The sequence below is a fragment of the Tursiops truncatus genome, chromosome 3, assembly GCF_011762595.2.
Source record: "Tursiops truncatus isolate mTurTru1 chromosome 3, mTurTru1.mat.Y, whole genome shotgun sequence".
Classification (NCBI taxonomy): domain Eukaryota; kingdom Metazoa; phylum Chordata; class Mammalia; order Artiodactyla; family Delphinidae; genus Tursiops; species Tursiops truncatus.
The window spans coordinates 156,983,260-157,055,348 of record NC_047036.1 but is presented as its reverse complement, the minus strand read 5'-3'; the positions used below and the strand labels follow the sequence as shown (position 1 = coordinate 157,055,348).

Here is a 72,089-nt window from a genome sequence, read left to right as displayed (position 1 = left end):
TGCTGAACAACCATCGATGAAAAAGACCATAACATACCAAAAACATATCTTACATCCAAAGACATAAAGAGGACACCACAATGAGATGGTAGGAAGGGAGCACTCATGATATAATGAAATCCTATACCCCTGGGTGGGTGACCCACAAACTGGAGAATAATTACATTGCAGAAGTTCTCCCACAAGTGTGAGTTCTGAGCCCTATGTCAGGCTCCCAAGCTGGGGGTCTGACATTGTGAAGAGGAGCCACCAGAGCATTTGACTTAAAAGATCAGCGGGGTTTGATTGCAGCAGCTCCATAGAACTGCGGAAAACAGAGACTGCCCTTGGAGGGTACACACAAGGTCTCATGCATACTGGGACCCAGAGAAAAATCAGTAACTTCACAGGAGCCTGGACCAGACCTTCCTGCTATTCTTGCAGCGTTTACTGGGGATGTGGGAGGCGGCTACAGCTCATTCTAAGGATGAGGACACTGGTGGTGGAGGTATCAGGGAGTAGTCATCGGCTTGAGCTCCCCCAAAACCCAGCAGGCTCCAGTGCCTGGTCACCTCAGGCCAAACAACCAACAGGGCCCACACAGCTCTGCCCATAATATAAACAGATGAAACGCTCCAACCAAAAGACACAGACTGGCTGAATGGATACAAAAACAAAAAACAAACAAAAAGATATATGTTGTCTAAAGAGATCCAATTCAGATCTAGAGAAACATACAGATTGAAAATGAGTGGGTGGAAAATGTTATTCCATGCAAATGGAAATCAAAAGAAAGCTGAAGTAGCAGTACTCATATCAGACAAGATAGATGTTAAAATAAAGACTGTTACAAGAGACAAAGAAGGACACAACAAAATGATCAATCCAGGAGAAGATCTTACAATTGTAATATATATACACCCAACATCGGAGCACCTCAATATATAAGGCAAATACTAACAGACATAAAAGGAGAAACTGAGTAAGACAATAATACTGGGAAACTTTAACACCCAACTTACATCAATGGACAGATCATCCACATGGAAAATCAATAAGGAAACACAGGTCTTAAATGACACATTAAACCAGTTGGACTTTTATTTGATATTAATAGAGCATTCCATCCAAAAACATCGGAATGTATATTCTTTTGAAGTACACATGGTACTTTCTCCAGGATAGATCACATACTGGGCCACAAAGCAAGCCTCAGTAAATTTAAGAAAACTGAAATCCTATCAAGCATCTTTTCCAACCACAACACTATGAAATTAGAAATCTACTGTAAGAAAAAAACTACAAAAACACAATCATATGGAGGCTAAACATATGCTAATAAACAACCAATGGATAAGTGAAGAAATCAAAGAGGAAATAAAAAAATACCTACAGACAAATGACAATGAAAACACAAAGATCCAAAACCTATGGGACAGAGCAAAAGCAATTCTGAGAGTGTAATATATAGTGATACAATCTTACCTCAGGAAACAAGAGAAGTTTCAAACAACCTAACCTTACACCTAAAGCAACTAGAGAAAGAAGAACAAACAAAACCCAAAGTTAGTAAAAGGAAACAAATCATAAAGATCACAACAGAAATAAATGAAATAGACTAACAATAAAATTAGAAATGAAAAAGGAGAAGTTACAACAAACACCACAGAAATACAAAGGATCAGAAGAGACAACTACAGCAAGTATATGCCAATAAAATGGACAACCTAGAAGAAATCAAGTTCTTAGAAAGGTACAGCCTTCTAAGACTGAACCAGGAAGAAATACAAAATGTGAACAGACCAATCAAAAGTACTAAAATAGAAACTGTGATTAGAAAATATCCAACAAAGAAAAGTCCAGGACCAGATGACTTCACAGATGAATTCCATCAAACATTTAGAGAAGAGTTAAAACTTATCCTTCTGAAAATTTCCAAAAAATTGCAGAGGAAGGAACACTCCTAAGCTTATTCTACAAGGCCGTAATCACCCTGATACCAAAACCAGTCAAAGATATCACAAAAAAAGAAAAGTACAGGCCAATACCCCTGATAAACATAGATGCAAAAATAATCAACAAAATGCTAGCAAACTGAATCCAACAACACATTAAAAGCATCATGCACCATGATCAAGTGGAATTTTATCCCAGGGAGGCAAGGATTCTTCAATATAGGCAAATCAATGAATGTGATACATCACATTAACAAATTGCAATATAAAAAGCATATGATCATCTCAGTAGATGCAGAAAAAGATTTTGACAAAATCCAACACCCATTTGTGATAAAAACTCTCCAGTACGTGAACATAGAGGGAACTTACCTTGATGTAATAAAGGCCATATATGACAAACCCACAGCAAACATTCACAATGGTGAAGAAGTGAAAGCATTTCCTCTAAGAGCAGGAACGAGACAATGATGTCCATTCTTGCCACTCTTATTCAAGATAGTTTGGAAGTTCTAGCCACAGTAATCAGGAAAGAAAAAGAAATAAAAGAATATGAATTGGAAAAGAAGAAGTAAAACTGTCACTGTTTGCAGGTGACATGACAGGATACATAGAAAATCCTAAAGATGCTACCAGAAAACTGCTAGAGCTCATCAATGAATTTGGTAAAGTTGCAGAATACAAAATTAATACACAGAAATCTCTTGCATTCCTATACAGTAAAAATGAAAGATCAGAAAGAGAAACTAAGGAAACAATCCCATTTACCATCACATCAAAAAGAAAAAAATACCTAGGAATAAACCTACTTAAGGAGGCAAAAGACCTATTCTCAGAAAACTACAAAATGCTGATGAAAGAAATCAAAGTTGACACAAACAGATTGAGAGATATACCATGTTCCTGGATTGGAAGAATCAATATTGTCAAAATGATTATACTACCCAAAGCAATCTATGGATTCAATGCAATCCCTATCAAATTACCAAGGGACTTTTTTACAGAACTAGAACAAAAATCTTAAAATTTGTATGGAGACATTAAAGACCCCAAATATCAAAGCAATCTTGAGAAAGAAGAATGGAGCTGGAAGAATCAGGCTCCCTGACTTCAGACTATACAACAAAGCTACAGTAATCAAAACAGTATGGTACTGGAACAAAAACATTAATATAGATCAATGAAACATGATAGAAAGTCCAGAGATAAACCCATGCACCTATGGTCAACTAACCTATGACAACGGAAGCAAGAATATACAATGGAGAAAAGACAGTCTCTTCAATAAGTGGTGCTGGGAAAACTGGACAGCTACATGTAAATGAATGCAATTAGAATATTCTCTATCACCATACCCAAAAATAAACTCAAATGGATTAAAGGCCTAAATGTAAGACCAGATACTATAAACACTTATAGTGTAGAAGAAAATATAGGCAGGACACTCTTTGACATAAATTGCAGCAAGATCTTATTTGACCCCCTTCTAGAGTAATGAAAATAAAATCAAAAGTAAAAAATTCAACCTAATGAAACTTAAGAGCTTTGGCACAGCAAAGGAAACCACAACCAAAACAAAAAGACAACCCACAAAAAGGGGGAAAATATTTGCAAATGAAGTGACCCACAAGGGATTAATCTCCAAAATATACAAACAGGTCATGCAGCTCAATATAAAAAACAAACAAACAACAAACAACACAATCAAGAAATGGTCTGAGATCTATGTAGACATTTCTTCAAAGAAGACATACAGATGGATAAAAGCTCATGAAAAGATGCTCAACATCACTAATCATTAGAGAAATGTAAATCCAGACTACAATGAGGTAACACCTCACACTAGTCAGAATGGCCATCATAAAAAAATCTACAAACATTAAATGCTGAAGAGGGTGTGGAGAAAAGGGAACCCTCCTACACTGTTGGTGGGAATGTAAGTCGGTACACCGATTATGGAGAACAGTATGGAGGTTCCTTAAAAAACTAAAAATAGAAGTACCATATGATCCAGCAATCTGACTCCTGGGCATATATCTGCAGAAAACCACAATTCAAAAAGATATATACACCCCAATATTCATTGCAGCACTATTTACAATAGTTAAGACATGGAAGCAATCTAAATGTCCATCAACATAGGAATGGATAAAGAATATACGCATGTATACAATGGAATATTAGTCAGCCAGAAAAAAAGAAATAATGCCATTTGCAGCAACACGGATGGACTAGAGATCTTCATACTAAGTGATGTAAGTCCGAGACAGACAAATATCATGATATCACTTTGCTGTATACCTGAAACTAGCGCAACATTGTAAATCAACTATACTTCAATAAAAATTTTTAAAAATTAAAAAAAGTAATATGTGAGAAAATGTATTACATATTTTGACATTACCATACATAGAAAAAATGTGATACATATATACAATGGAATATGACTCAGCTATTAAAAAGAATGAAGTAAATATCATTTGCAGCAATATGGATGGACCTAGAGATTATCATATTAAGTGAAGTAAATCAGACAGACAAAGAGAAATATTATATGATATCACTTCTATGTGGAATCTAAAAAAATGATACAAATTGACTTATTTACAAAGTAGAAACAGACTCTGTCTTAGAAAACAAACTTATGGCTACCAAAGGTGAAAGATGGGGGAGGGATGGACAAATGAGGAGTTTGGGATTAACATATACACATTACTATGTATAAAATAGATAATCAACAAAGACCTACTGTATAGCAGAGGGAACTCAATAGTCTGTAATAACCTAATAGGAAAAGAATCTGAAAAAGAATAGATATACGTATATGTATAACTGATTCACTTTCCTGTATAGTAGAAATTAACACACCATTGTAAATCAACTCTACTCCAATAAAAATTAGAAAGGTCTTCTTTAATGCATCCAAGCCACAGGAGACAAGCCAGCTTGAGCCAGGAGCAGCTGAGAAGGGTCAAGTTGAAAAACACTGACTTGAGGCTGAGTGGAAATGAGAAACACAGACTTTGGCCACTGGAAATGGTCATGAGGGATGCATGGGGATCAGAACCAGAAATGGGTGACTGGAAGGAAAGTAAACTTTGGGAACTTCCTTGCCTTCCTGCTTCTTGCCACCTGTCTCTCTTGCCATGCCTACACCTTCTTACCAACTTTTCCTCATCACTTGCTTTCCTGACAGTCTCAGCTATCCAAAATCAAATAGCCCTATGACATTTATCACACAAATAGAAAAAAAATGCTAAATATGTATGGAACCACAAAAGACCCCAAATAACCAAAGCAATCATGAAAAAGAAGAATCAAAACAGAGGCATCACACTTCCTGATTTCAAAGCTGTAGTAATTCAAGGAGATCAAGATGGCAGAATAGGAGGACCTGGGGTTCACCTCTCCCCCAAAATACATCAAGAATACTACTACAAGTGGAAAAATTTGCACAGAGCACCTGCTGAACACGAGCAGAGGGCCTAGGAGACATAAAAGGACAGGAAAAGATCCCAGCATAACTGGGTAGGACGAAGGGGAGAAAGGGAAGCAAAAGAAAAGAGGAAACAGGATGGGACCCACACCCTTGGTGGGAAGCTGAAGGAAAGGAGGGGTTACCACACCCAGAGAGATACCCTCACCAGTGGCGAGATACGCTGAAATAGAGAGGGGACTTTGGGGGCTAGTGTAAGAAAGTACAGAGGCCAGTCTGTGGCAGGCAGGACAGAGTGAGACTTGCACAGGCAGTCTGTGCCACAGCCCTAGGTGCCCCAGCCTGAGATGGTTGTCCGCCAATGCTGGCAGGGGCTGGGTGCTGAAGTGTGGAGAGTGGACCAGAGAGAGGACTGATATTGGCAGCACGGAGAGAGCCTGAGGCGTCAGGAGTGAGGAATTCCACAGCTGGGAATGCTCCTGGAGGAAGTGATGTCTGCCTTGGGAGTAAGGGACCATTGTTGAATGCTGCACAAGGGATGCAGCCACCACTGCAAACTCTCTCCCCACATGCCAGCCTGCCTCTGCAGGCACTGCGAGAGATTTCCACCAGAGCGAGCATGCCTCAGTCTGTCTCAGCCTCCAACCAGCCCCTGCCTCCTCAGGCATTAGAGGGGGAATCCCATTGGAGTGAGCGTGTGCACCCCAGTCGTGGCTGGCTTATCCCTCTTCCCTGAGAAAGCATGCATGCCCCTGTCTGTAGCAGCCTCTTGACCCTCACACGTAAGCAAGCAAGTGTGCCCCAGTCATCTGCTGCCTTTGACCCCTTCTCGCCTGGGCAGGGAAGAGAGGCCTGAGGGTGACCCACATGCAGAGGTGGGGCCAAAACCAAAGGTGAGCCCCAAGCTCAGCAGCTGTGCAACTAAGGAAGAGGAACTAAAATCTCTTGGCACCACTGTACAAGCCATGGATTAAACCCAAATGATTGGCCTGGTAAACCCAGCGTCTGCTGAATATATGAATGGACAATGAGTGTTCTCACAACTGAGACTGGTCTAGCTTTAGCAGCTGTGGATTTTGGTGGCACATACATGCTGGAGTTGGGCCAGGTCAGAGTCTGAACTGCCCCCAAAGTACCCACAGTGGGTCTAGACACATACGTAGAGGTCTTGGTGGGTGTCGTGGGGAGGCGGGGGGTTGGCTGTGGCTCCTGTGAGGTCAAGGACACTGATAGCAGAGGTCCCAGGGAATTTTTTTTCTTATTTTTAAAATTTTTACTTTTTGATTTTGTTTTGTTTTGCTGTGGTTGTTTTATTTATTTATTTTTAATATATTTTTTATTTTTCTATTTTTATTTATTTCTTGTCTTGTTGCTTTGTTTTTTGGGTTTTAAAATTTTTTGTATTTGTTTTGTTTTCAACTTTTTTGTCGTTTTTGTGTGTTTTTTGGTTTGCTTTAAAAATTTTTTGTTTTTTATTTTTTTATTTTTGTTTTTATTGTTTGTTTTGGTCTTTGTGTTTAGTTGTTTGCTTGATTTTTGTTTTCTTTTTTGTGTGGTATGTTTGTTTGTTGTTTCTGTTTGGTTGTGTTTTTAGTATTTGTCTTGGGTTTTTCCTGTTTGTTTTCTTTTCTTTTTTGTTGTTGTTTTTCTGTTTTTGTTTGTTTAGTTTGTTTTTATTATTTGTCTTGGGTTTTGTTTGTCTCTTTGTTTGTTATTTTATTTATTTATTTATTTGCCATACCACACAGCTTGGAGGGTCTTTGTTCCCTGGCCAGGGGTCAAGCCTGAACCCCCATGGTGGGAGTGCTGAGTCCAGGCTGCTGGACCACCAGAGAATTCCTGGCCACAGGTAATATCAATTGGTGTGAGCTTTCCCAGAGGTCCTATCTCAGCACCAAGACCCAGCTCCTCACAACAACCTGCAAGCTCCAGTGCTGGATGTCTCAGGCCAAACAATCAGCAAGACAGGAACACAGCCCCACCCATTAGCAGACAGGCTGCCTAAAGTTGTACTAAGCTCACAGACACCCAAAACACACCCTCTGTTGTGGCACTGGCCCCCAGAAAGAGAAGAACCAGCTCTACCCACCAGAACATAGGCACCAGTCCCTCCAACCAGGAAGCTTACACAAGCCCCTTGACCCACCTCACCCACCAGGGCGCAGACACCAGAAGCAAGAGGAAATACAACCCTGCAACCTGTAGAAAGGAGACCACAAACAGAGTAAGTTAAACAAAATGTGATAACAGAAAAATATTTTGCAGATGAAGGAGCAAGGTAAAAACCCACAAGACAAAAAATGAAGAGGAAATAGGTAATCTAATGGAAAAAGAATTCAGAGTAATGATAGTAAATATGATCCAAGATCTTAGAAATTGAATGGAGGCACGGATGAAGAAGATACAAGAAATGTTTAACAAGGACATAGAAGAACTAAAGACGAAAAAAAGAAATGAACAATACAGTAACTGAAAAGAAAAATACACTAGAAGGAATCAATAGCAGAATAACTGAAGCAGAATGGATAAGTGAGCTGGAAGATAGAATGGTGGAAATAAATAAAGTGGGACAGAATAAATAAAAAGAATGAAAAGAAATGAGGACAGTCTCAGAGACCTCTGGGACAGCATTAAACATAGCAACATTAGAATTATAGGGGCCCCAGAAGAAGAAGAGAAAGAGAAAGTGTCTGAGAAAATATTTGAGGAGATTATAGTTGAAAACTTCCCTAAAGTGGGAAAGGAAATAGTCAGCCAGGTACAGGAAGAACAGAGAGTCCCATACAAGTAAACCCAAGGAGAAACACACTGAGACACATATTACTCAAACTAACAAAAATTAAATACAAAGAAAAAATATTAAAAGCAGCAAGGGAAAAGCAACAAGTAACATACAAGGGAATCCCCGTAAGGTTATCAGTTGATTTTTCAGCAGAAACTCTGCAGGCCAGAAGGGAGTGGCATGATATATTCAAAGTGATGAACGGGAAAAACTTACAACCAAGATTACTATAACCAGCAAGGATCTCATTCAGATTCAACAGAGAAATCAAAAGCTTTACAGACAAGCAAAAGCTAAGAGAATTCAGCACCACCAGACCAGCTCTACAACAAATGCTAAAGGAACTTCTCCAGGATAGATCATAACATGAGACACAAATCAAGCCTTAGTAAATTTAAGAAAATTAAAATCACATCAAGTATCTTTTCTGACCACAACGCTATGAGACTACATACGAATTACAGGAAAAAGTCTGTAAAAAATACAAACTCATGGAAGCTAAACAATACACTACTAAATACCCAAAAGATCACTGAAGAAATCAAAGAGGAAATCAAAAAATACCTAGAAACAAATGACAATGAAAACATGATGACCCAAAACCTATGGGATGCAGCAAAAGCAGTTCTAAGAGGGAACTTTATAGCAATACAATCCTACCTCAAGAAATAAGAAACATCTCAAATAAACAACTGAACCTTACACCAAAAACAATTATAAAAAGAAGAAAAAAAACCCCCAAAGTTAGCAGAAGGAAAGAAATCATAAAGATCAGATCAGAAATAAATGAAAAAGAAATGATGGAAACAATAGCAAAGATCAATAAAACTAAAAGCTGGTTCTTTGAGAAGATAAATAAAATTTATAAAACATTAGCCAGACTCATCAAGAAAAAAAGGGAGAAGACTCAGATCAATAGAATTAGAAATGAAAATGGAGAGATATCAACTGGCACTGCAGAAATACAAAGGATCATGAAGGATTACTACAAACAACTATATGCCAATATAATGGACAACCTGGAAGAAATACTACAAACAACTATATGCCAATATAATGGACAACCTGGAAGAAATGGAAATTCTTAGAAAAGCACAACCTTCCAGGATTGAACAAGGAAGAAATAGAAAATATAAACAGACAAATTACAAGCACTGAAATTGAGACTGTGATTAAAAATCTTCCAACAAACAAAAGCCCAGGACCAGATGACATCACAGGCGAATTCTATCAAACATTTAGAGAAGAGATAACACGTATACTTCTCAAACTCTTCCAAAATATAGCAGAGGGAGGAACACTCCCAAACTCATTCTACAAGGCCACCATCATCCTGATACCAAAACCAGACAAAGATGTCACGAAGAAAGAAAACTACAGGCCGATATCACTGATGAACATAGATGCAAAAATCCTCAACAAAATACTAGCAAACAGAATCCAACAGCACATTAAAAGGATCATATACCATGATCAAGTGGGGTTTATTCCAGGAATGCAAGGATTCCTCAGTATACGCAAATCAATCAATGCGATAAAACATATTAACAAATTGAAGCAGAAAAACCATATGATCATCTCAATAGATGCAAAAAAAGCTTCTGACGAAATTCAACACCCGTTTATTATATAAACCCTCCACAAAGTAGGCACAGAGGAAACTTACCTCAACATAATAAAGGCCATATATGACAAACCCACAACCAACATCGTTCTCAATGGTGAAAAATGGAAACCATTTCCTCTAAGATCAGGAACAAGACAAGGTTGTCCACTCTCACCACTATTATTCAACATAGTTTTGGAAGTTTTAGCCACAGCAATCAGAGAAGAAAAAGAAATAAAAGGAATCCAAATCGGAAAAGAAGAAGTAAAACTGTCATTGTTTGCAGATGATATGATACTATACATAGAGAATCCTAAAGATGCTAACAGAAAACTACCAGAGCTAATCAATGAATTTGGTAAAGTAGCACGATACAAAATTAATGTACAGAAATCTCTTGCATTCCTATACACTAATGATGAAAAATCTGACAAAAGACCTGTATGTATAAAACTATAGGACATTGATGAAAGAAATTAAAGGTGATACAAACAGATGGAGAGATATACCATGTTCTTGGATTGGAAGAATCAACATTGTAAAAATGACTATACTACCCAAAGCAATCTACAGATTCAATGCAATCCCTATCAAATTACCAATGGCATTTTTTACAGAACTAGAACAAAAAATTTCACAATTTGTATGGAAACACAAAAGACCCTGAATAGCCAAAGCAATCTTGAGAAAGAAAAACTGAGCTGGAGGAATCAGGCGCCTGGACTTGAGACTATACTCCAAAGCTACAATAATCAAGACAGTATGATACTGGCACGAAAACAGAAATATAGATCAATGGAACAGGATAGAAAGCCCAGAGATAAACCCATGCACATATGGTCACCTTATCTTTGATAAAGGAGGCAAGAATATACAATGGAGAAAAGACAGCCTCTTCAATAAGTGGTTCTGGGAAAACTGGACAGCTACATGTAAAAGAATGAAATTAGAGCACTCCCTCACACCATACACATAACACCATACACTCCCTAACACCATACCCACCATACACATGGGTACATTTTCACAAGTGTTTTTCTTACGTTTTATCAGGGACCTGTTTGGGGCCGTACCATCCTCTCAGGGCAGAGCGTGCCTTTTCCCCGCCTGGCTGTGCACGCAGCCTGCATCCACCTGAGCTTGCTGCATTTAAAAACGGCCGCCTAGGGCTTCCCTGGTGGTGCATTGTTTGAGAGTCCGCCTGCCGATGCAGGGGACACGGGTTCGTGCCCCGGTCTGGGAAGATCCCATATGCCGCAGAGCGGCTGGGCCCGTGAGCCATGGCCGCTGAGCCTGCGGGTTCGGAGCCTGTGCTCCACAACAGGAGAGGCCACAGCAGTGAGAGGCCCGCGTACCACAAAAAAAAAAAAAAAAAAAAAAAAATTGTTAAAAAAACCGGCCGCCTAGGGAAGAGGACAGAGCCTCCGCGGTGGCCCCTGACGGGGCTTCAGCACTGGGTGCAGCGTCTGGCTGAGAGCGAACAGGCTGTCCCCGCCCTCCGTGGGGGGTGCGGTTGAGCTGGGGTGGCACCGGGTCTAGTGGCCCAGGTGGCCTGGTGTCAGGGGAACGTGACGGGTGACGAGGCCCCCAGGCCCTGTCGCAGCCCCTGCACAGACCAAATATAGAGTTAAACCTTTTAGAAAAAAGGTGGTGGGTGACAGAAAGCTCCACCCATTCCCGGGTTCCCCAGGGTTGGGCTGCTCCCCATGGTGAGGGTCACTCTGAGTCTGGCATCCCATTTGATAGGCTCTGGGCTGGAGTGGCCACAGTGCCCAGTGTGGGCTGAGGCCTGATGCCCTTGAATGCATAACTCACAGTCAGACATTCTGGTCCTAGGTCCCCTGTGATCACGTGAGCCTTTGTCAGGACAGGAGTCTGAGAACAGACCTGGGATGGTCACTACAGGGCCAGTAAAATTGGGTGAAAGTGGTCAAAAGGTACACACTTCCAGTAATAAAATAAATAAACCATGGCTATGTAATGTGCTGCATGGTGACTATAGTGAATAATACTGTATATGTATTGGAAAGCTGCTAAGAGACTAGATCTTAAAAGTTCTCAACAAAGGAAAAAATTGTACCTGTGTGGTGACAATGCGGTGATCATTTTGCAATATACAAAATATCAAATCATTATGTTGTACATCTGAATATTATGTGTCAATTATAATCTCAGTAAAATATAAATTATATAAAGTTAAATAAAAGATCCATCTCGTCGGGCTCACAGGAGAAGCAAGTGAGTTCAGAGGGGAAAAATAAATTTTGATATATTTTAGGGAAGTTGGTGATGGGCATGTGATCACGAGGACATACAGCGCAGCCTGCAGGACAGTTCGCCTGGGGGCCCCTTGGGTGATACTGAGCCTTCTCAGGGCTTGTTAGAAATGTGCAGCTGACTGAGGCGAGTGGCTCTCTGCAGGGGGAAGCAACCTCTGTAGATTGTGGCCATGAAAGGATGCCCATGCCAAAGCACAGCCCAGAGGTTTGCCCGGTGGACTCTGAGAAAGGAAATGCCCACTGGCTAGGTCAGAGTTCAGCTGGGTTGTTCTAGACCCAGTTTCATCGTGGCTGAGGGAGAATGTAAAGCCAGCATTAGGAGCAGTTGGGAAGGAGTGGACAATTGCCCAAACCTTCACCTAGAAACAATCATGGAGCAGTCCTGTGAAATTAGGGATTTCTCCACATGTCACTTTCTGTCTGCTTGTTGTAAAATTTATTTAAAAATATTTTTTATTGAAGTATAGTTGATTTACAATGTTGTGTTCCTTTCAGGTGTATAGTAAAGTGATTTAGTTATACATATGTATATGAATATATAGTCTTTCTTTACATTCTCTTCCCTTATAGGTTATTACAAGATATTGACTATAATTCTCTGTGCTATACGGTAGGTCCTTGTTGGTTACCTATTTTGTATATAGTAGTGTGTATATTTTAATCCCAAACTCCTAATTTATCCCTCCCACCCTTTCCCTTCTGGTAACCATAAGTTTATTTTTTATGTCTGTGAGTCTATTTCTGTTTTGTAAATAAGTTCATTTGTACCATTTTTTAGATTCCACTTATAAGTGATATCATACGATGTTTTGTCTTTGTCTGGCTTACTTCACTTAGTGTGATCATTTCTAAGTCCATACATGTTGCTGCAAATGGCATTATTTCATTCATTTTTATGGCTGAGTAATATTCCATTGTGTATATATACCAGATCTTTATCCACTCATCTGTTGATGGACATCTAGGTTGCTTCCGTGTCTAGGCTATTGTAAATAGTGCCGTTATGAACACTGGGGTGCATGTATCTTTTCAAATTATGTTTATCTCTGAATATATGCCTAGGAGTGGGATTGCAGGATCATATGGTAGCTCTATTTATAGTTTTTTAAGGAACACCCATACTGTTCTCCATAGTGGCTGAACCAAATTTAAAATTTACGTTAAATTGATGTATCCACATGTTAGTTTATGAACAAACTGTTAGATGGTGACCAATCCTACTATTTCAAGAAAAATTTAATGGAGGCTTAGCTCTCAAGTGGTGTCAAAGATGACACTGGTGCTGTGAATGGCTCTGAGCTTACTGAAAAGTCCTGTATCCATGGCTCACATTGAGACTGACTGAAAACCACAGTTATTAACTTGAGACTCTGTGTGGCCTCCATTTAACTGATTAAACAGAGAATAACTGTGTTTAAGGATATTTGTATCCCATCTCACTCTACGGGCTAAAACCTAGCCTTTCCTCCCGTCTACCATGAAGGCTCTGTGACTTGTGAAAACATAGTATCAGCAATATTGAGATCATATCTTCAGAAACTATCACTTGCTTACAAACGGGGTCTCAATAAGCTCAAAGCAATCACGGGGGAATGAAAACAGCATGTGAACTGTCAAATTCGTCCTCCCTTTACTTCTTTATCCTAGAAGCAAATCCTCCCTTTATTCTCTAAGCAAAATCATTCTCTATTCTTTCCTTTATTCTCTAATCAAATTCTTATTGAGTGTCTGCTCTGTGCCAGGCACTGTCCCAGCCCTGGAGCTCCAGGAATAGAAATCCTTGATTTCATAGAGCTTAGTTTCCAGGGGAGAGACAAAGGAGTGAGAGAACCAAGTGAAATGTGGGCCAAGCTTGATGTGATAATCAGAGAAGATTAGATTTTTCCCCTAGAGACAAGCACACAGATGGGGACAAGGGCATGGAGATGGTGGATTGTGAAGATGGGCCGGGCCTGAGCTCTACCAGACCAAGACGAAACCAGCACCCGGCTGTGCAGTCTGCTAACCTCTGCACTGCCCTCAGAGGGAGGGTAAGGCTTCCCTGGTACTCCACCTCCGTGTTTGGGTCCCTCTTTTACAGCAGCTTTGCCTGTATTCTAGGTAATACCATGTCCTTTTTATAATTAATAAATAGTGGGATATACATTTGACTGACTGCTGTGTCAGAAAAAATAAAGTAGACATATGAGCGTCCACATAGATGCCCCCAATAATATTGAGTTTAGAAAGTCAGAAACTGATCTTGTTAGGGGTTTCGTTACACAGGCATGGTTGATTAAGCCATTGACCATTGATGACTGAACTCAATCTCCAGCCCTCCTCCCCTCCCTGGAGGTTGTGGGGAAGGAAAGGAAGGAAGGGGCTGAAAGTTCCAACCCTCTAACTCTGGCTTGGTCTTTCTGGCCCCCAGCCCCCATCCTGATGCTCTGTCGTCTCCCCACCCCAGTCATCTCATTAGCTTAAAAAAGAAATTCCTATCACTCTGGAAATTTCAAGGGTTTTAGGAGCTCCTTCCAGGAATTGCAGACAAAGACCAAATAGGTATTTTTATTATAACACAGACTTTAAGCTCAATCCCTTTTGTGGACACCTTAAGGGATCCACATATAGCTTTACTATACAGTTCTCATGGATACATGTATACATTAATATACACCGATAAACATACTGAAGATGAATTGTGGAGAACTATGTTAAATTGAAAAGACTGTGGTGGTCTGTGATGGGGAGAGTAATGGGCTTAGGAAAAGGAGAGAGAGATTGTCAAGGAGGGATTTAGAGTCACGAAAACAAGGTAATTTGAAAACGGGCACTCCCGTCATTTCCCTAGAAGAAACTAGCCAATCCAGGGGCTAAGCACAGCCTTCCCAACAGCCCTTTACAAACAACGTCTCCCCTTGGGAACCCTAAAGAGAGGCGAGATGTGCAGCCTTAAGGAAGCGTACTTGTTCCGTATACCCACCGACAACTTCTAGGTTTGCATACACATCGCACACGTCTCTCATCAACTCCGCACTCCAGACTGGTCCCCCAGAATCATATCCCTGCCCCTCCCTTGAATGGAAACCAATTGCTCTTATCTAAGTTTCTGGAGGAAGCTGCAAAGAAAAATACAAGATCTGGTTAGAACCAACTAGGCCCAAGATGGCAAAAGATTTGACTTCCAGCGGACCTTGAGCCTCATTACATGCTCATTGTAATGCATTAGTATGCTAAATGACACATCCACCAGCAACAGGACAGTTGACTATCGCCATAACAACAACCGGAAAAGCCCATACAAGGACTGAAAAGGAGTGTTGCCTCAGTTTCCCATCCAAACCACATCCTTGTTCTCTGGTAAGTAATGAATATTCCTCCCTCTCTTTCCAGTTCCCTCCTGTTCACCTCAACCCTCCAAAACATATGGTATCTCCACCCAAATTGGGTTGAGAAGTTGATTTGCAAGCCAAGTTGCTGCTTCTCCCTTCTTTAGCCCTTGAATAAAGCTTGTGCTATTCAAGGGGTCTCACCCAGGCTAGGGTCCAGGCAAGCAATTCAGTAACAAATTGAACAATGAGAAGCCATTTCATTTCGAATGTGAAAGAAAAATCAGAAGAGTGACCAGTGTAGGGGAGCACGTATTGCCACTCCAAAATGTTTCTCTGGTGTAAGGATTATTTGGGGTTGGTTATTTCTAAGGAACAGAAGACTCAGAAAGTTTTCCTTTTACCTCCCCCTTAAATACTTAAAAGCATTCAAATGGCGGGCTTGTTCCGAGAAGGGAGCTGTCACCAGAGGTAACTAAAAAGAATATGAGCTAGGCATGTAGACTGGGAAATTTACCAAGGTCTATATGTTCGCGTTCCTCTCTGTGTCCCATTGTTTCTACATGGCAAGGCAAATACTTGTTTACCAAGCATTTGCTCTTCCCATTACCCTGTGAATTGTCTTCCTCTGCTCTGAAGTCCTAGACCCCGAGCCTCAGCTCTTTAGGTCAGAATGAATACATAAGCCTTGATTACCTGACCCTATGACAGACTCAGTCCCAGCCCTGCTGCACCTTTAAGTTCCTTAACCTGTCCCATGTTGTCCAGCACCACCTACGTGCTGGCAACTCCCAAATTTATATCTCTGCCGCTGGCCTCTCCTCTGACCTCAGACCCAAATATCCCATTGTTTATACAACATCTCCCGCTTGTATGTCTAGGGTGATCTTTAGTAACTGAACAAGGCCAAACCTGTCTCAAGCCCCCATCCCTCTCTTCCCTTGTCTTATCCCTTTCAGGTAATATCAATGCCACCCCTCATTTGCACATGGGGCTGTCCGCATAATCTTCTCTCACACTTCACATCCTCAATCCTGCAACCTAAACAAATGTATCCAGAATCCAGTCACTCCTCCCATTCTCACCACTATTGCCCTAGCCCTGGGCAGTTCTTAGCCCTCCCTCACTCTCTTAACCACCTGAAAAGGATGACCAGGCCTTCTGCACCAAACCACAGCTCTCCACCAGCCAAGGCTACCTCTCAGGCCTCCAAACACAAAACAAGCATCCCATCACTGCAAGTGCAAAGAGTTTGCTTACTTACCAGTGTCAGAGAGGAAAGACATTTCTGGTGTCAGAGATCAGATTGGAATGTTTCCACTAAAACAGCAGAAAATGTTGAGTCTGGTGAAGTGCTCCCTGCAGCCCCTAGCACAGGACACTCCACAGACCTCTTCTCATCGAGGGAAATGCAGACACGGTAGAGAGCAAGGACTGGCAAACCTCTGTCCTGCCTGGGAAATGAGACCCAGGGTGGGAGGCAGCAGGGAGTACAACAGCCTCTGACTTGCACCCCTCTTGCAAGAAGATCTGGTTGAGGGTTCAGAACCCACATTTCCAGGAAATGAGAATGAAACCATAGCAACCATATTTACATCCTTCTCTACAGCACAAGCATTTCCCCAAAAAAGAAAAATACAAGAGTGTGACTTCCAGAGGATCAGTGAGTAAGGAGAGGGCAGAGAGGTACTAGGGGTCAGGAAAGGCAGGTCTCTGAGGACACCTGGGAGGTCACCTAGCCAAGACACCTAGGGGAGTACAGAGGACAGGGAAGGAGGAAGGCTGTGAGCAACTTTTCAAAGCTTCCAGTGAATGAGGGAGAAGCATTTCTCTAAATTTTCTTTGTCTTTCTGATCTTTCATTGTTAGGAGACTTATACTTGAATGGGCATGGATCACTCTGTTGGGTCATGGGGTCACATCTGATGAGTGAACCAAACTATCAGAAGGGGCTCTGGGGACACAAGGCAAGACAGCAAGGAGGGGGACACAGAGAGGGAGGAAGGAACCTGGATCCTTAAATTTATATGGAAGAACAAGGGGAAAAGACCAAAGTTTCTTTAGAAGAAGAAGAAATGGGAGGGTTTCCCATAAGGTACATGGCGTATTATCATGTGTATTTCATACATTATAAAAATAAACAAAGTATCCTTTAATACTATAGTTGGGTCCTGGCACAGAGCCCTGTGTTAGACTCTGGCATGAATGAAATTCTGTTGAATGGGAGAAGTACATAGCGTGTTAGTGGGTAGAGAAGGCACTGTCTAGTAAATGGAGCTGGACAAACTAGTTATCCATATGGAAAAAGGTTACTGATTCTCTATGTATATCACTTTTTTTTTTTTTTTTTTGCGGTACGCGGGCCTCTCACTGTTGTGGCCTCTCCTGTTGTGGAGCACAGGCTCCGGACGCGCAGGCTCAGCGGCCATGGCTCACAGGCCTAGCCGCTCGGCGGCATGTGGGATCTTCCTGGACTGGTGCACGAACCCGTGTCCCCTGCATCGGCAGGTGGACTCTCAACCACTGCGCCACCAGGGAAGCCCTAATTCTCTATCTATATCACTTTTGACAATCAACTCCAAAAGGAGAGTAAAGACTTAAACTTCAAATGGAATACTCTAGGAGAAAATATAGTGAATCTTAGGGTACAGAAAAATTTCTTATATGAGATATCCAGATGATAACTGTACAAAAAAGACTGACAAAAGGAGTGCTTCTGACTACATTAAAATGAATAGCTCATGAAAAGAAAAAAAAGTTCATGAAAAGAAATGCTTAATGAAAGTTTAAAGGGTCCACAAATCTGGAGAAGATGTTTGCACAAATGTCGTCAACTAAGGATCTATGGAAAGGAGGTATTTAAAAAATTTTAGAAGTTGCTAAAGAGATGGGAAATAATCCAGGATGGAAGTGGGCAAAAGACATAAAGAGACCTTTCTCAGAAAAAAACAAAAACAAAAACACGTGTGGCCAGTAGGCACACAGAGGTTTAGCAGTCTCCTTATTAATGAGGAAAATGCAAATCTATGCACAACGAGATGACATTGTACATCAATCCAATCAGAAAAATAAAAGTTGGACAACACTGAGTATTGATGAGAATGTGGATCAATAGTATCTCTGAAACATGGCTGCTGGGAATGTAAATCAATACAATCACTTTGGAAAAGCAATATGGCTTAATTGTATAAAATTGCACATTCATGAACCTTGGAACCCAGCATTTCCACTCCTAAGAGGGTACCTATAAGTCACTATGAAAAATGTACAAGGGACGTGTAAAAAAGTGTTCCTAATAGCAGTCTTCATAATTGTGAGGAAGGAGAAGATAGCCATTGACAGAGAAGAGATAAATAAATTGAGCTCTGCAGCATTGAAAGGAATGAGCCATAGCTATACATAGATAAATAAATATTAATAGTATAATGTGGAGTTTTTAAATTAAGAACCAGTAAAATGACCTTTAAATAAAGCTTCAGGTGAACTCAACAAGATATTGTTTAGGGCTGTATATGTTAGTGATAAGACAACAAATGAAAAGAAGAAACATAAATACATACTTCATGACATTGTTACCCAAGAGCTGGTGACAGGGCATGTGAGTAAATAGGAGGTATAGTTATTGAAGATGCTCTATTTTTTTTTTTTTTTTTTTTTGCGGTATGCGGGCCTTTCACTGCTGTGGCCTCTCCAGTTGCAGAGCACAGTCATCCAGACGCACAGGCTCAGCGGCCATGGCTCACGGGCCCAGCCGCTCCGCGGCACATGGGATCCTCCCAGACCGGGGCACGAACCCGCGTCCCCTGCGTCGGCAGGCGGAATCCCAACCACTGCGCCACCAGGGAAGCCCAAAGATGCTCTATTTTGGGGGATGGTTTTTCAGTGTGTAGGTAATCATGATATTAGAGAAGTAAAGGTTTTAAAAAGAAAAACATCTCAGTTCTCTCCATATTGATGCTGCGTATATTCTCTTATCTGCAGTCAGTCATGAATCTTTCCCTTCTTCCATAGTTTGAGGACATGAGAGAAATACTCTGTCTGACATATAGAGACAATCAATGCTATGGAGGAAGAAAGACTGAGAAATCATTAAGGGAGGAGGCAGGGACAAGAGACACTGGCATTCCATGTACAAAGGAATGCAAGACAAAGATGAAGGCTCACCAATGAACTTGACAACCAGCTGTGGATACAGATGGACACACACAGACAGCCACTGAAAACCCTTAGTAGTAAGATAAGAAATAGTGAAATAAGAGAACCAAGTGCACACCTGCTCCTTCTCTGGTCTGAACGGCATGCAGGCTGGGACCTGATGCCCTGAATGCACACCTCACAGTCCATAGTCTGACCTTCTTCTCCTAAGTGCCCTGTGATCACATAAACCTTCTTCAGGACCACAGGTGACACAGACCTGTCATGGTGACTACTGGGCACCTACCAAGTGGAATTATTCAGTGGATACTAGCACAGCAGCTGCCTCCTAACTGGCCCCATTGGAGATCTGTGAACCTCTGCAAAGGGGTCTTCTCCCCACACAAGGTAAGAACCCAAAGTAGAATCTGGGCAGAGTCTACAAGAGACATAAAAAAGTGGATGATTGCACTTTAGGGCCACACTTTGAAAAACTTTTCTAGGTTTGAGTTCTGCTTTCAGGATAATCTGTCTATCAGATGCCTGAAACAGGTTGGAATTGGGTTCAAAGGAATTCACAAGGTCTAGTAAGACAGCGAAATTCAGTATTTTTTGGTTGTACCGCCTCCTCTCATGTTCCTCCATCTCCTGGCAGACCCTCAACCTATGTGATGTGTGCATGGTCAGACCTTCACCACCAGACACTGGGTAGGCTAGACTGTTGACCAAGAGGCTGAGTGACAGGCCTCCATCTGAGACCAGACTAAGTCTGGGGATCCAGGTAAGCAAAACAGGGAACAGGAGAAAAGGGAAGGAAGACAGACATTAAATGCCTTGCCTAAAGCCCTCAGGCTGTTGTGTGTTCAGGCTGAGTTCCTCCTGAAAACCCCCTACAATTGGCTTAACTATAAAAGCAGTTGCTGAAGTGGAAAATGGATGTGGTCCTTCTGTTACCCTGCAAATGTTCGCTAAGCTTTTCTGGTGCAGTTGCGCACTGACCTGTGGTGACTAACAAGACTAGGCCTCTCATATCTTGGTCTCCTTAGGGCATCACATGTTCAGGACAAGGCAGGTATTCCTGGACATCAATAAGGTCTCTAAAATGCACAGAGGTAAAGCACACATTTCCTGGTTGGAGGAGGGGAGGAATGTCTCAGGAAATATCCTGTCTCCTGGTCCCACTCAGGTAAGCAAAAGTCCAATTGGTCTCATAAACAGTCTCCAGACTCATAGAATTGAAATCTCCCCTCCTCTGGCTCCGTCCCTCCTCCAACTGAGACAGCTGCAGCAGGGACAGGAAAAGAATTAGCTTCTCCCTCTTTCTTCCTCCCACTGACCCCATTATAAGCTTGGGGCTGGCTGAGGAGAACTATAAAGTGTAGGAAAGACACACTCAGGTGAGACAATTACAGTCCTGCAGAGGCCCCTGGTGTGGTGAATATCCCTCACACAGGAGGGACCATGGTAGGGGTTGGAGTGGCTCACGTTGACATCCCCATTGGAATCTCAGGGACAGGTACAGCCCAGACCCACAGGCCTCCTACTTCCTCTTCAGTGTTTACAAATGGTGAAGAAATCCACATGTTTTTTTGGATGAGGTCCTCTTACTCAGGAAGACTAAGTCCAGCTCTCATGGTTGATTTGAAGTGAAAGCACACTGCCTTGCAAAGGGCTCACTAAAAAGTGATCCCTGCCTTCCCTTCTCCTCACCTGTCAGCCATTGCTTCCTGACCCAGGGGAGGAATCAAGGGTGGCAAAGCCAGGTTCACAATCTCTTAGCTGGGTAAGATTTTCCTAGCTTGTTATTGACATTGCAATCTCTGCCAACCTTGGAAAACAGACTCACTCTATCACCCTGTTACAGTAAAAGCTCTCAGAACATGTCCAGCAGCTGCCTGGGCACCTTTGGCTCAGGGACAGCCCCAAGCACTGCCACTGACCAGGCATCACTGGCCCACAGTGCTTTCAGTTCCAGGGTGAAAGAAACAAGGCTTTGGTCCTGGTCTGGTCTGTGATACGTCTCTGGTAACTGGTGGAACCTCACATGTGATGACACCAGGGTATTCTGACTTACTGGTTGCCTTGATTGGAGGTTTCCTTTTAGGGGAAAGAGGCATAAGATTTGGTCATCTGGTTATGAGCCTACTGCCACTTTAATTGGACTTTTCCTTCTGGGTCAAGGAGTCCCTCACCATCTGATGCTGCCTGATTGGTAACTGGAAAACTCCTTGTTGGACCAAGTCTTGTTGGTACCCCCATCTGCAGTGGTAGGTAGACAATCCTCCACTCTCTTGCTAGGGAACTGTGACCCTGAGGGACTGCTGAGTATTGGTTCATCTGGTCCTGGTCTGTTTCTGGTAATATTGACCATAAATAAGAATAATGGATAATTAGAGCTCTGTTCCATCTTGTAGTCCTATTGGGTGTACCTTACACATTGGGAATTTTTCATCTGTTCTTCCATGAAAAGAAAAAAGATTTTTTTTCTAACACTGCGTGACCAAAGTATTCTTCAGACACTGGAGGAAAACAGCCAACTTGACACTCTTTTGATATTCCAAAACTGTTTTTTTTTTTTTGGCATATATGTTTAGAGAAAGCTGGCTTGATAAAGTATCTTTTCAAAATCCTGACCCTAAAAAAATAAAAGTATTGCTGAGTTATAACTCTTATGTCATGTCCTTGAAATGCAAACACAGCCCACATTGCCTGAGACTATGGCCTTAGCTAAATTAGTAGAACTTTAAGAAAAAAGAATCCTTTTAAACTTGAGTGAGTAAACTTAACTTATTCCAACTGTTATTTATAAACTAATACGTTTTATATTAAAATATATGGTTCATGACTAAGTTTTTTTCTTTTTTAGTTTAAAAATGTTTTTGGAATATAGTTGATTTACAATGTTGTGTTAGTTTCAGGTGTACAGCAAAGTGATTCAGTTATACATATATATTCCTTTTTATATTCTCTTCCATTATAGGCTATTACAAGATATTGAGTAGAGTTCCCTGTGCTATACAATAGGCCCTAGTTGGTTATCTATTTTCTACATAGTGGTGTGTATATTTTAATCCCAAACTCCTAATTTATCCCTTCCCCCTTCCCCTTTTTCACCTTCCTATACTGAAACACTGTCCCCATTAAACAAGTTTTTAAATGAAGCTACAAAATCTCTGGTTCTGTCTGACCTCATGTAAAAATTAATTTGTAAATGGGTTCTATTTAGTTGGCTTAAAGGAAAGTAAGTGCTTACAAATAAAACATTTCTAAGTACAACGGAAACTAACCCAAATTTTTAAAAGATCATGTGATCTAGGACTAATTTTTAATGAATAAAAACAAGTTTAAGATTGTAGGTTTAATTTAGATAGACATGTTTTTATAGTCATCAATGTTAAGTATAATACTTTAATTGTACCTAAGTTTACTGAAATCAAATAAGTTCATATTATTTCTGTTGCAAATTTGTCAGCAAGAAAAATAACTTGATATGATGAAAAATTAAATGTAAACGAGGTAAGAGTATTGGGGTGAACTCTTTGGGAATAATTATGTTCTAGGAATGTCTACTTAAAAATAGTCTTGTCACCAAATCAAACTTGGGTCCCTCACCCATGCGCAGTAAAGTCAATCTACTGACTCTGGGTTGTGGTGAAGAAAAGTGCAGCATTTATTGCAGGGCGCCAAGCAAATGTCCCAGGTAGGTAGTGGTCAAAAGACCCAAACACCCTGATGGCATTCAGGGAATAGTTGTGGGTTTTTTTTTTTTTTTTTTTTTTTTTGGTGGTATGCAGGCCTCTCATTGTTGTGGCCTCTCCTGTTGCGGAGCACAGGCTCCGGACGCTCAGGCTCAGCGGCCATGGCTCACGGGCCCAGCCGCTCTGTGGCATGTGGGATCTTCCCGGACCGGGGCACGAACCCGTGTCCCCTGCATCGGCAGGCAGACTCTCAACCACTGCACCACCAGGGAAGCCCCCCAGGGAGTGGTTTTTAAAGCCAGGGTGAGGGAAGGGCGTCTGAGGTACATGATCAGCTCATGGACATTCTACTGATTGGTGGGTGGTGAGGTAATTTGGAGTCAACATCATCAACCTTTTGGTTCCAACCAGTCTGGGGTCTACATACTTGTGAGCATCATACACTTAACTGAAAAACAATAGAGGTCATTACTGATAGTCCCTCATTATGAGCCCATCTGATGGTTCTTCTGGTCTCCTTTTGAATTTATGTTATCCTACAAGCCTCTGCAACATAAACGTGAGCAGGACATAAGGTCAGAAGAAGTGAAGGGTGAAACAGAGCCCAGGGAAAACTTGTAACTAGGGTACTGTGAGAGGAGAGTGTCCTTGGCAGGAAAGTAGCCTGGGAATCTTATATATTAGGACCCTGGAAGTTATTCATCTGCCATCACCCATGGCTTCTGGTGATCAAGGCAGGGAGGAAGCCTGTGTTGGAGAGATTCAGGATGACTTGCAGATTCCTAACAGGAGCTCTCCAGTTTCAATATGTTCACCAAACCGAGAGTGCTCTGAACCGTATAATTTTGGGATTTTTATGGAGGCATTATCATGTAGGCATAATCAATTATTAACTCTGTTTGCAGCCCCTCTCCCCTGTCTAGAGGATGGGGGGTGGTGCTGAAAATTCCAAGCTTCTAATAGTGGCTTGGTCTTCCCGGTGACCAGCCCCCACCCAGGAGCCATCCAGGAGCCCACCCAGATTGCCTCAAAGTATTTAGGAGTTTGTGTCCAGGAAGGGGTCAAAGAATATATTAGAACAAGAGTTGGTCCTAGTGTTCTTATCACTTAGGAAATTACAAGGATTTCAGAAGTTCTGTGCCAGGAACTGGGTGCAGAGAACAATATATATTTTTTATTATCTCACAACCCTGGGACCCATCTGAAAACTAGCTCCAATACTGAGACTCTGTGTGGCCCCTCAGAGCCTGGTGTTCTCTCTGGGAAGGGAGTAATCACAATAGAGTCTCGAAAATGTCTTGATATAATTTGATAAGAAAGCACGTATAAGTTATTTCATTAATGTATAGTGCACTATATGATATAAGGTCTTCTTCATATCAGTCCTTAAGAGGTAATCCACGCCTCTCACAGCCCTTGTCTCCTCCTGTCCTGATGACTCCCAGCACTTGGGGGACCCAGGTCAGTTGGTGATTATGGGGGAAGGAGAACTGACCCTGCCCGAAACCTCTTCTTCTGGGTCCTGGGCCACAGGAACCAAGCCAGCCATAGCTGGTCTCCTGTGTGATCCTCCTTCCCTTCCTCTTCCCCTTGGTCCCATGGACCCCATGCTCTCCACATGCCCAACCTCCCAGGTAGTCAGATCACAGACTTTTTCAGGGAGTTCTCATTGCTCCAAAAAGGACACTGATCCCCCAATGGTGCAAAGGCCACATGCAACTTAGTGCCTGGGCGGGGACCAGAGCTGAGGTTCCTGACTCCTGGTCACATTCCTGACCCTTTGGTTCCCTCCACAGGGCCTCCTCCCTCAACACCCACTAGCCCCATGTGTGTAGGACTAACATTTCAGAAGATCCCGTGTTAACCCTGAGGAGTTTCCGGGGGGGGGGGGGGGGTGGGTGGGGCGGGGAAGCTGTGAGTAAGAGATAAAGGAGGAATCTGGGAGAGGAAGAGCTGAGGATGTGGGAGATGTGAGAACAGAGAAGCAGTTTATGACCCAAACCCACCCTTGCCTTGGAAGGGGGCTGGGGTAACAGAGGGGTGGTCAGCAGGAACGTCTCCTCTGAGAATGCTGAAGGAAAGCCCAGGTGCCCAGGCTCTTGGTTTCATGTTCAGTTTCATGACAGTTGACAATCCCACTGGCCACTTCACAGAGAAATCCTCCCGGCTCATAGCAAGGGTTTGGATGCAGTCACCACTGGGCTTCACAGCCCCAGATAATCCTCTCCCTCCTTAACTTTTAAGCTTATTTTTTTTCTTTCGTTTAAAACTGTTACCAAATTAGGACATATGGACCCCCCACTCAGACCATGGACTGGCCAAGGCCCCCTGTCTCAGCGGGGAACGTAATTTTTCTGTTTCAGTACGCATAGCCAAAATGAAACTGAAGCTGAGATTGAAGCAGCTCAAGCTTTATTCAACGGCCAGAGAATAGAGAAGCGGGAACTTGTTTACAACTATCAACTTAGTTTACAACTATCACCTTTAATGGTGGGAGGGATTTGCTTTTAATGAGTAAGGACAATGGGTGGGAGGAGTGAGACTAATGATGGGGAGGTCTATGCATTAGTTTTCTGGAAGAGAGGCAGAGCTTTCCTGGAAATGGGATGTCATCCCTTTTCTGTCCTTTTTGATCCCTGACTTCCCATCACGGCCGCTGGTAGGTGTGTCGTTTAGTACCTAATGCACTAAAATCAGGGTAGAATAAAACTCAGGGTCTGTTAGAGGTCAGATTTGTCACCATCTTGGTTTTAGCTAGTTCTATCTGGTTTTTGTTTTTCTCTTCATACAGCTTCTTTTGTGTGTGTGTGTGTGTGTGTGTGTGTGTGTGTGTCCAGACCTTGTGACTTAAAGATATATGTTAGTTCAAGGGAGGTGATGGTGTGTTTTGAGCAATGTCTGTGGCAACTCTGGTAATGAAATCAATTAACTTTTTTGGGCCCTCCAGTGCAGAGGGCTGAATTGGCCCTGCGTTGTGTTTTTATTTTATTTTTTGTGGCTTAAAATGACACAAATTTATTATCTTATAGTTCTGGAGGTCAGAACTTTGAAACGGGTCTTACGGCGCTAAAATCAAGATGTAAGCAGGGCTGGAGGTTTTGGGGAAGAGTCTGTTTCCTTACCTCTTCCACCCTCTAGAGGGTGTCCTCATTCCTTGGTTTGGGCCCCCAGCCAGCAATTGTATATCACTCCAACCTCTCTTCCTGTCATTACAACTCCTTTAACTCTTCTGCCTGCCTCTTTCACACCTTAAGGACAGTTGTGATTACACTGAGCCCAACCAGACAATGGAGAATCTCTAACTCAATCACATCTGGCAAAGTCCCTTTTGACATGTGGGGAAACATATTCCAAGGTTCTGGGGACTAGATGTAGACATCTACCAGGACCCACTCTTCTGCCTGCAACAAATCTATTTATTTATTATTGGAGTATAATTGCTTTACAATGTTGTGTTAGTTTCTGTGATACAAAGAAATTAATCAACTATATGTATACCTATATCCCCTCCTTCTTGGGTCCCCCCTGCCCCCACATCCCACCTATCTACGTCATCACAGAGCACCGAGCTGGGTTTCCTGTGCTTTATAGCATGTTCCCGCTAGCTATCTATTTGACCCATGGTAGTGTATATATGTCAATTCTAATCTCCCAATTCATCCCACCCTCCCCTTCCCCCACTGTGTCCACATGTCTGTTCTCTATGTCTACATCTCTATTCCTGCCCTACAAATAGGTTCATCTGTACCATTTTTCTAGATTCCACATATATGCATTAATATATTTGTTTTTCTCTTTCTGGCTTACTTCACTCTGTATGACAGACTCTGGGTCCATCCACATCTCTACAAATGATTCAGTTTCATTCCTTTTTATGTGGAGTAATATTCCATTGTATATATGTACCACACCTTCTTTATCCATTCATCTGTTGTTGGGCATTTAGGTTGTTTCCATGTCCTGGCTATTGTAAATAGTGCTGCAATGAACATAGGGGTGCATGTGTCCTTTTGAATTATGGTTTTCTCAGGGTATATGCCCAGTAGTGGGATTGCTGGGTCATATGGTAGTTCTATTTTTAGTTTTTGAAGGAACCTCCATACTGTTCTCCATAGTGGCTGTATCAATTTACCTTCCCACCAACAGTGCAAGAAGGTTGCCTTTTCTCCACACCCTCTCCAGCATTTATTGTTTGTACATTGTTTGATGATGGCCATTCTGACCTGTGTGAAGTGATACCTCAGTGTAGTTTTGATTTGCATTTCTCTAATAATTAGTGATGTTGAGCATCTTTTCACATGCCTCTTGGCCATCTGTATGTCTTCTTTGGTGAAATGTCTATTTAGGTCTTCCACCTATTTTTTAATTGGGCTGTTTGTTTTTTTTGACATTGAGCTACATGAGCTGTTTGTATATTTTGGAGATTAATCCTTTGTCCATTGCTTTGTTTGAAAATATTTTCTCCCATTCTGAGGGTTGTCTTTTCATCTTGTTTATGCTTTCCTTTGCTGTGCAAAAGCATTTAAGTTTAATTACATCCCATTTGTTTATTTTTGTTTTTATTTTTATTACTCTAGGAGGTGGGTCCAAAAAGATCTTGCTGTGGTTTATGTCAAAGAGTGTTTTTCCCCTAAGAGTTTTATAGAGTCAGGTCTTACATTTAGGTCTTTTACCCATTTTGAGTTTATTTTTCTGTATGGTGTTAGGGAGTGTTCTAATTTCATTCTTTTACATGTAGCTAACCAGTTTTCCCAGCACCACTTATTGAAGGGGCTGTCTTTTCTTCATTGTATGTTTTTGCCTCCTTTGTCATAAACTAGGTGACCATATGTGCATGGGTTTATCTCTGGGCTTTCTATCCTGTTCCATTGACCTATATTTCTGTTTTTGTGTCAGTACCATATTGTCTTGATTACTGTAGCTTTGTAGTATAGTCTGAAGTCAGGGAGCCTAATTCCTCCAGCTCCATTTTTCTTTCTCAAGATTGCTTTTTCTATTCAGGGTCTTTTATGTTTCTATACACATTGTAAAATTTTTTGTTCTAATTCTGTGAAGAATGACATTGGTAGTTTGATAGGGACTGAATTGAATTTGTAGATTGCCTTGGGTAGTAGACAATTTGACAATATTGATTCTTCCAATCCAAGAACATGGTATATCTCTCCATCAGTTTGTGTCATCTTTGATTTCTTTCCTCAGTGTTTTATAGCTTTCTGAGTACAGGTCTTTTGCCTCCTTAGGTAGGTTTATTCCTAGCTATTTTATTCTTTTTGTTGCGATAGTAAATGGGATTGTTTCCTTAATTTCTCTTTCTGATTTTTTATTGTTAGTGTATAGGAATGCAAGAGATTTCTGTGCATTAATTTTGTAGCCTGCAACCTTACCAAATTCATTAGTTAGTTCTAGTAGTTTTCTGGTGGCATCTTTTGGATTTTCTATGTATAGTATCATGTCATCTGCAAACAGTGACAGTTTTATGTCTTCTTTTCTGATTTGGATTCCTTTTATTTCTATTTCTTCTCTGATTGCTATGTCTAAAACTTCCAAAACTATGTTGAATAATCATGGTGAGAGTGGGTTAACCTTGTCTTGTTCCTGATCTTAGAGGAAATGGTTTCAGTTTTTCACCATTGAGAACAATGTTGGATGTGGGTTTGTCATATATGGCTTTTATTATGTTGAGGTAGTTTCCCTCTATGCCCACTTTCTGGAGAGTTTTAATCATAAATGGGTGTTGAATTTTGTCAAAAGCTTTTTCTGCATTTATTGAGATTATCATATGTTTTTTATCCTTCAGTTTGTTGATGTGGTGTATCACAGTGATTGATTTGAGGATATTGAAGAATCCTTGCATCCCTGGGATAAATTCCACTTCATCATGTTGTATGATCCTTTTAATGTGTTGTTAGATTATGTTTGCTAGTATGTTGTTGAGGATTTTTGCATCTATGTTCATCAGTGATATTGACCTGTAGTTTTCTTTTTTGTGATATCTTTGTGTGGTTTTGGTATCAGGGTGATGGTGGCCTCGTAGATTGAATCTAGGAGTGTTCCTCCCTCTGCAGTTTTTTGGAAGATTTTGAGAAGGATGGGTTTAGCTTTTCTCTAAATATTTGATAGAATTTGCCTGTGAAGCCATCTGGTCCTGGATTTTTGTTTGTTGGAAGATTTTTAATCACAGTTTCAATTTTATTACTTGTGATAGGTCTGTTCATATTTTCTATTTCTTCCTGCTTCAGTCTCAGAAGGTTGTGCTTTTCTAAGAATTTGTCCATTTCTTCCAAGTTGTCCATTTTATTGGCATATAGCTGCTTATAGTAATCTCTTATGATCCTTTGTATTTCTGCCATGTCAGTTGTTACTTCTCCTTTTTCATTTCTAATTCTGTTGATTTGAGTCTTCTCCCTTTTTTTCTTGATGAGCCTGGCTAATGGTTTATCAATTTTCTTTGTCTTCTCAAAGAACCAGCTTTTAGTTTTATTGATCTTTGCTATTGTCTTCTTCATTTCTATTTCATTTATTTCTGTTCTGATCTTTATGATTTCTTTCCTTCTACTGACTTTGGGTTTTCTTTGTTCTTCTTTCTCTAGTTGCTTTAGGTATAAGGCTAGGTTGTTTATTTGAGATTTTTCTTTTTTCTTGAGATGGGATTGAAATGCTTTAAACTTCCTTCTTAGAACTGCTTTTGCTGCATCCCATAGGTTTTGCATCCTTGTGTTTTCATTGTCAATTGTTTCTATGTATTTTTTAAATTTCCTCTTCGATCTCTTGGTTATTTAGTAGTGCACTGTTTAGCCTCTATTTATTTGTGCTTTTTACAGTTTTTTTTCCTGTAATTGATTTCTAATCTCATAGTGTTGTGGTCAGAAAAGATGCTTGATATGATTTCAATTTTCTTAAATTTACCAAGGCTTGATTTGTGACCCAAGATGTGATCTATCCTGGAGAATGTTCCGTGTGCACTTGAGAGGAAAGTGTATTCTGCCACTTTTGGGTGGAATGTCCTATAAATATCAACTAAATCTATCTGTTTTATTGTGTTAGTTAAAGCTTGTGTTTCAGTATTTATTTACTGTTTGAATGATCTGTCCATTGGTGTAAGTGGGGGTTAAAGTCCCGTATTATTATTGTTTTACTGTTGATTTCCCCTTTTACGGTTGTTAACATTTGCCTTATGTATTGAGGTGCTAAATTTACACAACTAATACTATTCTCTGGAACAGTTTCTTTCTTACTTTTTCCTCACAGCTTTATGTCCACTTTGCCATATGGACACTACATGATAACCCTCAGTGGGTTCTTCCTGCATCCTACTCACATCACATCCCTTACCCAACCTCTGGGTTGCTTCCCAGTCTCTGCTACTGGCTCAGCTGCAATGCACATTTGGGTCATGTTTCCGCCTGTGCCTGTTTGAGAAATTCTGGCACTGATGACTTTGCCTGATGTCTCTCCAGAAAGGCTGCAGCACCCACCCAGGGGTCAGCAGAATGAAGTTCTTGCTTCCCTCCATCTCCCCCCACACTTGGCACTCCTCTGCTTTCTTATCTTTGATAGGCATGGATGGGTGTCCCTCTTTTGTTTTAATTTCCATTTTTTCCTAATGACACTTGATTTTTTTATTTTATTATTTTTTGCGGTACGCAGGCCTCTCACTGTTGTGGCCTCTCTCGTTGCGGAGCACAGGCTGCGGACGCTCAGGCTCAGCAGCCATGGCTCACGGGCCCAGCCGCTCCGCGGCATGTGGGATCTTCCCAGACCGGGGCACGAACCCATGTCCCTGCATCGGCAGGCAGACTCTCAACCACTGCGCCACCAGGGAAGCCCTGATTCAGTCCTTTTATACACTACAAAATGTTCACTATGATAAGTCTAGGTACCTTCTGTCACCATACAAAGTTATTACAACATTATTGACTATAATCTCTATGCTTTACATTACATCCCTGTGCCTTATTTATTTTATAAGTCAAAGTTTGTATCTCTTAATCTCCCTCACGTATATCACTCATCCCCCAAATCCCTCCCTCTGGCAACCACGAGTCTGTTCTATACATCTAGGAGTCTCTTTTTGTTTTTTTTATGTTTGTTCATTTTTCTTATTGATAAATTCCACATATAAGTGAAATCATATGGTATTTCTTTTTCTCAGTCTGACATTTCTCTTACCATAATATCCTCTAGGTCCATCCATGTTGTCATAAATGGCAAGCTTTCATTCTTTTTTATGGCTAATATTCCATTGTAAAGATATATACCACATTTTCTTTATCTGTTCATCTATCAGGGGAGACGTAGGTTGCTTCCATATTTTGGCTTTTGTAAATAGTGCTGCAATGAATATAGGGGTGCATATACCTTTCAAATTAGTGTTTTCATTTTCTTTGGAAAAATTCACAGAAGTAAAATTGCTGGTAGTTCTTTTTTTAATATTTTGAGGAACTTCCATACTGTTTTTCATAGTGGCTGCACCAAAGTACATTTCACCCCACAGTGTACAAGATTTCCCTTTTCTCCACATCTTTGCTGTCTTTTGATAACAGCCATTCTGACAGGTGTGAGGTGATATCTCACTGTGGTTTTGATTGGCATTTCCCTGATGATTACTGATACGGAGCATCTTTTGATGTGTCTGTTGGCCATTTGTATATCTTCTTTGGAAAATGTCTATTTAGGTCCTCTGCCCATTTTTAATTGGATTGGCTGCTTTTTTTTTGATGTTGAAGTGTATATTTTGGATTTAAGCTTATACCAGATATCTGGTTTGCAAATATCTTCTCCCATTCAGTAGGCTGCTTTTTTATTTTATTGTTAGTTTCCTTTACTGTGCAAAAGGTTTTTAGTTTGATGTAGTTCCACTTCTTTATTTTTCTTTTGTTTCCCTTGTGTGATAAGACATATCCCCTCAAAATTGCTAAGACCCATGTCAAAGAGCTACTCTCTGTATTTTCTTTAGGAGTTTTATGGTTTCAGGTCATACATTTAAGTCTTCAATCCATTTTGAGTTTATTTCTGTATATAATGTGAGAAAGTAATCTCGTTTGATTCTTTTGCATATAGTTGTCCAGATTTCCAAACATCATCTATTGAAAAGACTGTCTTTTCCCCATTGTATATTCTTGCCTCCTTTGTCATAGATTAATTGATGATATATGCACGGGTTCATTTCTGGGCTCTCTACTTTTTTCCATTGATCTATGTATCTGTTGTGCAAATATAATACTCTTTTGATAACCTTAGCTTATAGTATAGTTTGAAATCAAAGAGTGTGACATTTCCAGCTTTGTTCTTCTTTCTCAAGTATATTTTGTCTATTTTGGGTCTTTGTGTTTCATATAAATTTAGAATTATTTGTTCTAGTTCTGTGAAAAATGACATTGGTATTTTGATAGGGATTGCTTTGAATCTGTAGACTGCCCTGAGGAGTATGGTTATTCTAACAATATTTATTCTGCCAATCCATGAGCATGTTATAACTTTCCATTTGCTTGTGTCATCTTCAATTTCTTTCATCAATGTCTTAAAGTTTCCCAAGTATAGGTTCTTTTACCTCCTTGGTTTTATTTATTTCTAGGTATTTTATTCTTTTTGATGCAGTTGTAAATGGGATTGTTTCCTTAATTTCTCCTTTGGGTAATTTTTTGTTAGTGTATAGAATAGAACAGATTCATGTATATTAATTTTGTACCCTGCAAATTTACTGAATTCATTTATTAGTTCTAATAGATTTTTGATGGTGTCTTTAGGCTTTTCTACATGCAGTATCATGTCATCTGAAAACACTGACAGTTTTACTTCTTCCTTTCCAATTTGGATTCCTTTTATTTCTTTTTGTTGCAACGCTGTGGCTAGGACTTCCAATACTATGTTGAATAAAAGTGACGATTGTGGGTATCTTTGTCTATTTTCTGATCTTAGAGGAAATGCCTTCAGCTTTTCCCCATTGAGTATGATGTTGGCTATAGGTTTGTCATATGAAGCCTTTATTATATTGACATTTGTTCCCTCTGTATTCTCTTTGTTGAGAATTTTTATCATAAATGGATGTTGAATTTTGTCAAAAGCTTATTCTGCATTTATTGAGATCATGTAATTTTTACTCTTCAATTTGATAATGTTTTTCACTTGATTGATTTGCAGATATTGAACCATCCTTGCATTTCTGGAATAAGTCCCAATTGATCATTGTGTGCGATTCTTTTAATGTATTGTAGAATTCAGTTTCGTAGTATTTTGTTGAGTATTTTTGCATCTATGTTCATTAGTTATATTGGCTTGTAATTTTCTTTTTCTGTGCTGTATTTGTCTGATTTTGGTATCAAGGTGATGCTGGCCTTGTAGTTCAAAAGCATTCCTTCCTGTTCAAAAGCATTCCTGTTCAAAAGCATTCCTTCCTGTTCAAAAGCATTCCTTCCTGTTCAAAAGCATTCCTTCCTGTTCAGTTTTTTTGGAGTAGTTTGAAAAGGATAGGCATTAACTCTTCTTTAAATGTTTGGTAGAGTTCATGCATGAAGCTGGATGGTTGTGGACTTTTGTTTGTTTGGAGTTTTTTGATTACTGATTTAATTGATTACTAGTAATCCATCTTTTCATATTTTCTGTTTCTTCCTTATGCATTTTTGGGAGCTGGTACATTTCTAGGATAGTATCCATTTATTCTAGGTTGTTCATTTTATTGGTATAAAACTGTTCATAGTAATCTCTTATTCTTTGTATTTCTGTGATGTCCCTGTCATATTGTGTGGGCCTATACTTTTCCAGAAGTTGATTAATAACTTCTCCCTGTCATTTGCTGCCTGTGGCACATCTGTCTGGATGGAGTGATTGGGAACAGCTGTCTGCTGACCCCTGGGGCTTCCTGTATTCTGTAATTACTGGTTTTCCACTGATTGTGGGCAGGAGGGAAAGAGAAGAAAATTTGAGGGATTCATATGAAGACCTTATATCATATAGTGCACTGTACATTAATGAAGTAACTTACGTGTGCTTTTTTATTGAGTTGTATTAAGGTCCTTTGGAGACTGTATTGTGATTACGCCCTTCCTGGAGAGAACACCAGGCTCTGAGGGGCCACACAGAATCAGTGTTGGAGCTGGTGTTCAGATGGGTTCCAGGGTTGTGAGATAATTTAAAAAAATGTTGTCCTCTGTCCCCAGTTCCTGGCCCACAGCTCCTGAAATCCTTGTAATTTGCTAAGTGATAACACTAGGAGCAACTCTTGTTCTAGTATTTGTCTTTGACCCCATCCCTGGCACAGAACTCCTAAATTAGAATTTTCTGGATGATAACACTGTCTTTTCCTCTATTTAGGCAATTCTGGGTGGGCTCCTGGATGTCTCCTGGATGGGGGATAGTCATCAGAAAGACAAAACCATGATTAGAAGATTGGAATTTTTCAAACCCATCCCTTTCCTCCAGAAAGGGGAGAGGGTTTGGAAATGGGATTAATAATTGATTATGCCTACATGATGAAGCCTCCATAAAAATCCAAAAATTTTATGGTTTGGAGAGCTTTCAAGTTCGTGAACACATTCAAACTGGAGAGTTCCTGTTAGGAATCTGCAAGTCATCCCGACTCTCTCCAACACCAACCTTCTCCCTGCCTCGGCCACCTGCAGCCATGGGTGATGGCAGCTGAATAACTTCCAGGGTTCTAAACGGAAAACTCCCAGGCTACATTCCTGCCAAGGACACTCTCCTCTCACAGTACCCTAGTTCAAGTTTTCCCTTGGCTTTGTTTCCTCTTACACTTTCTCTGACCTTATGTCCTGCTCACGTCTATGTGGCAGAGTCTTGTAGAATAACATAAATTCAAAAGGAGACCAGAAGAAACATCAGATGGACACATAATGAGGGACCATCAGCAATGACCTCTATTGACTGTGGATATGTGCAGACATCAAACACTTATTGAGCACCTACTGCACACCAGCCATTGAGCATAGCAACTTGCTACTATGATAACTGCAGTGAGATCAGCCCTGGACACAGAGTTGCCCTGGACACCAGAGATGGTCTCACTTCTCAGCATAGAATTCCAGATCCCATTCCTTTTTTTTCCCCTTAGGGATATTTTAAGTGAGTCTTTAAGACTGATCCCATATTTTGTCAAATGAAAGTCACTGAGGTGGAGGTTGTCCAGGAGTGGGAGCATGGAAGTATCTGGGGGTCCTCGCTTGGGGCAGGGGGACCAGGCTTGCTTAGAATAACTCCACCATCAGGTCAGCTGGTGGTGAAAAGTTTTTCTTCTTTAGGAAAAGCTTTAGTATTGCTCACTACAGTATCAAGGAAGTGATTTTGCAAATAGAAGGTCTTTATAAAGTAAAGGCCAATAGCAAGGGCTCCCCTGGTGACTGAGCAATGTTTCTCAATGTATTTTAACAGTTTTTCCCCTAAGGACTCATTATCCTTTTCAACAGAAAACAGGGAGACATAATGTTTGCCTTGAATTTCTATGCCAACACATACAAATCCTTGGCCATGATTTCCAAGGATGTGTCAACTAGCCCAAAGTAAGACCTATAGAGAGTTAAAGTCTCCTTTAGCTTCTCCACATTATCATCATTGGCCAAGTCACAAAAGGGATAGTGGCTGGGATTCAGCATTTAAGGCCTCCAGCCAGACCTTCTGTTTCAGAGAATCCCTCTTCCCATTAATGGCAGTTTCAGTAATACTGAGAAGGCATTGCATGAAGATGTGCTGCTTGTGGGCTGCCTGTGGGCTGGGAGCTCCCATGGAAGAGTGGTCTCCAGGTTTGGGAAATCAGTCAGACACACAAATGCTGAAGACTAAGAAGACCTGAGGCTCCTTCACACTGGCCACCAGTAGTTTTTCCAGACAGTTGTTTCAAATCTTTTCTAGGATTCTCTCCTTATCCAAGGTCACAGTTTTACACCTTTGTTCACTATCTAAATCACTATCTACATTGGTTCAAATGAAATTCTTCTTCATTTTTCCAATTACTATGGCCAGCTCTGTATCATTTTCTTTGAAGTGTATAGGAGAGATGATAATATAGTCTTTCTTCCCTCAAACTTGCTGTGAAGTCATGGGTGTGCTGTGTTACCTTCCAGGATCTGCTAATAATTAACCTTGTTTTTTCAAAGTTGCCTGACGGTTGTTGCTGAGATGTGTCTTGTAATCATAGTAAGAACCCCAAGGACCAGTCCAGCCACAGAAATATCTCCAACTTGGGAAATTTTCATAGCAGTGACATATATCCTACTATTTTTTACATACTAAAGTGCTTCCCTTATTATTTTAGTAGCTATAATTACTTATATATGACAGTTTTTTTTTTTTGTTTTTTTTTTTTTTGCGGTACGCGGGCCTCTCACTGTTGCGGCTTCTCCCGTTGCGGAGCACAGGCTCCGAACGCGCAGGCTCAGCGACCATGGCTCACTGGCCTAGCCGCTCCGCGGCATGTGGGATCTTCCTGGACCGGGGCACGAACCCGCGTCCGCTGCATTGGCAGGTGGACTCTCAACCACTGCACCACCAGGGAAGCCCTATATATGAAACTTTTTAAACTTAAAAACTTTAATCTCTAGTGAAAACCAAGAAGTATGTCATTGTGAACTATTTGTCATACCAGCATTTTCTGATTGGCAACTTTATGAACATATTTGATAACCTCTGAAAACATACATTGTCTCATAGCATAATTTCTTTCTTCTATGTGGTACAAGACATGTGTCTAATAAACCCAAACATCTCTAGTTTTTTTTCTCATAAGAGGACAAATGTAGGTAAATTTAGACTTGTCTAGAAATCAATGTTTCAGTATTTTATCTTATTTAAGAATTTTCTAGACACTCAATGAATTCTTATTATTTAATTTAATTTAGTAAAACTCTGAAGTTCCAAGTACTAAAAATCTGGAGAGACTATAACTGAGCAGGACCCTATTGGGCCTGCCCAGAACACATCCCCCCCAATGTCCGCTACCTGTCTCTTATCTGTAGAAAAACTTTAGCCTCCTAGGCCTTCCCTGAGTTCCAAAGAATACATTTCATCAGAGAGGTGAGAAAAGGCAGAGATAAAGGAAAACAGTCAAGCAGACAAAATAATAATAGTTCAGTCATTAAACAAAGTCAAAGACCTTTAGTTCATCCTTGAGGGGTATAGATAATATTCTGAGTGGTGCCCTTTGAGCTGTTTTTTAGGTAACTGTATGATGCCCACAGCCAGACTGACCCCAGACTGGTTGGAAGCAAAAGGCTGATGATGTTGACTCCAGATTACCTCATTACCAACCAATCAGGAGAATGTCCACAGGATGATCATGAACCTCACAGCCCCCCTCCCATTCCCTGTCTTTAAAACATTTCCCTGAATGCCATTGGAGAGTTCAGGTCTTTTAATCCCTAGCTTCCTGGCCTCCTTGCTTGGTGCCCTGAGATAAACGTTGCACTTTCCTTCACCACAACCCAGTGTCTGTAGATTGGCTTTATTGCATGTGGGGGAGCGGACCTAAGTTTGGTTTGGTAACAAGATTATTTTTAAGAAGACATTCCCCAAACATAATGATTTCCAAAGAGTTCACCCCAGAACACTTATTTACATTTAATTTTTCAACATATCAAGTTATTTTTTTTAATTTGCCACAGAAATAGTATGAACTTATTTGACTTTCAGTAAACCTATTATACTTGACATTGATGACTCTAAAGACATTATTAATTAAACCTACAATCTTAAACTTGTTTTTATTCATTAAAAATTCGTCCTAGGTCATGTGCTCCTTTAAAAATTTGGGTTAGTTTCTGTTGTAGTTAAAAATATTTGATTTGTAAGCACTTACTTTCCTTAAAGCCAGTTAAATAGGGCCCATTTACAAATTAATTTTTACATGAAGTCAGACAGAACCAGAGATCTCGTAGCTTCATTTAAAAAGTTAGTCATGAATCAGGTATTTCAGTATAAAGCTTATTAATTTATAATAACAGATGAAATAAGTTGTTTATTCACTTGAGTTTAAAAGGATTCTTTTTTATTTTATTAAGTTCAACTTCTACTAATTTAGCCAAGGCCATAGTCTCAGGCAATGTGGGCTGTGTTTGCATTTCAAGAACATGACATAGAGTTATAACTGCAAGTTTTGTCCTAGGAATACTTTTATTTTTTTAGGGTCAGGATTTTGAAAAGATACTTTATCAAGCCAGCTTTCTCTAAACACACTGCAAAAAAAAAAAAAAAAAAACACAAAAAAACAGTTTTGGAATGTCAGAAGAGTTTCATGTTGCCCGTTTTCCTCCAGTGTCTAAAGAATACTATGGTCATGCATGTTAAAAAAATAATAATCTTTTTTTCCTTGGGAGCATAGCTGAAAATTTTCTAATTGTGTAAGATACACCCTAGGGGACTACAAGATGGAACAGAGCTCTAATTATCCATTATTCTTATTTATGGTCAATATTACCAGAAACAGACAGACCAGGACCAGATGAACCAATACTCAGCAGTCTCTCAGGGTCACAGTTCCCTAGCAAGAGAATGGAGGATTGTCTACCTACCACTGCAGATGGGGGTACCAACAAGACTTGGTCTAACAGGGAGTTTCCCAGTTACCAATCAGGCAGCGTCAGATGGCGAGGGACTCCTTGACCCAGAAGGAAAAGTCCAATTAAAGTGGCAGTATGTTCAAAACCAGATGACCAAATTTTATGCCTTTTCCCCCCAAAGGAAACCTCCAAACAAGGCAACCAGTAAGTCAGAATACCCTGGTGTCATCACATGTGAGATTCCACCACTTACCAGAGACATATCATAGACCAGACCATGACCAGGACCTTGTTTCTTTCACCCTGGAATTGAAAGCACTGTGGGCCAGTGATGCCTGGTCAGTGGCAGTGCTTGGGGCTGTCCCTGAGCCAAAGGTGCTCAGGTAGCTGCTGGACATGTTCTGAGAGCTTCCACCGTAACAGGGTGATAGAGTGGGTCTGTTTACCGAGGTTTGGGCAGAGACTGCAATGTCGATAACGGGTTAGGAAACACTTACCCAGCTAAGAGAATGTGAACCTGGCTTTACCACCCTTGATTCCATCCCTGGGTCAGAAAACAATGACTGACAGGTGAGGAGAAGGGAAGGCAAGGATCACTTTTTAGTGAGCCCTTTGCAAGGGAATGTGCTTTCATTTTAAGCCAGCTATGGGTCTGGACTTGGTCTTCCTGGGTAAGATACCCTCATCCAATAAAAGCTGGATTTCTTCACCATTTGTAAACTCTGAACAGGAAGTAAGAGGCCTGTGGGTCTGGGCTGTGCCTGTCCCTGAGATTCCAATGGGGATGTTAGTGTGAGCCACTTCCACCCCTACCATTGTCCCTCCTATGTGAGGGACATTCACTACACCAGGGGTCATCAGTAGGATTGTAACTGTCTCACCCAAGTATGTCATTCCTACCCTTTATATTTCCTCTCAGCCAGCTCCCATCCTTGTAATGGGGTCAAGTGTGATGAAGAAAGAGGAAGGAGCTGACTTTCTCTAGCCCCACTGCAGCTATCTCAGTTGAAGGAAGGACTGAGCCAGGGCAGAGGAGATTTCAACTTTATAAGAGTCTGGAGATCGTTTATTAGACCAACTGGACTTTTGCTTACCTGAGTGGAGCTAGGAGACAGGATATTTCCTGAGCTGTTCCTTCCCTCTGTCAACCAGGAAATGTGTGCTTTGCCTCTGTGCATTTCAGAGACCATATTGATATCCAGGGATGCCTGCCCCATCCTGAACATGTCATGCCCTGAGGAGACCAAGATATTAGAGGCTTAGTCTTGTCAGTCACCACAGAACATTGCCCAATGTCAACTGAAAAGCTTAGTAAACATTTGCAGGGTAAAGGAAGGACCACACCCATTTTCCACTTCAGCTACTGCTTTTAGAGTTAAGGCACTTTCAGAGGGTTTTCTGGACACACTCAGCCATGCTAGGCAACCCATTTTCTGCCTGTCCTCCTTCCCTTTACTCCTGCTCCCTGCTTTGCTTACCTGCATCCCCAGTCCTAGCCTGGTCTCTGATGGAGGCCTGGCACTCAGCTTCTTTGTCCACACTCTAGCCTGCTCAGTGTCTGGTGGTGAAAGTCTTAACATGCAAGCATCACATGGGTTGAGGGTCTACCAGAGGTGGAGGAACACGAGAGGAGGTGGTACAACCAAAAGAGGCTGCTTCCTGGACCTTGTGAATTCCCTTGAGCCCAGTTCCAAACCATTTCAGGCACCTAATAGACAGATTAGCCTGAAAGGAGAGCCCAAACCTAGAAGAGGTTTCCAAAGGGTGGCCCCAAAGTGCAATCAGCAACTTTTGTATGTCTCTTGTAGACTTTGCCCAGATTCTACTTTGGTTCCTACTCTGTGCGGGGAGAAAGCATCTTTGCAGAGGCTCACAGACCTATGACAGAGTCAGTTAAGAGTTTCTCCTGCAGAGGCTGCAGCTGTCCAGGTGCCCAAAGAACAATTCCACTTGGTAGGTGACCAGTAGTGGCCATGACAAGTCTGTGTCACTTGTGGTCCTGAAGAAGATTCATGTGATCACAGGGCACTTAGGAGCAGAAGGTCAGACTGTGGGCTGTGAGATGTGTATTCAGGGCATCAGGTCCCAGCCTGTGGACAGTTCAGAGCAAAGATGGAGAAGGCATGAACTTGGTTTTCTTACTTATTTCTTATTTTACTCCTGAGGTCTTTAATTAGCTGTTTGTCTGTGTTCACCTGCATGCACAACTCATTGTCAAGTTCATTTGTGAGTTTTCATCTTTGCCTTGTAGTTCTTTCTACCTGGAATGCCAGTCTCTCTTGTCCCCACAATGATTTCTCAGTCTCTCTTCCGTCATAGCATTGATTGTCTCTATATGTCAGACAGAGAATTTCTCTGATGTACCCAAACTATGGAAGGAGGGAAAGATTCATGACTGACTGCAGAGAAAAGAATATATGCAGCACCAATTTGGAAAGAACTGAGATACTTTCCTTTTTAGAATCCTCTAGTTACTTACATAACATAATGATTACCTACACACTGAACAACTATCCCAAGAAACAGAACATCTTCAGTAACTATACCTATCTATGTGGTCCTATTTACTCCATGCTCTGTCACCAGCCCTTGGGTAACAACTTCATGAAGTATGTTTTTATGATTGCTTTCTTTCATTTGTTGTTTTATCACTGACATATTCATGCCTTAACAATATTTTGTTGTGTTCTCCTGAAACTTTGTTTAAATGGCATTATACTGGTTCTTAATTTAAAAACTCAGCAATGGGCTTCCCTGGTGGCGCAGTGGTTGAGAGTCCACCTGCCGATGCAGGGGACACGGGTTCGTGTCCCGGTCCGGGAAGATCCCACATGCTGCGGAGCGGCTAGGCCCGTGAGCCATGGGCACTGAGCCTGTGTGTCTGGAGCCTGTACTCCGCAGCGGGAGAAGCCACAACAGTGAGAGGCCCGCGTACTGCAAAAAAATAAAAATAAAAACTCGGCACTATGCTACTAATATTTATTTATCTATTATATCTATGACCCATTCTTTACGATGCTGTAGAGGTCAATTTATTTATCCCTTCTCTGTCATTGGTTATCCTCTCCTTTTTCACAGTTATGAAGACTGCTGTTAGGAACACACTTCTACATATCTTCTGGACATTTGTGCATAGTGACTCTTAGGTACCATCTTAGGAGTGGAAATGCTTGTTCTCAAGGTACATGAATGTACGGTTTTTTTTTGTTCTGTGGGTCAGTTCATTCATCCCTGTGCCAGCACTCAAGTACAGCATTAAAGTATACTTTATTTTTACAATGTATAAAATATACATGAAAAATACCATATATGGTACTGCAAACCCTCCCATTTCTTCTTCTAAAGAAAATTTGGTATTTTCTCCTTAATCTTCCATGTAAATTTAGGAATCCAGACTCCTCCCTCCTCTCTGTGCCCAGCTCCTTGCGGTTTTGCCTTGTGTCCCCAGAGGTCCTTCTGATAGTTTGATTCGCTCATCAGATGTGACCCCATGACCCACCAGAGTGATCCAGGCCCCGGGTTGACAATGTGGCAGTCAGGTATAGGTCTCCTAACGATGAAAGAACAAAAAAGACAGAGAAAAGTTAGAGAAATGCTTCTCCCTCATTCACTGGAAGCTTTGAAAAGTTGCTCACAGCCTTCCTTCTTCCCTGTCCTCTGTGCTCCCCTGGGTGTCTTGGCTAGGTGACCTCCCAGGGGTCCTAAGAGACCTGCCTTTCCTGACCCCTAGTACCTCTCTGCCCTCTCCTTACTCACTGATCCTCTGGAAGTCACACTCTTGTATTTTCTTTACTGGAAAATGTGGTGCTATAGAGAAAGACATAAACACGATTTCCCTGGTTTCATTTTCATTTCTGGAAATGTTAGTTTCAACTATCAATCTTTTCCTCCTAAGGGAGGGGCTCAAGTCAGAGGCTATTGTACTCCCTTGCTGCCTCCCATCCTGGGCCTCATTTCCCAGGCAGGACCGAAGTTTGCCAGTCCTTGCTCTCTACTGTGTCTGCCTTTATCTGGGCGAGGACAGTTCTCTGGATTGTTCCTGTGCTGGGGGCTGCGGGGAGCACTTCAGCAGACTCTGCATTTTCTACTGTTTTAGTGGAAACATTCGGGTCGGCGCTCTGACCAGAAATGTCTTTTCTCTCTTGAACTGGTGAGTGAGCAAACTCTTAGCACTTGCAGGGACGGGATGCTTGTTTTTTGTTTGGGGACCTGAGGGGCAGGGCTGGCGGCTGGTGGAGAGCTGTGGTTTGGTGCAGAAGGCCTGGTCATCCTTTTCAGGTGGTTAAGGGAGTGAGGGAGGGTCGAGAACTGCCCAGGGCTAGGGCAATAGTGGTGAGAATGGGAGGAGTGACTGGATTCTGGATAAATTTGGTCAGGTTGCAAGATTGGGGGTGTGAAGTGTGAGAGAAAGAAGATTATGCGGACAGCCCCATGTGCAAATGAGGGGTGGCGTTGATATTACCTGAAAGGGATAAGACAAGGGAAGAGAGGGATGGGGGCTTGAGACAGGTTTGGTCTTGTTCAGTTACTAAAGATCATCCTAGACATACAAGCGGGAGATGTTGTATAAACAATAGGATATTTAGGTCTGAGGTCAGGACAGATGCCTGGGGTAGAGATATAAATTTGGGAGTTGCCAGCACATAGATGGTGCCGGACAACATGGGACAGGTTAAGATAATCTAAAGGGCGCATGTATGTGGAGCAGGGTGAGGACTGAGCCTGTTGTAGGGGAGGAAATAATTTTCCTCTACCCTTGTAGGTTCTTACGGCTGGTTTCAGAATTAAAATGACATGAGGCAGATTAATGGAAGAAAAACACAAATTTAACTTTGAATGTGCAGGGGTTCCATACTGTGAGGCACACCTGCGTTCAGGCAATTGAGGCTTATATGCTATTCAGATTTCAGGAGCAGGGGTAGGAGTCTGGGACTTCGAAGAGGGAAGTCATTTTACAGGACGATGGAAAAATAAATGTTCGGTAAACAATTGTTTGCCATGCCTTGCAGAAACAATGGGAAACAGAGAGGACTTTGATCAAACAGGCCTTGCGAAGTTTCCCCAAGTCTACCACACTAGCTCATAGTCTTAGTAGAAATCTCTGGTGATAGCTCTTCTTCCTGAAATAGGCCCTTTATCTAAGTTCTTTTAGGCAGTTAAGGAGAAGATAAAAGCTCTTTCTTAAAGATAATCATCCTAAAATAATCCTATGCCAAAGAGATACATTTTGGGACAGGAAATTTTGCTCCCCTATGCTGTGGGCACCCCAATTTCAGATCACACTGTGTCGGGGGGACGTGCACACAAAGCAGGGAGTGGTCGGCCACACCCACTTCCTGCTTTAGTTTAACAAAATGGTGTTGGGGAGGAGAAAATTTTCCTCTACCCTTCTGGGTTTTTGTGGCTGGTCTAAGAATTAAATTGACATGAGGCAGATTAACAGGAGAAAAAACCAAATTTAATTACTATACCTATGAAAGAGGGCTCCAGAAGATTATGGGGTGCAGAGGCAGTCAGGCAATCAAGGCTATATATTCATTCTGAGCAAAGGAGTTGGGGCTAAGGGCGTAGGGCTTCAAAGGTGAGGAAGATAAGGCACAGGGTAATGGGAAGAGGAAATGTTTGGTAAACAAGTATGTGACCGCCATGTAAAGGCAATGAGACACAGACAGGAACGTGAACATATAGACCTTGGTAAATTTCCCAGTCTACATGTCTAGCTCATATTCTTTTTAGTTACCTCTGGTGACAGCTCCCTTCTTGGAACAAGCCCCCCCATCTAAATGCTTTTAAGCAGTTAAGGGGAAGGTAAAAAGGACAACTTCCTGAGTCTTCTGTTTCTTAAAAATAACCAACCTAAAATCATCCTCATATTAGAGAAGCATTTTGTGGTGGCAATTACATCCCCTACGCTGGTCATTCATCTGATTTTTCTTTCACCTTTGAAAGAGAATGTCTTCTCATTGCTCTAGTACCCTTCGTTTTTATGACTTAAAGGTCATATTTCAAATACATTCAAAATACCCTCTCTCCAGGCTGAGGTCCTTGATGCTACGTGTAACATCAGAATGGGACTCATTCTTTCTTTCTCCCTATTGGCTCATACATGGCAATAATTGCTGCTCCATTTCAAGGTGAACCACCACATAGATATTTCAAATCAGGTGGCCACAAACTAGTTAGACCACTGTCAAAGCTCTCACCTGAATAGCAGGTACGAAAGGGTTGGGGTGAGGGAATTTGTGAAGGGATATTTTGAGGGCGATGTTAGGGTGTGGGATGCCCAGGGCAAAGATGGAGGGTGATGCCTGCTCCTCACTTCAAACTCAGAATGAGGGTTTTAGCAGGAGCTTTGGGAGAACAGCTAGAGGACAGCGAACTGGCTCTTTCCCAAGCCTGAGATATCTAAACGTGAAAGTCAGGTTAGCAAGATGTGGCAGGCAAGCCCAAGAAGGAGCTGGGCAGAGAGTATGTTGGGGTGAAGGGGGTGATGTGTGGTCCATACATCTGATCCAGGCCACGTGCAAGAGAGAGCTTGTGTGGGGTCGCCTCAGGGCATTTCTCAGAGGGCCACCTGCAGGAGGGACAAGTCTGGAGTGTGGAGTTGATGAGAGAAGTGTGGGATGTGCATGCAAACCTGGGAGTCATCAGTGACTATGTGGTCTTGTATCGTTGGGGCTGGAGGAGATGCGGGGGAACTGAGTAGATGGAACAAGGAGGTTCCCTAAGGCTACACATCTCACCTCTCTTTAGGGTTCCCAAGGGAAGACAGTGTTTGTAAAGGTCTTCACCCCTGGACTGGGTGGTTTCACTTCTAGGGAAATGATAGGAGTGCCCATTTTCAAATTATCTTGCCTTTTGTGACTCTAAAACCCACCTTAAAAATCTCTCTCCTCTTTCCCCTGGTTTACTTCTCTTCCCATCACAGACTACCGCAGTCTTTTCAGTTTGATATGGGCCAGGATATTCATTTGAACATATTTATTAATGTATATTAATGTATGTATGTACCCATGAAAGCTATATAGTAATGCTTTATGTTTATCCCTTTAATCGTCCACAAAAAGTATTGAGCTTAAAGTCTGTTTTATAATAAAAATACCTATTTGGTCTTTGTCCACAATTCCTGGAAGGAGCTCCTAAAAATGTCAAAATTTCCTCAGTGATAGGAATGTCTTTTGTAAGATAATGAGATTATTGGGGCAGGGAGCCTACAGAGCATCAGGATGGGGGCTGGTGGCCAGAAAGATCAAGCCAGAATTAAAGGGTGGGCAGTTTCAGTTCCTTCCTACCCTTCCTCCCTCCAAACTTCAGGGAGTGGAGGAGGGCTGGAGATTGAGTTCAATCACCAGTGGTCAATGACTTTTTCAACCGTGCCTATGTAACAAAACATTAAAACCCCTAACAAGGTCAGTTTCTTACTTCCTAAACTCAGTATTATTGGGGGCATCTCTCTATGTTGATGTGCATAGATCTACTTTATATTTTCTGACACAGCAGTCAGTCAAATGTATATCCCATTATTTATTAATTATAAAAAGGACACAGTATTACGTAGGGTACAGACAACGCTGTTGTAAAAGAGGGACTCAAACACGGAGACAGAGAACCAGGGAAGGCTTTCTTTCCCTCTGAGGGCAGTGCAGAGGTTAGCAGACTGCACAGCCGGGTGCTGGTTTTGTCTTGGTCTGGTAGAGCTCAGGCCCTTCCCATCTTCACAATCCACCATCTCCTTGCCCTTGTCCCCATCTGTGTGTTTGTCTCTAGGGGAAAAATCTAATCTTCTCTGATTATCACATCAAGCTTGGCCCACATTTCACTTGGTTCTCTCACTCCTCTGTCTCTCCCCTGGAAAGCAATCTCTATGAAATCAATGATTTCCATTCCTGAAGCTCCAGGGCTGGGACAGTGCCTGGCACAGAGCAGACACTCAATAAGAATTTGATTAGAGAATAAAGGAAAGAATAAAGAATGATTGTGCTTAGAGAATAAAGGGAGGATTTGCTTCTAGAATAAAGAAGTAAAGGAAGGAATTATTTGACAGTTCACGTGCTGTTTTCATTTCCCCTGTGATTGCTTTGGGCTATTGAGACCCCTTCTGTAAGGAGGTGATAGTTTCTGAAGATATGAACTCAATATTACTGGTACTATATTTTCACAAGTCCCAAAGCCTTCACATCAGAGGGGAGGCTAGGCTAGGTTTTAGGCAGTGGAGTAAGATGGGATACAATTATCCTTAAGCACAGTTACTCTCTGCTTAAACAACTAAGTTGAGGCCACACAGAGTCTCAAGTTAATACCTGCGGTTTGCGGTCATTTTGAATGTGAGCCACGGATACAGGACTTTTCAGTAAGCTCAGAGCCGTTCACAGCACTAATGCCACCTTTGCCACCACTTAAGAGCTAAGCATCCATTCAATTTCTCTTGAAATAGTAGGAATGGTCCCCATCTAAGAGTTTGGTTATAAGATAGCATGGGGATACATCCATTTAAAGTAAATTTTACAACAAGCAGACAGAAATTGACATGTGGAGAAATCCCTAATTTCACAGGACTGCTCCATGATTGCTTCTAGGTGAAGGTCTGGGCAATTGTCCACTCCTTCCCAACCGCTCCTAATGCTGGCTTTACATTCTCCCTCTGCCACCAGTCTTATGAGTGAGTCCAGGATTAAAGATGCATTTTGCATAGGAACCAAGTATACTCAACACACATGCACAGACACAGGCACATACCTGAAAAAGAGATCTTACCACAGAATTTGCCATCTCTTCACTTTATTCAATTCCAGTGGGTAACTTTAAAAAAAAAAAAAAACTCTTATTATAACCCACACAATAGATTTCACAACTTCAGACAAGCAGAATGAAAACCACTCATTAGTGGATTTCCCGTGCTGGTTTCTATATAGCTCCCAACATGCCCAATTATCCCCAGCCCCAACCAAAGGGACCCATGGAGAAGTGTGGCCCACCTTGCACCAGATGTGGAATCTGAGGTATCGAGGACTTCTGTGAGCCCAGAATCCAATGTACGTCAAGCCCCAAGTTTGTTCCCCATTTGGTCGTTATCATGAAAGGCTGACAGAAAATCAACATGCTCGTTTATTCCAGGAAAGTATGCTAAGCCTCAACATCATCAAAGGGCCTGGTACTGAACAAGACACATCTGGGGAGATGGTGTTTGAAAAGCTCCCACCTCACTGACATCATCTGTAAAGGGAAGAGTTGGAACCCTGCAGTAGAGATAGTTTCTCCAATGCTAATACACAATTAAACTGAGGGGGACTGAAATGTCCCATTAGACATCTCATCCTTGAAAGCCCACCTAAGGTCCCTATTCCATGGGAGGTCCACCCTGGGGAACTAGTGGACTCACAATTCCAGATGCCCCAGAAATGGCCAGTGGCTCCTTTTCCAGCTTAGACTCTAAGAGCGTATGAGTGGCACGTCCTGCCCTCCTTCTACACATGTGGTCTCCATCAGAAGACCCCGAATGCCAGGAACGTGGAGATGAGAGGCACACTGCCTCCACACTGGAGGGCTGGATGGGTTTGAAGCAGCAAGGTATTTGTGTGCTGATGTGGTCCCTGAAGAATGTCAGAGAGGGGTCCTGCTATGAAAACTCACTGAAATGAGTAAGCCTGATGCCAAGTTCTCCTGTCCTGGTGTGGGCTCCACCTTTCATGTCCTTACAGTAGCACAGTTATCAAACAAGTTCCATCTTAGGAGCCCTCTCCCTTACGCACTCCATGGAAGCAGAGGGTGACGGTGATCAGACAGATGTCAGTGGCCCTCCTGGCATGTCACCCCTCCCTGGGGAACAGTCCTCTCCCCAAACAGAGGCAATTCCTTCTGGGACCATCCAAGCTCAGGTTGCTCCAGAAGGAAGAAATGGAACTGTGGAGGGTTGGGGTTGTCCTAGGGAGAGCTGAGGGAAAGGAGGGAAGAGGAGCTGGCAAGGACAGTTGGTTGTCCTGCAGTTTTCTCCTTCAGCGGCCCTTCGGGGACACTGGAGCTCTCCGCTGGGTTGTTTCTAGATCCGAATGCTGGCAGGACCTCAGCTCTAGGGGGACTCAGGCAGCGGAAGTTTCAGTTCTATTCCTGGAAATGACTCTAGGTGTCCAGGAAAGGAGCGCCAGTTTCCTTTCTGCATTCCGTAGTGGAGGGGGCACTGGCCTGAGCGAGACTCTAAGGCGTCAATGTCAAGTCAGTGCACAGAGGCCAAGCACAGAGTTGGGGTGTCCTGGGTCCAGCTGCTGGTCCTCAGCTCCGTCCTATGTCCACGTTCAGCTTCACCGTCACTCAGACCCTGCCCCTTCCTGAGGCTCAAGACACTGTCTGCAGAGATGCTCCCTGGTGTTGCCCAGCTCACTCAGCACTTGGGTTCACTTGCTACCACCAGCTTTGCTCAGAGTGCATATTCTCCATCCACCACTGCCGACTCCAAGCTCTGACCCCTACCTGCTGTCAATGCACCTGCTGGGGGCCTGAGACCCAGCAATGCTCACCGCTGGCCAGGTGACCCTGGGCATCGGCCTAACATCCTAGTGATTGTCATGTGCTCGCTCTCAGATCAGAAGGAAAAGCTCCCCAAGTCTTCTGTGGGCAGGAGAGGGGCCCCAGACAGAGGACTGTGTGAGTGTAACAGAGTTAGAAATTTTTCAAGGCTTACAGTGCTTCCAAGGTTTGGGCAGAGATTGCAAACGTCAATAATAAGATAGGAAATTCTTATGCATCTAAGAGATTGTGAATTCAGTTTAGCCACCATTGATTCCTTCTCTGGGTCAGAAGAAGACAGTTGAAAGGTTGAAGAAAGGGAGAGGCAAAGATCACTTTAGTGAACTTGTTGCAAGGGGTGTGGCCAACAGTGAGGGCTGGATGTTCTTTTCTGGGTAAGATGATATCAGGAGGTAAGAGGCTGGGGCTACCCACCTTGCCCAACTCTAAGGAGGAGGTAGCAGGCCTGCAGGTCTGGGCTGTGCCTGTCCCTGAGATCCCAATGGGGTTGTCAGTGTGAGCCACCCATGGCCCCACCTACGTGAGAGACAGTCACCACACTAGGGGCTTCAGCAGGATTGAACCTGTCCCACCTGAGTGTGTCTTTCCTACTCTTTATTGTTCCCATCCTTGTCACAGGGTCAGTAGGAGGAAGAAAAAGGGAGAAGCTGACTCTTTTCCTGTCCCTGCTGCAGCTCTCTCACTTGGTGGAGGGACTGAGCCAGGGCAGGGGAGATTTCAACTCTGTAAGAGTCTGCAGATTGTTTATGAGACCAATTGGACTTTTTCTTACGTGAGTGGGACCAGGAGACAGGATATTTCCTGAGACATTCCTCCCCTCCTCCAACCAGGAAATGTGTGCTTTGCCTCTGCATTTCAGAGACCTTATTGAGGTCCAGGAATAACTTCCCTGTCCTGAAGGTGTGATGCCCTAAGGAGACCGAGATATTAGAGGCCTAGTCTTGTCAGTCATCCACAGAACAGGGCCGAATTGCAACTGAAAAGCTCAGTAAATATTTGCAAGGTAATGGAAGGACCACACCCATTTTCAACTTTAGCAACACTTTTATAGTTAAGCCACTTGCAGAGGATTTTTCTGGAGGAACTCAACCTGAACCCTGCTGGCCCACACCGCAGCCTGAGGGCTTTAGGCAAAGCATTTAAGGCCTGTCCTCCTTCCCTTTTCTCCTGTTCCCTGTTTTGCTTTGCTAGTATTCCCAGGCCTAGTCTGGTTTCAGATACAGGCCTGACACAGTCTCTTGTTCAGCTCTCCAGCCTGCCCAGTTCCTGGTGGTGAAGTGATGACCATGCAAACATCACATGGGTTGAGGGCCTGCCAGAAGATGGAGAAACATGAGAGGAGGTGGTCAACCAAGAAAGAGGCTGAATTTGGCTGCCTGCCTGGACCTTGGGAATGCCTTTGAGCCCAGGTTCAAACGATTTCAGGCATCTAATAGATTAGCCTGAAAGCAGAACCCAAACCTAGAAAAGGTTTTCAAAGTGTGGCCCTAAAGTGCAATCAGCAACCTTTATATGTCTCTTGTGGACTCTGCCCAGATCCTACTTTGGGTTCCTACTCCATGCAGGGAGAAGCCACCTTGCCAGAGACTCACAGACCTCTGATGGGACCTGTTAGGAGTTTCTCCTGCAAAGGCAGAAGCCGTGCTTGAGTCCAAGAAACAATTCCATTTGGTAGGTACACAGTAGTGACCATGACATGCTGTGTCACCTCTTGTCCTGAGGAAGGTTCATGTGATCTCAGTGGACTTAGGGCTAGAAAGTCTGACTATGGACCATGAGGTGTGCATTGAGGGGTATCTGAGCAATGGCCGCTCCAGGTCAGAGCCTATGAAATGGGGCACCAGACTCAGAGTGACCCTCACAATCAGGACCAGCCCAGCCCTGGGGAACTCTGAGTGGTGTTTTTAATTAATACTGTGTCTTTTATTTTATTTTATTTATTTTTTGGCTACGTCGGGTCTTAGTTGTGGCACGTGGTATCTTCACTGAGGCATGTGAGATCTTTAACTGTGGTGCACAGTCTCTTCATTGTGGCGCGCGAACTTCTCTCTAGTTGTGGCGCGCAGGTTTTCTCTTTTCTATTTGTAGCGCACAGGCTCCAGGGTGCATGGGCTCTGTAGTTGTGGCATGGGGATTCCAGAGCACATGGGCTCTGTAGTTTGTGGCATGCAGGCTCTTTAGTTGGGGTGCGCGAGCTCAGTAGTTGTGGCACGCAGGCTTAGTTGCCCCACGGCATGTGGTATCTTAGTTCCCTGACCAGGGATCGAAACTGTGTCGCCTGCATTGGAAGGTGGATTCTTTACCATTGGACCACCAGGGAAGTCCCAAAACTGAAGTTTGTTTTCTTTTTTTTTAAATTTATTTTTGCTGTGTTGGGTCTTCGTTTCTGTGCGTGGGCTTTCTCTAGCTGTGGCAAGCGGGGGCCACTCTTCATTGCGGTGCACGGGCCTCTCACTATCGCGGCCTCTCTTGTTGAGGAGCACAGGCTCCAGATGCGCAGGCTCAGTAGTTGTGGCTCACGGGCCTAGTTGCTCCGTGGCATGTGGGATCCTCCCAGACCAGGGCTCGAACCCGTGTCCCCTGCGTTAGCAAGCAGATTCTCAACCACTGCACCACCAGGGAAGCCCCTAAAACTGAAGTTTTTAATTGGGTGTCTGTATGTGTTCATCTGCATCTACAGCTAGCTGTCAAATTCATTTGTGATCTTTCATCTTTGCCTTGCAGTTCTTTCTGCCTGGAATGACAACCTCTCTTGTCCCCACCTCCTCCCTCAATGATTTCTCTGTCTTTCTTCCATCATAGCATTGATTCTCTCTATGTGTCAGACAGAGTATTTCTCTGATGCTCCCAAACTATGGAAGTAGGGAGAGATTCATGACTGACTGCAGAGAAAAGAATATATGCAGCACCAATTTGAAAGAACTGAGATATTTTTCTTTTTAAAGTCCTTTGTTTACTTATATAATATGATGATCACCTACACACTGAACAACCGTCCCAAGAAATAGAACGTCTTCAATAACTATACTTACCTATGTGTTCCTATTTACTCCATACTCTGTCACCAGCCCTTGTTCAGCAACGTCATGAAGTATGTATTTACGATTCCTTTCTGTCATTTGTTGTGTGATCACTTACATATGCATGCCTAAGCCATATTTTTTTGTGTTTTCTTGAAGATTTATTTAAAGAGTATTCTTTTTTCCTACTATTTTTTTCTACCATTTCTACTAAATTCTATTTATTTTAAACTCAGTGTTGTGTTACTAAGATTTATTTACCTATGTATAACAATGGATCAGTGTTGTAGAGCTCAATTTATTTATCCATTCTCTGTCAATGGCTATCCTCTCCTTTCTCACAATAATGAAGACTGTTAGGAACACATTTTACATGTCCCCTGTACGTTTTTGCACAGTGACTCCTAGGTACCATGTTAGGAGTGGAAATGCTGGGTCCTAAGGTGCACGAATGTACAATTTAATAAAATTAATCCATATTTTTTTCGTAGTGATTGTATTGATTTTACATTCCCAGCAGCTGTATTTCAGAGATTCTACTGATTCACATTCTCCCTAGTACTCAATATCGTCCAACTTTAAAATTTTTCCAATTGAATTGACGTACAATGTCATCTCACTGTGCACAGTTTTGCATTTGCCTCATTACTAAGGAGGATGCTAAACTTTCTGTGTGCTTATTGACCACACCTGTTTTTTTTGTTTTTTGTTTTCCTGAGAAAGATCTGTTCATTTCCCCCCATGCCCTGCACTTCCATACTGGTTTGTTTTGCTTCTTAGTGATCTCTGGCATTTTAAAAATACCTTCTTAGTATTGATTTTTAGTTTACGACATTTGTGCCAATATCTTCTCCACATGTCTGGAGAATTTTTACTGTCCTGAAGCATTTATTTTCATAAACAGAAACTTTTCATTTTAATGTACTCTAAGGCACCCCATTTGTCAATCTTATTTATACAGTTATCTTCTGGGTATCTTGTTTAAAAAATTTTTCTGTACCCTAAGATCTGCTATATTTTCTAATAGAGTTTTCTATTTGAAGTTTAGATCTTTACTCTTCCTCTAGAGTTGATTATCAAAAGTGATATAAGTAGGGAATCAGTAACATTCTCCAAATGCAAAACCAGTTTGTACAGCTCCATTTACTTGATAGAGCCTTCTTTACTCACTGACATTCCATGTACTGGGTTGGCCAAAAAGTGCCTTCAGTTTTTAAGTAAAAATAAAAGACACACTTTTCATTTTCACCAAGAACTTTATTGAACAACATAGTCACCCTTTTGTTCCACTACCTTCTGCCATTTTTCAGGAAACTTCATAATTCCATCTGCCCAAAAGTTTGTCATCTTTTTGAGCAAAGAACCGCTCCAGGTGTCTTTTACAGTCTTTCAGGGAATTGAAAGTTTTTCCATTAAAAGAATTTTGTAAAGACCTAAATAATGGAAACCTGAAGGTGCAATGTCTGGTGAATACGGCAGATGAATCAGAACTCCCCAGCTGAGCTGTAACAGTTTTTGCCTGTTCATCAAAGAAACATGTGGTCTTGCATTATCCTGATGGAAGAGTATGCGTTTTCTGTTGACTAATTCTGGATGCTTTCGTCGAGTGCTGCTTTCAGTTGGTCTAACTGGGAGCAGTACTTGTTGGAATTAATCGTTTGGTTTTCCAAAAGGAGCTCATAATAGAGGACTCCCTTCCAATCCCACCATATACACAACATCACCTTCTTTGGATGAAGACCAGCCTTTGGTGCAGTTGGTTGTGGTTCCTTTCACTTGCCCCACGATCTCTTCCATTCCACATTATAGTACAGTATCCACTTTTCATCGCCCATCACAATTTATTTATTATTTATTTTTTCACCACAATTTATTTTAAAAAAGATACGTTTAAGTAGAGAATTACATGTGGAAATATGGTCAAGAAGGTTTGTTTTAGCATAAGTTATGTAAGGATCCTAAACATCAAAGCGCTTAACATAACCAAGCTGGTGCAAATGATTTTCAACACTTGATTTGGATATTTTGAGTATGTCGGCTATCTCCCACATGGTATAACATTGGTTGTTCTCACTTAATGTCTCAATTTGATCGCTATCAACTTCAACTGGTCTATCCAACCGTGGAGCATTGTCCAGCGAGGAATCTCCAGCACGAAACTTCGCAAACCACTTTTGACATGTTCAATCAGTCACAGCACCTTTTCCATACATTGTACAAATCTTTTTTGTTGCTGTTGTTGCGTTTCAGTTTCATTTTTACCCTTCTTGAAATAATAAAGGATAATATGCCAAAAATGTTGCTTTTTTCTTCCATCTTCAATATTAAAATGGCTACACAAAAATTCAATTTTGATGTCATTTTTTATTTTTATTTATTTTTTTGCGTTACGCGGGCCTCTCACTGTTGTGGCCTCTCCCGTTGCGGGGCACAGGCTCCGGATGCTCAGGCTCAGCGGCCATGGCTCACGGGCCCAGCCGCTCTGCGGCATGTGGGATCTTCCCGGACGGGGGAACGAACCCACGTCCCCTGCATCGGCAGGCGGACTCTCAACCACTGCGCCACCAGGGAAGTCCTGATGTCATTTTTTAAATGCACACTGATATGACAGCTGTCACATACACTCTAGGAAAATTTTTTCAAATGAAGTTAAAGATAACTAAGTGCTACTAGAGCCATTTTATGGAAAAAACCGAACGAACATTTTGGCCAACCCATATGTCTCCCTTTCAACATAATTCCACACATGCCTGAGTCCAAGACAGGGATTTTGGTATTGTGTTCTGTGGGTCAGTTGGTATATCCCTATGCCAGCCAGCACCCGAGTACAGCATTAAATATACTTTGTTTATTTTTATAATGTATAAAATATACATGAAAATATACCATACAGGGTATGGCAGGTCCTCCCATTTCCTCCTTGAAATGTGGGTTCTCAAATATCGATCAGATTTTCCAGAGGGAGAGGCTCAGGTTAGAAGGTATTGTACTTCCTGACGCCTCCCCCTTCTGGGCCTCATTACTCAGGCAGCAGAGGTTTGCTAACGTTTGTTCTCTACAGTGAGCACAGGAGCACACTGTGTCTGCATTTCCTGGTGAGAACAGTTCTGGGGAATGGCCCTGCGCAGTCTCAGCATTTTCTGCTGTTTTAGTGGAATCATTTGGATCTGATCTCTGTCATAGGAAGTCTGTTTTCTCTCTGGAAAACATACTCTATACCTGCAGTGGCCAAGGCCAGCTTTGTGCTTGGAGGGCTGAGGACAGGGCTGGCTGGTGGAGAGCTGGAATTCCATCCAGCAGTTCATGCCAACCTCTTTGAAGAACAGACAACCCCTGTGTCTGAAGATGCCTTTCCTTTCTTTTTTCTTTCTTTTTTCTCTTTCTTTCTTTCTTTCATTCTTTCTTTCTTTCTTTGAGAAAGTTGTAAGAAAATCTGGGGCAACAGAATGTTTACTGGTTTCTCCAGTAGTAAACTATGTAATGTTTAATGCACACTCAGGGTTTTCTGATTCTAGCCTTTCATTACCATAGAGATATTTAAATCTCTTTGAGTTTTGGTAATTAACAGCAATGCAAAATAATTCATTTCTTCGCCATTTCCTTACTCTGTGCAGGCTATAACCAGATACCACAGACTGGGTGCCTTATGAAGAGAAATCTATTTCTCATACTTCTGGAGGATGAAAGACCAAGATCAAGGCACATGTAGATTAGGTGTCTGATGAGAACACACTTCCTAGATGAATGTCTTTTCTGTTTAAGCTCATATGTCAGAAGGGTTAAACTAGCTCTTTGGGGTCTCTTTTATGAGGGCACTAATCCATTCATGGTGGCTCTGCCCTCATGACCTAAGCACATTCGAAGGGTCCATTTACTAATAAAATCACTTTGAGCATTACATTTTATCTATGGATTTATGGGGACACATTTAGTCCATACCCATATAGAAATACAATCTGTCTGTTGAGGTTCAATAGTCTTCCCACCTTCTTCTTAGAAGACAGCACTCTTGTCTCACTTTGACATTCATTTCAATATTCCTGAGCTATAGATGTGTCTCTTCTTTGGTATTCCCCTTTCAACTAGCATTAACATCTGCTTATTTCCTTCATTAGTGATCAGTTAAATAAAATCCTTAACATGTATTCATTTAATATTTTTTGATAGTAATGATTTTACTTTTTAAAAAAAATTGTCTTTGCACAATAGGTAGAATGGGAGTGGAGGGTGTTCAGCACACCCCTGCGGGCCTCTCACTGCCGTGGCCTCTCCCATTGCAGAGCACAGGCTCCGGACGCGCAGGCTCAGCAGGCATGGCTCATGGGCCCAGCCGCTCCGTGGCATGTGGGATCTTCCCGGACCGGGGCACGAACCCGTGTCCCCTGCATCGGCAGGCGGACTCCCAACCACTGCACCACCAGGGAAGCCCTAAATATTTTTTAAATCACAGTTTCTTAGTATAACTTTCCTCACTCATAGTGAATGATAGGAGGTGTCATCAATATCATATTAATAATTTCTTTAAATTGCCTTGGTTTAATCAGATGCCCATGTTTCAAAACTGTGCTGAATTGGATAGGGAAAATTAGAGCTCTTATTTACTTCCTCTGCAACTTCCTGTCACATGTTTTAACTTCCACCCAAACTGGTCCATAAAGTGAGGTAAATAGACATTAAGCTGCCATGGGGTAACTATTACCACAATGACTATGTTCTTTGTTGTCCATCTTATGGAACATACATCCTGGCAGGCAGGCCACCTGGTGGGCTTGTCTCTGTCTCCTGCCTCTCCCACAAGGCAAGTCCTGTCCTGATTTGCTGCAGGTTATTGGAAGTGAAGGTCTTTCTGGAAGTCGTCTGTGCTCACTAATGTGTTGGCCTAAGTGATTCTTCCTGCAGAATGGAAAGGTGCTGGGCTCTGTATTCAGGTTTCAGGAAAACACAGACAGTCTATATTAGTTTCCCATTGCTCTGTAACAAATTACTACAAACTTAGTGGCTTAAGACAATATACATTCATTCTTTTATAGTTTTGGAGGTGAGCAGTCAAAATGAACCTTAAGGGGCTCCAATTAAAGTGTCAGTAGGACCGGTTCCTTCTGGAGGCTCCAGGAGGTACTCCATTTTCTTGTCTTTTCCAGGCTTAAGACACTGCCTGGCATTCATTGGCTCATTGCCCTCCCTCCATCTTCACTACGACCTTTGTTCCTATTATCCCATCTTCTTTTCTGCATTTGGCCATGCCTCACTCTTATAGGGATGCCTGTGATTATATTTAACCCATGTGGACAAACCAAGATAATCTTTCCATCTGAAGATCATTAACTTAATCACATCTGCAAAGTGCTTCTCGCTATATAAGTAACATATTCACAGGTTCTGGGGTTCAGGAAGTGGACATCTTAGGGGCCATTATTCTGTCTCTACATTATCCTGACTCCTGGAACATATAAATCATCAGCTTAGAAAACAGGTAGTCTTTTCTGTAGCAATGGAAACAAAAGTCATCAGGAAAAATAAATGAACTGTAGTAACATGAGTAAGTGTGAGAGATGGGACCGATCTGTTGAGACCACTGTGTTTCCTCAGCTGAACCTGCCTGTTCTGCTGCTTCATTCACCTTACCTCCTTATTCCCTTCCTTTTCCACAGATCATCCAGGGTTAACTGGCATGGATTGGTTCACCTCCTATTTCCTGTCAGGAAAGAATTTTGAGCAATTGGCCCAAAAATGTGTCCCTCACTACTCCACCTTGATCAGCAAGGCAGTGGGGATCCTCTCTCAGGAAAGTGTTGAACGTATTCAAAGAGTCTTTCAGGAGGGGAAGCTAAAAGAGGTGGTTGAAGAGATTCAGGAAGCACTTCAGAACTCTGAGAACGCTCCCTTGAATGTGGCTGTGATCGGGCAATCTGGTTCTGGGAAGTCCAGTTTCATCAATGCCCTGTTAGGTCTTGGTCATGAAGAGGAGGGGTCTGCTCACGTTGGAGTTGTGCCAACCACCATGAAGAAAACCCCCTATCAACATCCGAAATATCCCAGTGTGACCTTCTGGGACCTGCCTGGAACTGGGACTCCCAATTCCCTTCCAGATCCTTATCTAGAAATTGTGGGAGATGATGACTATGACTTTTTCATCATTATTTCTTCCTCACGGTTCAGCTCAAATGATGCTCTCCTGGCCCAGAAAATCAAGGAGAAGGGGAAGAATTTCTACTTTGTTAGAACAATGGTGGATGTTGAATTACACAGTGAAGAGAAAAGCAAACACATATCCTTCAAAAAGGAGAGAGTCCTTCAGCAGATCCGAGATGACTACCTGGCTATTCTCAGCAACATCGGAGTATCTAATCCGTGTGTCTTCCTGGTCTCCAACTTTCACCCAGATAAGTTTGATTTCCCAAAACTGCAGGAGACATTGCTGCAGGATCTCCCTGCACATAAGCGCTACACCTTTGTGCTCCAGTTGTCCAATTTGTCTGTTGCTTTCATTGAGGTGAAGAGAGTTATCCTCAAAGAGAAGATCTGGCTGAATGCCCTGAAATCAGCCGCTTTGGCCATCATCCCTTTCATGGCCTTCTTCAGTGGCTTTGACTTGCCTAAACAGGAGAAGTGCTTGAACCTTTATCGAAGCTATTTTGGTTTGGATGAGCAGTCAGTCAAAGAGATTGCCCAGAAACTGGGCACATCTGTGCAAGAGATCAAGAGCTCCACAAAGTCCTTGGATTTCTGGTTATTTGTGAAGAATGACAGTATAGCAGCAAAGGCCATGAAATGCGCTGAATCCTTTTGCTCAGTGAATGGAGGACTCCGATCTTCTGTCTTTCAATTTTTGAAAGTGTATTTTTTACGTTTGAAATTCATCAATACGGTGGCTGATGATGTTAAAATGCTGTTGCATAAGACTTTAGAGAGCGGAAGTCTGAGAGAATGAGGCAGAGATGGGTAGAGTTGCCTAACCGAATAACAAAAGGGCCTCAGGTCTTGTGTTCTCTGGGTGGGAGCAGGATCCTCTTCTACCCACCATCAAGGCCAACACTACCCTAAAGTAAAAAGATTGTCTCACTGTTGGAAAAAGACAATTGCTCCACATTGATGCTACACTGCTAAGTAAAGGGGATTTGACCATAACCTCTTTTCTGTACTCTCTAAGCTATTTTGCTCTAATCATGACAGATATGCACCATATAACTTTCATTAATCTCCTGGTGTTATAAGGTATTTTTCATTTGCAAGTTTTACTCTGATAATAAACGTTTGGTAATAATTATGATAACTGTTATCTATTGGCTTTTTATGAATTATTATCCCCCGTCATCATTTCAATACCATCCTCATCAAAATAAGGGAAAATACACAACTATGGGAATATGGCCAAGTGAACAGTTGATGATGTGTATGGGGAACCACAGCAGGTAGAAGAAGACAGGATTAGAGAAATGGTTTAGAATGTAATATTTCTAGATACTGTTAGAGATTAAAGGGAGGGAAACCAAGGCAGCGTTTTTATCTCTAGGACTTTTTCAACACTGGATGGATTAAGAGACCAGTGAACAGGCCACGATGAAGGACAGGAGATTTGAGAGAGTGAAGTTGAATTAGGAAGGAAAGAAAAGATTAACTGAACTGGGATAAATGAGAGAATAGAGTGTTTTTTTCTCTCACCCAAAATTTTATATCAAACTTCTGAAACAGAAGCACACAACAACAGTACCTGTCTTGAGTTTTGGGGATTCTCACTTCTGCTGTAACTGTAATTGTACGTATGACTTTCTTCTCTTCTTCCCTATATCACTGGTATAGGGTGGATGCTGTATGGTCTAAGAGATGTACATGGCTGAGGCCTTCCCTTAGATCCCCACACTCCAGAGGCTCTCTCAGTGGGTGGAAGGCACTGAGATGTGAAGTAGGGCATGAGGGGCCCACAATCACCCTGCTCCTCTCTGTTCCCCCACTGCTCAGCAGAGGACTCCTGTAGAGTAGAAGCAGTCAGTGGGGGATGAAGCAGATCACTATGTGTGCTGCCTCATATTCAACAGATGTGTGAAATGATAAAAGGGAAGGAACTCTTGACTTTCTGTTATGGACAGATTGCATTAAAAAATTTTTGTTCGTCAGATGTGACCAACATGGGGACTCACACGACCTTCCCCTTCTCCAGAAATTATGACTCTCCACATTCCCCAGGCTTTTTCACTTCATTTCAGTGGCCTTTCATCAAGATAGCAAAGGACAAATCAAATGGGTCTGGTGTGGGTCCCAGTGGAAACACCCTTGCTACAAAATGAGAGTTATCAAATATTTACATCTGTGGGGTTTTTTTTTTTTTCAAATTTCCCTTATTCCCAAATAAGACAGGCAGGGTTAATGAGTCTTTCTCTCTAGGAAGAAAGGACTCAGAGGAGGAAAATAGAGAATCTGTTCTGGTGCCTTGTTTTCATCATCCAGAGTGAACAGGAGGGTTCATGTACCTAGGAGAATATTCAGGAAGTGCCTGAATGCTTCCCATCGCAGGGAAAAGAGTGGGGAAATGGGAGGAGGCTGTGAAGAAGAAGAGAGGTCTCAGAGTCTGGTAGGAGGGGACAGAACTGTGCGGTGTCTCTAAACTGAGACCTTTGAGTCTAGGACATCAATATGTGTGAGCATCAGGCTCTTATAAGGGCAGTTTCTGAAGTCCAGCCAGACTCTGTCAGCAGAAGCTTCAGAAGTTCCTGTGGGTGGTGCTGTAATGGTTCACCACCACGTTAGGCATTGGGTGAGCATCTCTCATTCAGCAGCCTGCAGCCCATAACCTGAAACACCACCTCACTGTGCCATCCACTTCCTTGGTCCACCATGTGTCTTACCTTGTGAGCACAAAACTCCTTTGCATGACCACTAGAGGGTTGGTGTTACTGAGAAAGGGAAGCCCCTCTTTTCCCCTCATCCCTGCCTCTGAGGGCTACTGGTTGAAGGCATCTTCCTGTCTTCTTACCACTGGATTAGTGGTAAAACAGTTCCTATCCTGTCTTCTGTCCCAAATCAGTGTCTAGTAGATACAAATTGGTTCTCTGCACTGGGACACTTTTGAAAAGCATGCTGTGAATGGTACGGTTTCCTGGATACCTGACACTTGAGCAGAGACAAAAAATATGCATATATGTTGGGAGAGTGCCCCCAGTAAAGGGAATAGCAAATGTAAGTTTGTGAAAATGGGAGGTACTTGCCATGTCCACTGAGTAGGTAGTAAGCCCCAGTGGTGGAGTAGTGACCAATGGGAGAGTGGTAGGATATGAAGGCTTAGGAGTAATCAGGTAACAGGAATGTAGGATGATGGTGGGCATGGTCTTTTCTTCAGAATTTATTCTAAGTATGATAGAAACATTGAAGGTGTTAGGCATGACTTAATTTAGGCTTGGCAAATAGATTACAGTGGAGGCTGAAAGGATAGGTCTAAAGCACCTAAAGGTGACTATTCATTCCTTCTTGTTAGAGATGATGGTGGCTTGGACAACAGTGAGAGAGACAGAGTGTGTGAGAAGAAACTGGGTTCAGGATGTATTTTGAAGATAGACCTGCCAGGTTTGCTGACTAACTAGATGAGGATGTTAGAGGGAAACTATAAGAATCACCTGATGATTCCTTCTGAGCAACTAAGTAAGCGGGATGCCATTCAAAGAGATGGGAAAGTCTCTGGGACAGTAGACCTGGGGGTAGGGGTGGGGCTGGGGAATTAAGAGTCAAGATCTAAGAAAAGGACTGTTAGACTTGAGGTGTCTGTTGGAACTCTGAGTGGAGGTGCCATGTGGACAGGTGGAGGTTTGAGTCTGAGGGTCAGCAGAGATCATGGTTGTGCTGCTTTCTATCTGTCTAACCTTTGGCAAATCACTGAGAAGCACTTCCCTTTACCCTCAAAATGGGGATCAACTTACCCACTCAAGGACCTTTTGGGGAATACAAGTCCTGGGATGATTTAATATTTACATGAAAGGAGTATGGTGCAGTGAAAGTGCTCCATGGAGTGACAGAATTTATTAGGAGGTAAGCCACAGGTAAATTAACTTGGGGGAGAAAAATTTATCATTATAAACCTGTCTCCAGGGAACAAATGAGGAGGGGAATGCAGGCAAACTGGTAAGGTAATCACCATACTTCCCCCTGAATCTGGGGCTCCATTAGGTTCCCTCGACTTCTCCCTTTTATTGACTACTTTTTTTCCTGTCAATGAGTTAATTTGTTCATTTTTTCCCATATTGATATTCACTTGTTGCAGCAACATTTGTTGAAAAGGCATTCGTTTTTCCATTGAATGTTGTCTTAGCAACTTGTTAAAAAATTATGTGATTATTTTTGGGTTAACTTCTGTCCTCACTATTCTATTCCATTGTTCTGTAGGTCTATCCTTTCTTCAGTGCCTCAGGGTCCTGATTATGGAAATTTTCTAGCAAGTTTGGAATAGGATAAGTTTACAGTGTGAGCCTTCAAACTTTATTCTTTTTCAAATTGTTTAGTCTATTCTGTTCCTCTTGTCTTTCCTGTATAAATGTAGAATTAGCTTGTCAATATCTATGAAAAAAGCTTGCTGGGATTTTGATCGGGATTTTTTTCAATTAATAGATCAAACTGAGGAAAACTGACACCAGCACACTATTGAGGCCATCAATCCATGAACACAATATGTCTCTACGTGTATTTGAATCTTCCTTTATTTCTTTCATCTGTGTTGTGTAGTTTTCAGTGTGTATCTCCTGCATATATTTTGTTGTTTATAGCTAAGTATTTTATTTATTTAGTGCTATTATAAATGATATTTTTTAAAAAAACAAACTTCAATTGTTCTTTGCTGGAATATAGGAGTACTTTTGTATTCTGATCTTGTATTTTGCGACATTTCCACTCACTTATTAGTTCTAGGAGTTTTTTTGTGCATTTGTTGGGATTTTTTAATGCAGAATATTACACCCTGTCAACAGAGACATTCCTATTTTTTACTTTTCAACAAGTATATCTTTATTTTTCTTGTCTTGTTGCACTAGCTAGGACTTCAATATTATGTATCATAGAGTGGTGAGAGAGGGTATTTTTGTCTCGTTCCTTACCTTAGGGAAAAGCATTCAGTCTTTCATTATTAAGAATGATGCTAGTTGTGGTGGTGGGGGTTGTTTTTTTAATATAAATTGTTTTTATTAGGCTAAGAAAATTCTCTTCTTAGTTTCTGTAAGTTTTTACCATGAATAAATGGTAAATACTATTGAAAGATTTTTATACACCTATTGAGATGATAATATGGTTTTCTTATTTATTATGCTAATCTAGTGAAATTATGATTGATTTTTCCATTGTTCAAACAGGTTTGCTTTCCTGAAGTGAATCTCACTTGGTTGTGATGTATTATTCTTTCCATATATTGCTGTAATTGTTTATGTAACCTTGTATTCATTATTTTTGCAGATATATGCATATATATAGATAGATAGATAAATTACTTCTTGATGGTTTTCTGTTGTAATTGTGTTACTTTTCTTTGTCAGGCTTTGGTATTGGAGTGCACTGGCCTCATGAAATGAATTGGAAAGTCTGCCTTACTTTTCTGGAAGAGCTTTGTAAAATTAGAATGATTTCTTCCTTACATGTTTGGTAGGATTCACCAGTGAAGCAATCTGGGCCTGGCATTTTGTTTCTATTCTATGGTGAATTTTAATAATTTCAATTTCTTTAATAGATGCAGAATTCTTACATCCTCTATTTTTCTTGTGAGTTTTGGTAGTTTATGTCTCTCAAGAAATTAGTCCATTTCACCTAAGTTGTTGAATTTATGAGCGTACAGTTCTTAGTATTCTCTTATCACCCTTTTAATGTCCATGGGATCAGTATTGATGTCCCTTGTTTCATTCATTATTGGTAATTTTTGTCTTCTTTGTTTTTGGCCAGTGTGAATAGAGGTTTATCAATTTTGTTCATCTTTCCGGAAGAAACAAGTAAAAGAGTTGAAAATGGTTGTGTCTGGGTGTTGAAATCTATTGTGAGGCAGGGAATACTCTATCTGGTCATAAGTCTTTTATTTTTTTAAATTTTATTTATTTATTTTTTTGCGGTACGCGGGCTTCTCACTGTTGTGGCCTCTCCCGTTGTGGAGCACAGGCTCCGGACGCGCAGGCTCAGCGGCCATGGCTCACGGGCCCAGCCGCTCCGCGGCATGTGGGATCTTCCCAGACCGGGGCACGAACCTGCGTCCCCTACATCCGCAGGCGGACTCTCAACCACTGCGCCACCATGGAAGTCCGTGGTCATAAGTCTTTTAGAACCATTTGAATTTTAAAGTTACTCTTCTCTCTCTTATTCTTACATCCTTAGGTGTACAATGTATTGATCTGATATTTATTTTGCAGTGTTTGCCATAGTAGTGTTAATTAACACCTCATCACATCACACAATTATCATTTCTTCTAGCAGTAGAAAAATTAAGATCTAATCTCTCAGCAGTGTAATGTTTATAGCACAGCTCTGTGTTTATAATCACTGTACTGTGTATTATATCTCCAACTTATTTGTTTACTAGTTGTAAATATTATGTACCTTTAAACATCATATCTTCCATTCCTCAACCCCTGGTAACCACAATTTCACTTTCTGTTTTTTTGACTTTGGTGTTTTTAGAATTAAGATACATGATATATCATACAGTATTTGTCTTTCTCTGTCTCTTTTTCACTTACACTCGTGTCCTCAAGGTTCATCCATGTTGCTGCAAATAGGGGAATTTCCTTTTTCCTCATGGCTGAAGTGGATTCCACTGTACCTACATACCACATCTTCCTCATTCATCTGTTAATGAACACTTCTTCAGTTGTTTCAGTATGTTGGCTATTGTGAATAGTGAAGCAATAAACACAGGAGTGCATATATTTCTTCAATAACCTGTTTCATTTCTCTTAAATATATACCTGGAAGTATGATTGCCAGATTATATGGCAGTTCTGTTTTTCATATTTTCAGGAACCTCTACTGTTTTCTATAGTTGGCAACACCAGTTTACATTCTCACTAATGATGCACGAGTGTTCCCTTTTCTCCACATCCTTGCCAACACTTATTTGTTGTCTCTTTGATAATAGCCATTCTGAAAGATGTAAGGTGATATCTCATTGTACTTTTGGCTTGCATTTCCTGATGATTAGTGATGTGGAGCATCTTTTTTTGGTGTCTATTGGCCGTTTGTATGTCTTCTTTGGAAAAATGTTTATTTAGGTCCTCTGCTCATTTTTAAATTCAGGTTTTTTTAATGTTGAGTTTTATGAGTTCTTTGTATATTTTTGATATTAACCCCTTATCATATATATAATTTGCAAATAACTTCTCCCATTCAGTAGACTGACTTTTTTGTTGATATTTCCTTCACTGTACAAAGCTTTTTAGTTTGATGCTGTCCTAAATGTTTGTTCTACTTTTTTCCCCTTGCCTGAGGAGAGAGATGGAAAAAGAATATTGCTAAAAGTGATGTCAACCAGCTTACTATTTATGCTTTCTTCTAGGAGTTTTATGACTGCAGTTCTTATATTTATGTAATTAATTCATTTTAAGTTTATTTTTGTATACACTGTAAGAAAATGATCTAGTTTCATTCTTTTGCATGTAGCTCTCAAGTTTTCCCAACACCATTTTTGAAGAGGTTCTTTTATCCATATTGTATATTCTTGCTTTCTTTGTCATAGATTAATTGACTGTAGGAGCATGGGTTTATTTCTGGGGCTCTGTACTCTGTTCCATTGATGTATGTGTCTGTTTCTGAGCCACTACCAGACTGCTTTGATTATTATTGCTTTGTAGTCTAGTTTGAAATTAAGGAGTGTAATACCTGCAGCTTTGTTCTTCTTTCTCAAGATTGCTTTGGGTATTCAGGGTCTTTTTTGTTTCCATACAAATTTTAGAATTATTTTTTCTAGTTCTGTGAAAAATGTCATTGGGTATTTGATAGGGATTGCATTGAATCTGTAGGTTGCTTTAGGTAGTATGGATGTTTTAACAATATTTATTCTTCCAATCCCTGATCATAACTTTCCATTTATTTGTGTTGTATTCAACTTTTTTCATCCAAGTTTTCTAGCTTTCAGAGGACATGTCTTTCACCTCCTTGGTTAGGTTTATTCCTAGGTATTTCATTTTTTTAATGAACATATAAATGGGTTTTCTTCATTTCTCTTTCTGATAGATTGTTGTTATTGTACAGAAATGCAACCTTTCTCTGTATGTTAATTTTGTATTCTTTAATTTTACTGAATTCATTTATTAGTTCTAATAGGGTTTTTTTGTAGAGTCTTTAGGGTTTATATATATATATAATCATGTTTTCTGCCAATAGTGATAGTTTTGTTTCTTCCTTTTCAATTTGAATTCCTTCTATTTGCTTTTACCCTCTGATTGCTATGGTTGTGACATAGAATACTATTTTGAATAAAAGTGGTGAGAGTGGGCATTCTTGTCTTATTCCTGATTATAGAGGGAAAGCTTTCCTCTTTTCATTATTGAGTATTATGTTGGCTATGTGTTTGTCATATATGGCCTTTATTATGTTGAGGCTCCCTCTGTATTCACGTTGTGGCAAGTTTTTATTATAAATACATATTGAATTTTCTCAAATGCTTTTTCTGCATCTATTGAGATTATTGTGATGATTTTTAACCTTTGTTTTGTTAATGTGATATACCACATTGATTGATTTGTAGATATTGAACCATCCTTGCATCCCTGGAATTAATCCCGCTCGATCATTCTGTATTATCTTATAATGTGTTTTTGTTTTGTTTGATAATATTTGTTGAGGATTTTTGCATTTGTGTTCATCAGGGATATTGGCCTGTGATATCTTTTTTTGTGGTGTTTCTATCTGGTTTTGGTATCAGGGTGATGTTGACCCTGTAGAATGAGTTTGTAAGCATTCCTTCCTCTTTAATTTTTTGAAATGGTTTGAGAAGGACTGGTATTAGCTTTTCTTTAAATGTTTGGTAGAATACCCTTGTGAAGCTGTTCGGTCCTGGACATTTGTTTCTGGGAGTTTTTGGATCACTGATTTAATTTCATTACTAATAATTGGTCTATTCATGTTTTCATTTCTTTCCTGATTCGGTCTTGGAAGATGGCATGTTTCTAAAAAGTTACCCTTTTCTTCTAGTTTGTGGAATTTGTTGACATATAATTGTTTGTAGTAGACTTTTATGATTGTAAGTATTTCTATGGTAAGTTTGTAACTTCTCTTTTATTTATTTTGCCCCTCTCTTTTCCTGATGAGTCTGTATAAAGTCTAATCAATTTTGTTTATCTTTTCAAAGAACTAGTTCTTAGTTTCATTGATCTTCCTATATTTTGGTCTCTATTTCTTTTCTTTTTTAAATTGGAGTATAGTTGCTTTTCAATATTGTGTTAGCTTCTGCTGTACAAAGAAATTGAATCAGCTATATGTATACATATATCCCCTTTTATTTCTGCTCTGATCGTCATTATTTCCTTCTTTCTACTAACGTTGGGCTTTGCTTGTTTTCCTTTACCTAATTTGTTTAGGTGGAAATTTGGATTGTTTATTTGAGACTTTTCTTGTTTCCTAAGATAGGCCTGTATTGCTATGAACTTCCCTCCTAAACCTGCTTTTGCTGCATCCCACAGATTTTACAAAGTTGTGTTTCATTTTTATTTGTCGCAAGGTATTTTTGGATATCCTCTTTGATTTCTTCATTGACCTATTGGTTGTTTAATAGCATGTTGTTTAGGATCCATGTGTTTATGTTTTTTCCAGATTTCTTTTTGTAATTGATTTCTAGTTTCATACTGTTGTGGTCAGAAAAGATGCTTAATATGATTTCAATTTTATTAAATTTATTGAGACTTGTTTTGTGACCTAAAATGTGATCTATCCTGGGGAATGGTCCTTCTGCACTTGAAAAGATTGGGTATTCTGCAGTTTTTGGATGGAATGTTCTGTATATATCCCTAAAGAAATCTGGTCTATTTTGTCTTTTAAGGCCTTTGTTTCCTTATTGATATTTTGTCTGGATGATCAGTCCATTGATACAAATGTGGTGTTAAAGTCCACTACTATCATTGTATTACTGTCAATTTTTGCCTTTATGCCTGTTAATATTTTCTTTCTATATTTAATTCTCCTATGATCAGTGAATACATTTTTACAAAGTTTATATCCACTTCTTGGATTGACCCTTTTATCATTATTTACTGCCCTCTTTTTCTTTTGCTACATTCATAGTTTTAATATCTATTTTGTCTGATATGACTTTTGCTATGCCAGGTTTCTTTTAACCTCCATTTAATTGGAATATCTTTTGGCATCTCTCACTTTGTCTGTGTGTGTTTAAGATCTGACGTGAGTCTTGTAGCAGCATATACATGGGTCTTGTTTGTTTATCCATTCATCCACCATGTTTTTGATTGGAACATTTAGTCCATTTATATTTACTTTTTTTTTTAGGCCATACCATGTGGCTTGTGAGATCTTAGTTCCTTGACCAGGGATTGAATTCTGGTCCTCAGCAGTGAGAGCATGAAGTCCTAACCATTGGACAAACAGGGAATTCCTTAGTCCATTTATATTTAAAGTGATTATTGATAGATATGAACTTATTGCTATTAAAAAAAGCTTTGTGATTTTTTTGGTAATTTTCCTCTTCTTTTACTGTTTTCCCTTGTGGTTTGGTAAATTTTTTTTTTTTTTTTAGTGTTATAGTTTGATTGTTTCTCTTTATTTTTTGTGTCTCTATTGTAGGTCTTTGGTTTGTGGTTACTGTGAGGTTCATACATATCAATTTCTCTCTCTCTCTCTCTCTCTCTCTCTCTCTCTCTCTCTATATATATATATATATATATATATGTATATATATATATATATGCACACACACATACATATACAGTTATATATACATATATATATATAGTTATAGTTACATATATTAGTTTACCTTAGCAGATAGTTACTTGAGTTCAAAGACATTCTAAAAACAGTACAGTTTTACTCCCTTATCCCATGTTTTTTATGTAATAGATGTTATATTTTACATCTTTTTACTTAATGTAGTTATAGTTTCTTTTACACTTTTTTTTTTTTTTTTTTTTTTTTTTTTTGCGGTACTCAGGCATCTCACTGTTGTGGCCTCTCCTGTTGCAGAGCACAGGCTCTGGACGAGCAGGCTCAGCAGCCATGGCCCACGGGCCTAGCCACTCCATGGCATGTGGGATCTTCCCAGACCGGGGCACGAACCCGTGTCCCCTGCATCAGCAGGCGGACTCCCAACCACTGCGCCACCAGGGAAGCCCCTTTTACACTTTTGTCTTTAAACTTTTGCACTAGCATTTTAAGTGCCTGATCCACTGACTTTATTATGTATTTTCCTTTACCAGTGAGATTTTTTCTTTTGTTCATTTTCATATATCTATTTATTGTCTTTTCTTTTCCACTTAAAGAAGATACTTAACATTTCTTTTTTTTTTTTTTTTTTTTTGTGATACGCGGGCCTCTCACTGTTGTGGCCTCTCCCATTGCGGAGCACAGGCTCCAGACACGCAGGCTCAGCGGCCATGGCTCACAGACCTAGCCACTCCACGGCATGTGGGATCTTCCCAGACCAGGGTACAAACCTGTGTCCCCTGCATCGGCAGGCGGACTCTCAACCACTGTGCCACCAGGGAAGCCCCGATACTTAACATTTCTGGTAAGGCCTGGTTAGTGATGATGAACTCCTTTAATTTTGCTTTTGTGGGAAATACTTTATCTTTCCTTCAAGTCTCAGTGATAACCTTGCTGAATAGAGTAGTCTTTGTTGTAAAGTGTTTCCTTTCAGCACTTTAAATACATCATACATCTCCACCAGGCCTGGTTCTTGCTGAAAAATCAGCTGATGGTCTCATCAGTTTTTCCTTGCATGTGACTAGTTCTGTTTCTCTGGCTACCTTTAAAATTCTTCCTTTAACTTTTGCCATTTTAATTATGATATGTCTTGGTGTGGATCTCTTTGGGTTCATCATGTTTGGGACTCTGTGCTTCTTAGACCTAGGTATTCTCCCCACATTAGGGAAGTTTTTAGCTATTGTTTCTTCAAATAAAATTTTTGCCACTTTCTCTCTCTCTTCTCTTTCTGGGATTTCTATAATGTATATGTTGACATTTTTGACATTCTCTCAGAAGTCCCTTAAACTATTCCTCAAATTTTAGTTTGGTTTTTTTTTTTTTCCTGTTCTGATTGAGGATTTCCCACTATTGTCTTCCAAGTAGCTTATGAATTCTTCCATATCACCCAATCTGTTGTTTTCGCAGTGTATTTTCCACTCCAGTTATTGTATTCTTCAGCTGGTTTGGTTCTAACTCAGTTGAAGTTCTCACTGAGTTCCTGTATTTTCTCCTGAGTTTGGTGAGCATCTTTCTGATCATTACTGAAACCCTTTATTAGGCGTGTTACTTATCTCCATTTCATTAGATTATCTTGTTCTTTTGTTTGGAGCATATTCCTCTGCCTCCTCATTTTGTTTGACTTTCTGTGTTCGTTTCTATGAACTTGGTAAACTAGTTTCCTCTTCTAGTCTTGAAGGCATGGCCTTGTGTAGGAACACCCCATATGTAGACTACATGTTCCTGATTTTCATCAGGCTGGATGGGGCTGGAGCAGGCACAAGCCAGTGTTTCCTGGGATGTGCAAGGCCTGAGTCACCTTTGTAGGACAACTGTTTCTGGAGTGGTTATGAATGGGGGGTTGGTCACCAAGGTCACCTTTGTGGGATGGATGTAGCTGGAGTAGGTGCAGGCTGGAGGAGCTTTCTCAAGGTGTGCTGGAATGAGCCAGGGCTGCCTTGGTGGACATTACATCTGGAGTGGGCATAAGCCAGGTTTTTCATGGGGTGTGCTGAGCTGGGACAGGGCCACATTGGCAGAATGGCTGGGGCTAGAATGGGCACTAGCTGGGGTTTTTCACAGGGTATACTGGACCAGCCTGGTGAGAGTGAAACTTGGTGGGGTGGCTGTAGCTGAGTAAGTGAAGGCCAGACTTTTCTCAGAGTGCACTGGGCTGGCCTGAGGTTGCCTTGTGCGCTCAGGTTGCCATGGCTGGAGCTAGAGTGAGCATGAGTGATAGAAGTCCCTGGACATGCCAGGCCAGCTGTGGTTGTCTTGAGGGGGTGGCTGGTGCTGAAGCAGGCACGGGCTGTGAGGCAAGCTGGGGCAGCCTTGTCAGGGTTGCTGGAGCACCGGGAACCTTTCAAACTACTGCCTCTGTACTGGGACTTGGAGTGAGTTGGTTTGTGCACAACCCCATTAATAGCAGGATCCTGGTTTCCTACAACTTTCTGGCTCTCCTGGGTGTAAGCCCTGCTGGCTTTCAGAGCCTGGCATTTTGGAGGCTCAACTTCTGGGCCAGGCCCCCAGGGCTGGTATGCATGATACAAACTTCCTAGTTCACGATATCCTCTCATGCCTGTGGGTCACTGCACCAGGGGTGTGCGTACTGACTAGATTGTGCCTTTGTCCTTCCTACCTGTCTCAGTGTGTTTTTTTCTTAATACCCTTAATCGTAGATATTTGCTCTACCAATCTTCAAGTCATTCTCAGAGACAGTCATTCTATATGTATGTATTTGTAGTTTTGGTGTGTCCATGGGAGGAAATCAGCTCAGGATATTTCTACTCTGTCATTCAGATCCTACCCATATATGTTTCCTTTTCATTTTGTTAATTGTTTCTTTCTCAGGGCAGAAGCTTTTTATTTTGGTGTTGTTCTACTCATTGATTTTTTTTCTTTCATTCTTTTTACTTTTGGTGTCATATTAAAAAAAATCACTGCCAATGTTGAAGAGCTTTCCCCCCATGTTTGCTTTCAGGTGTTTTGTGGTATCAAGTTTTATGT

General features: G+C 41.3%; 1 protein-coding gene and 2 long non-coding RNA genes across 4 annotated transcripts in view; 1 reads left to right on the top strand and 2 right to left on the bottom strand.

Annotated features, from left to right (window-relative positions):
• LOC117311684 (uncharacterized) overlaps positions 1-16,852 on the bottom strand; it is a 24,959-nt gene extending 8,107 nt beyond the window's left edge. For both annotated transcript variants that reach the window (XR_004525982.2, XR_012331023.1), the window contains exon 1: positions 16,610-16,852. This is a non-coding gene — a long non-coding RNA (uncharacterized lncRNA). The remainder of the gene's footprint in view (positions 1-16,609) is intronic.
• A 25,155-nt stretch (positions 16,853-42,007) lies between these two features.
• Positions 42,008-48,700, bottom strand: LOC141278376 (uncharacterized). The gene is made up of 3 exons (XR_012331025.1): positions 48,310-48,700; positions 47,416-47,478; positions 42,008-42,229 (listed from the first exon to the last, which is right to left on the bottom strand). It is a non-coding gene; the product is annotated as an uncharacterized lncRNA (long non-coding RNA).
• On the top strand, positions 42,592-59,490 carry LOC101325273 (interferon-gamma-inducible GTPase 10-like). Its single transcript, XM_004316681.4, has 2 exons — positions 42,592-42,829; positions 57,872-59,490. The coding sequence occupies exon 2, from the start codon at positions 57,892-57,894 to the stop codon at positions 59,149-59,151; it is 1,260 nt and encodes a 419-aa protein (XP_004316729.2). The 5' UTR covers positions 42,592-42,829; positions 57,872-57,891; the 3' UTR covers positions 59,152-59,490.
• The last annotated feature ends 12,599 nt before the right edge of the window (positions 59,491-72,089 follow it).

Coding starts and splice junctions, on each gene's coding strand:
- LOC101325273 (XM_004316681.4), top strand. CDS start 57,892: ATGGATTGGTTCACCTCCTATTTCCTGTCAGGAAAGAATTTTGAGCAA.